Source organism: Ceratotherium simum, chromosome X (genome assembly GCF_057802395.1).
Source record: "Ceratotherium simum simum isolate JZ-2026a chromosome X, ASM5780239v1, whole genome shotgun sequence".
In the NCBI taxonomy this organism is placed as follows: Eukaryota; Metazoa; Chordata; class Mammalia; order Perissodactyla; family Rhinocerotidae; genus Ceratotherium; species Ceratotherium simum.
Genome location: NC_141940.1, coordinates 488,104 through 560,192, shown reverse-complemented (window position 1 = coordinate 560,192; position 72,089 = coordinate 488,104). Strand labels below are relative to the sequence as shown.

The following is a 72,089-nucleotide window of genomic DNA, read 5'->3' as shown; positions in this document are numbered from 1 at the left end:
TCTTTGGATATATACTCAGAAGTGGAATTGCTGGATTTTATAGTAGTTCTATTTTTAATTTTTTAAGGAAACTCCATACTTTTTTCCACAGTGACTGCACCAATTTACATTCCCACCAACAGGGCATGAGAGTTCCCTTTTCTCCACATCCTCACCAACATTTGTTATTTCTTGTCTTTTTGATAATTGTTATTTCTTGTCTTTCTGACAGGTGTGAGGTGATATCTCATTGTGGTTTTGATTTGTATTTTGCTAATTATTAATGATGTTGAGCATCTTTTCACGTGCCTGTTGGTCATCTCTATGTCTTCTTTGGAAAAATGTCTATTCAGTTCCTCTGTCCGTTTTTTAATCGAATTATTCATTTTTTTTTTTGATACTGAGTTGTATAAGTTCTTTATATATTTTGGATATTAACCCCCTATTGAGTATATCATTTGCAAATATCTTCTCCCATTCAGTAGGTTGACTTTTCATTTTGTTGATGGTTTCCTTCACTGTGCAGAAGCTTTTTAGTTTGATGTAGTCCCATTTGTTTATTTTTGCTTTTGTTGTCCTTGCCTGAGGAGACAGATCCATAAAAACATTGCTAAGACTGATGTCAAAGAGTTTACTGCCTGTGTTTTCTTCTAGGAGTTTTATGGTTTCAAGTCTTACATTTAAGTCTTTAATCCATTTTGAGTTTACTTTTGTACATGGTGTAAGAATGTTGTCCAGTTTCATTCTGTTGCATGTGGCTGTCCAGTTTTCCCTACACCATTTATTGAAGAGACTGTCCTTTCCCCATTGTATATTCTTGCCTCCTAAGGATATTAATTAACCATATAAGCGTAAGTTTATTTCTGGGCTCTCTATTCTGGTCCATATGTCTGTTTTTGTGCTAGTGCCATACTGTTTGGGTTACTATAGCTTTGTAGCATATTTTGAAATCAGGGAGCATGATACCTCCAGCTTTGTTCTTCATTCTCAAGATTGTTTTGGTTATTCAGGGTCTTTTGTGGTTCCACACAAATTTTCGGACTATTTGTTCTAGTTCAGTGAAAAACGCCATTGGTATTTTGATAGGGATTGCATTGAATCCATAGATTGCTCTGGGTAGTATGGACATTTTAGCAATATTAATTCTTCTAATCTGTGAGCATGGAATATCTTTCCGTTTATTTGTGTCATCTTCAATTTCTTTCAACAATGTCTTATAGTTTTCAGAGTACAGGTCTTTCACCTTTTTGGTTAAGTTTATTCCCAGATATTTTATTCTTTTTGATGCAATTGTTAATGGGATTGTTTTCTTAATTTCTCTTTCTGATAGTTTGTTATTAGTGTGTTGAAATGCAACAGGTTTCTGTATATTAATTTTGTATCCTGCAACTTTAGTGTATTCAGTTCTAATAGGTTTTTGGTGGACTCTTTAGTGTTTTCTAAACATAGTATCATGTCATCTGCAAATAGTGACAGTTTTACTTCTTTCTTTCCAATTTGGATGATTTTCATTTCTTTTTCTTGACTAATTGCTCTGGCTAGGACTTCCAATAGTACATTGAATAAAAGTGGTGAGAGTGGGCATCCTGATCTTGTTCCTGATCTCAGAGGAAAAGCTTTCAGCTTTTGACTGTTCAGGATGATGTTAACTGTGGGTTTGTCATATATGGCCTTTATTATGTTGAGATACATTCCCTCTATACTCACTTTGTTGAGAGTTTTTTAAATCATATACAGATATTTAATTCTTTCAAATGCTTTTTCTGCATCTATTGAGATGATCATGTGGTTTTTGTTCTTCATTTTGTTAATGTGGTGTATCACATTGATTGATTCGTGGATGTTGAATGATCCTTGCATCCCTAGAATAAATCCCACTTAATCATGGTGTATGATCCTTTTAATGCATTGTTGAGTTTGGTTTGCTGATGTTTTGTTGGGAATTTTTGCATCTATGTTTATCAGGTATATTGGCATGTAATTTTTATTTTTTATAGTGTCTTTTTCTTTTTTTGGTATCATGGTAATCTGGCCTTGTAAAATGAGTTTGGAAACATTCTTTCCTCTTTGATTTTTTGGAACAGTTTGAGAAAGATAGGTATTAACTCTTCTTTGAATGTATGGTAGAATTCACCTGTGAAGCTGTCTGGTCCTGGATTTTTGTTTGTTGGTAGTTTTTTGATTACTGATTCAATTTCCTTGCTAGTAATCGGTCTACTTTTCTATTTTCTAGTTTTTCTATTTTCTATTTTTTCATGATTCAGTCTTGGAAGATTGTATGTTTCTAAGAATTTATCCATTTCGCCTAGGTTATCCAATTTGTTGGTGTATATTGGTTTATAGTAGTCTCTTATGATCCTTTGTATTTCTGTAGTATTGGTTGTAACTTCTCCTCTTTCTTTTCTGATTTTATTTATTTGGGCCCTCTCTTTGTTTCTTGATGAGTCTGGCTAAAGGATTATCAATTTTGTTCATCTTTTCAAAGAACCAGCTCTTAGTTTCATTGATCTGTTCTATTTTTTTTTTTTTTGGTCTCCATTTCATTTATTTCCACTCTGATCTTTATTATTTCTTTCCTTCTACTAACTTTGGGCTTTGTTTGTTCTCCTTTTTCTAGCTCCTTTAAGTGTAACATTAGATTGCTTATTTGAGATTTTTCTTGTTCCTTGAGGTAGGCCAGTGTCACTATGAATTTCCCTTTTAGAACTGCTTTTGCTGCATTCCGTAAATTTTGGAATGTTGTGTTTCCACTTTCATTTGTCTCAAGGTATTTTTTGATTTCCTCTTTGAGTTATTTGTTGACCCACTGGTTGTTTTAGTCTCCACGTATTTATGTTTTTTCCATTTTTCCTCTTGTAGTTGATTTCTAGTTTCATACCATCATACCATGTGGTCAGAAAAGATGCTTGGTATTATTTCAATCTTCTTAAGTTAATTGAGACTTGTTTTGTGGCCTAACATGTGCTCTATCCTGGAGAACGTTCCATGTGCGCTTGAAAAGAATGTGTATTCTGCTGTTTTGGGGTGGAATATTCTATATATATATCTATTAAGTCCATCTGGTCTAATGTGTCATTTAAGGCTGATCTTTTCTCACTGATTTTCTGTCTAGATGATCTATCCATTGCTGTAAGTAGGGTGTTAAAGTCCCCTATTATTGTATTGCTTTCAATTTCTCCCTTTAGGTCTGTTAATAATTGTTTTATATATTTTGGTGCTCCTATGTTGGGTGCATATATATTTATAAATGTTATATCTTTCTGATGTATTGACCCCTTTATCATTATGTAGTGCCCGTCTTTGTCTTTTGTTATAGTCTTTGTTTTAAAGTCTATTTTGTCTGAGTATAGCTAACCCAACTTTCTTTTCATTTCCATTTTCGTGAAATATCTTTTTCCATCCCTTCACATTTAGTCTATGTGTGTCCTTACTTCTGAAGTGAGTCTCTTGTAGGCAACATATAGATGAGTCTTATTTTTTTATCCATTTGGCCACTCTCTCTTTTGATTGGCAAATTTAGTCCATTTACATTAAAGCAATTACTGGTAGATATGTACTTATTGCCATTTTGTTAATTGTTTTCTGGATGTTTTTGTAGTTCCCCTCTGTTCCTTCTTCTCTCTCTTCCCTTGTGGTTTGATGGTTTTCTTTGGTGTTATGTTTAGATTCCTTTCTCATCTTCTTTTGTGTATTTACTGTAAGTTTTTTTCCTTGTGGCTCACAGATAACATCCTATGTGTATAACAGTCTCTTTTAAGTTGATAGCAACTTAAATTTGAACACATCCCAAAGCCTAACATTTTTACTCCTCCCTCACGTTTTATATTGCTGATGACATATTTTACATCTTTCTATTTTATTTATCTTTTAACTAATTATTGTAATTTTGGTTAATTTTACTACTTTTGCCTTTTGACCTTCATACTTAATTTATAAGTGATTGATCCACTATTTTTACTATAAATTTATCTTTTTCCAGTGAGATTATTACTTTTGTATGTTTTCTTATTATTAATTAGTGTCTTTTATCTTCAGCTTAGAGAAGTCCCTTTAAATTTGTTGTAATGCTGGTTTAGTGGTGATGAACTCCTTTAGCTTTTGCTTATCTGGGAAACTCTTAATCTCTCCTTCAATTCTGAATGATAACCTTGCCAGGTAGAAAATTCTTGGAAGTTTTTCCCTTTTGGCACTTTGATTATGTCATGCCACTTGCTTCTGGACTGTAAAGTTTCTGCTGAAAAATCTGCTGATAGCCTTATGGGGTTTCCCTTGTATGTAACAAATTGTTTTTCTCTAGATGCTTTTAAGATTCTCTCTTTATCCTTAACTTTTGACATTTTAATTATAGTGTCTTTGTGTGGTTCTCTTTAGATTCATCTTATTTGGAACTCTCTGGGATTCCTGGACCTGGATGTCTATTTCCTTCCCCAGGTTAGGGAAGTTTTCAGCCATTTTTTCTTCAAATACTTTTCCTGGTCCCTTTTCTCTCTCTTCTCCTTCTGGGATCCCTATAATGTGAGTGTTATTCAACTCGATGTTGTCCCAGAGCTCCCTTAAGATAACCTTGCTTTTAAAAATTGTTTTTAATCTTGCTGCTGTCTGTGTGTGATCCATTGCTTTGTCTTCCAGCTTGCTGATTCATGCTTTTATTTTATCTACTTTGCTGTTGAACCCCTCTAGTCTATTTTTCAGCTCAGTTGTAACTTCTGTTTGGTACTTTCTTATATTTTCTATCTCTGTTGAAGTTCTCACTGTATTCATCCATTCTTTTCCTGAGGTCAGTGTGCATCTTTATGACCATTAGTTTGAACTCTTTATCAAGTAAGTTGCTTATCTCTGTTTCATTAAGGTCTTTTTTCTGGGGATTTGTCTTGTTCTTTGGTTTGGAACATATTCCTTTGTCTCCTCATTTTGCCTGACTCTCTGTGTTTGTCTATATGTATTAGGTGAAACAGCTACCTCTCCTAATCTTGAAGGAGTGATGTTGTGTAGGAGGAGATCCGGGGGGCTCAGAAGTGCGATTTTCCCTAACCTCCAGAGCCAGGCACTCAAGGAGCATCCCTCTTGTGGACTGTGTGCCCTTTCTGGCTATGACAGGGTGAGTGGGGTATGATGTGCTTGCCTAGTGCAGTGTGGCCTGGCTGTGGCATGGGATGGGTGGGGGTCAGGGCACTCACTTGGCCCAGTTGTGGCGCTGCTGCTGCTCAGGGAGTGTAGGGCGCAGTGCAATCATCTGCCCAGTTATGGCACAGCTGCTGCACAGGGTGGGCAGGGCTCAAGGCACTCACCCAGCTGTAGCATGGCTGCTGCATGGGGAGGGTGGGGTGCAGATCACACCCACTGATGATAGCAGGATAAAGAGAGGACACTAAAAATGGCTCCCACCAGCAAGCTAGAATGAGATTGCAAAAAATGGTACCTCCCAGCGTTTCTGTCCCTGGAGAAATTCACTGCAGGTTCCTGCTTCTCCAGCAGCCATTTTAAGCTTAGTAGGTGGATCTCTCTCATATATGGTCTAGGTGCTTTTCAAATTGTTGCTTTTGTGCTGGATCTCAGGGCAAGTGGGTCTGTGCATGAACGCTTTAAGAGTGCGTTCTCGGGTGACCAGCCCCGTGGCTTAGTGGTTAAGTGCGCACACTCCACTACTGGCGACCTGGGTTCAGATCCTGGGCACGCACTGACACACTGCTTGTCCGGCCACGCTGAGGCGGCGTCCCACATACAGCAACTAGAAGGATGTGCAACTATGACATTCAACTATCCACTGGAGCTTTGGGGAGAAAAAGGGGAAAAAAAGGAGGAGGATTGGCAATAGATGTTAGCTCAGGGCCAGTCTTCCTCAACAAAAGGAGGAGGATTGGCATGGATGTTAGCTCAGGGCTGGTCTTTGTCACACATACACAAAAAGGGTGGATTCTGCATTCCCTATGTTTTCCCTGGACTTTATCTTTGCTGATTTTCAAAACCAGATGTTTTTGGGACTTGCCTTTCTGGTGCTGGACCCAAGGGTTGGGGTGCATGGTGGGTGGCACAGTCCCTTCACTCCTCGAGGGAATGTTTTGTATTTTGGGGATCCCTTGCCAGTTTCAGGACACTGTGCCTGAGATGGGGTCCTGGGTGAGACTGAGTCTCTACCTCTCCTATCCTTCTCAATGCTCCTCCTTTATCTCTTGTTGTAGAGGTGCTGTTCATCCAGTTCTCAGGGTCTTTTCAGAGGAAAATTGTTCCATAAATTTCCGTAAATTTGTTGTGTCCATAGGAGGAGGTGAGTTCAGGATTTTCCTATGCTGCCACCTTGAACGTATTGTTCCTAATCTTTTTTAAGGTAGATGTTTACAACTATAAATTTCCCTCTGAGCACGGCTTTCACTGCATCCCATAAGTTTTGGTATATATTTTTTTCATTTTCATTCAACTCAATGTATTTTCTAATTTCCCTTGTGATTTCTTCTTTGACCCATTGATTATTTAAGAATGTGTTATTTAATTTCCACATATTTGTAAATTTTCCAATTTTCCTTCTGTTATTGATTTCTAGTTTCATTCCATTGTGGTTGAAGGTCTTACTATGTATGATTTCAATCTTTTAAAATTTATTGAGTCTTGTTTTGTGGCCCAACACATTGTCTATTCTGGAGAATGTTCCCTGTCTACTTGAGAAGAATGTGTATTCTGCTGTTGTGGGGTGGTGTATTCTGTATGTGTATGTTAGGTCTAGTTGGTTTATATGTTGTTCAAGTCATCTGTTTCTTTATTGATCTTCTGTTTGGTTGTTCTATTCATTATTGAAAGTAGAGTATTGAAGTCTCTGACTATTATTGTGGAACTGGCTATCTCTCCCTTCAATTCTGTCAATGTTTCCTTCATATATTTTCGAATTTGTTGTTAGGTGTTTATATGTTTACAATAATTGTAGCTTTTTGATGAATTGATCCTTTCATCATTATATAATGTTCTTTTTTGTCTCATAACAGTTTTTGACTTCAAGTCTATTTTATCTGATATTAGTAGACCACCTCAATTCTCTTTTAGTTATTATTTGAATGGAATATCTTTTTCATCCCTTAACTTTCAACCTATTTGTGTTTTTTGATCTAAAATGAGTTTCTTGTACACAGCATATAGTTGGGTTATGTTTTTTAAATCCAGTTTTCCAATCTCTGCTTTTAATTGGAGCATGTAATCCACTTATATTTAAAAGAGTTATTCATTAAAGAGATCTTCCTTTTACCATTTTGCTTTTTTCCCTATATGTCTTATATATTTTTTGTCCCTCAATTCCTCCATTACTGCCTACTTTTGTGTTAGGTAGGTATTTTTTGTTGCCACCTTGATTCCCTTATTATTTCTTTCACTATATATTTTCTTAGTGGTAACCCCAGTGATTACAATTAACATCTTTTACTTATAACAATCTAGTTTGAATTAGTGCCAACTTTGTTTCAATAGTATACAAAAAGTCTATTCCTATACAGCTCCACCTCTCCCTTTTTATATTGTTATTGTCACAATTTACATCTTTATATATTGTGTGCCCATTAGCATTGTTTATTAATCATATATGAAAAAAGAGGAGTTAAAAACCAAAAATACATTAATATTAGCTTTTATTATATTTACCTATGTATTTGCTTTTACTGATGTTCTTTATTTCTTTGTACGACTTCTAGTTACTGCCTAGTGTCCTTTCATTTCAGCCTGAAATACTCCCTTTAGCACTGCTTGTAGGGTAGATCTGCTAGCAATGAATTCTCTCAGATTTAATTTATCAGGGAATGTCTTAATTTCTTCTTCATTTTTTTTGGGGGGTGAGGAACATTAGCCCTATGCTAACATCTGTTGCCAATCCTCCTCTTTTTTGCTGAGGAAGATTGGCACTGGGCTAACAACCATGCCCATCTTCCTCTACTTTATATATGGGATGCCTGCCACAGCATGGCTTGATAAGTGGTGCATAGGTCCATGCCTAAGCTCTGAACCTGTGAACCCTGGGCCGCTGAAGCAGAGTGAATGAACTTAACCACTATGCCACCAGTCCGGTCCCCTCTTCTTCATTTTTGAAGGATAGTTTTGCCAGATATAGAATTCTTGGTTGACAGTTTTTTTTCTTTCAGCACTTTAAATATGTCATTCCACTGCCTTTTGGTCTCCATGGATTTTGATGAGAAATTGTCAATCTTACTGAGAATCCCTTGTACATGACAAGTTGCTCTTCTTTTGGTGTTTTCAAGATCGTCTCTTTGCCTTTGTCTTTTGCCAGTTTGATTATAATGTGTCTTGGTGTGAATCTCTTTATTTTTGTCCTATTGAGATTCAATAAGCTTTTTGGATGTGTAGATTCATTCTTTCATCAAATTTGGGCAATTTTTGGCCATTATTTCTTCAAATATTCTTTTTGGCCCATTTTTTCTCTCTTTTCTTCTTCTAGGACTCCAACAATGCATTTGTTGGTCTACTTAATAATGTCCCACAGGTCTCTTAGACTCTGCTCATTTTTCTTCATTCTTCTTTCCTTTCTGATCCTCAGACTGAATAATTTTAGTTTATCTTCAAGTTCACTGATTATTTCTTCTGCCTGCTCAAATCTGTTGTCATAAATTATTAATTTCAGTTTTTTTTTTACTTTTCAGTTTCACATTTTCTATTTGGCTCCTTTCTATGATTTATATCTCTTTATTGATATTCTCTTTGTTGAGACATTGTTCTCCTAGTTTCCTTTAACTGTTTGAACCTATTTAAGAAAGTTAATATAGTCTTTGTCTAGTAAATCCAATGTCTGTGCCTTTTCATGAACATTTTATGCTAATTTCTTTTCATCCTGTGAATGAGTCATATTTACTTGTTTCTTTGTATACCTCTTACTTTTTCATTGAAAACTGGACATCTTGAATATTGTGTTATGGTGACTCTGGAAATTAGATTCTTCCCCCTCTTCAGGGTTTGTTTTTGTGGGTTGTAGTTGCTTATTGGTTTGGTGACTTTTCTACACTATTTTCTCAAAACGTTTTTTTATCATATGTTGTCTCTGAAGTCTCTAGTTTTTAGCTTTTGGTCAGCTAGTGGTTTTGTTTTTTTTTTCTTTTCTTTTTTTTTTGGTTATTGAAGTAACATTGGTTTGTGACATTGTCTAAATTTCAGGTGTACATCATTATACTTCTATTTCTGCATAGATTACATCATGTTCACCACCCAAATACCAATTACAACCCATCACCACACACATGTGCCAAATTATCCCTTTCACCCTCCTCCCTCCCCCCTTCCCCTCTGGTAACCACCAATCCAATCTCTGTCTCTATGTGTTTGTTTATTGTTGTTATTATCTACTACTTAATGAAGGAAATCATACGGTATTTGACCTTCTCCCTCTGACTTATTTCACTTTTCATAATACCCTCAATGTCCATCCATGTTGTCACAAATGGCTGGATCTCATCATTTCTTATGGCTGAGTAGTATTCCATTGTGTATATATACCACATCTTCATCCATTCATCCCTTGATGGGCACTTAGGTTGCTTCCAAGTCTTAGCTATTGTGAATAACGCTGCAATGAACACAGGGGTGCACGTATCTTTACACATTGGTGTTTTCATGTTCTTTGGATAAATAACCAGCAGTGGAATAGCTGGATCGTATGGTAGTTCTATCCTTAATTTTTTCAGGAATCTCCATACTGCTTTCCACAGTGGCTGCACTGGTTTGCACTCCCACCAGCAGTGTATGAGAGTTCCCTTCTCTCTACATCCTCTCCAACACTTGTTGTTTCCTGTCTTCTTAATTATAGCCATTCTGACGGGTGTGAGGTGATATCTCATTGTAGTTTGGATTTGCATTTCCCCGATAGTTAATGATGTTGAACATCTTTTCATATGCCTGTTGGCCATCTGTATATCTTCTTTGGAGAATTGTCTGTTCATGTCCTTTGCCCATTTTTTAATTGAGTTGTTAGTTTTCTTGTTGTTGAGATGTATGAGTTCTTTATAGATATTGGAGATTAACCCCTTATCAGATATATAGTTTGCAACTGTCTTCTCCCAATTGTTAGGTTGTCTTTTCATTTTGTTGATGGTTTCCTTTGCTGTGCAGAAGATTTTTGGTTTGATGTAGTCCCATTTGTTTATTTTTTTCTATTGTTTCTCTTTCCCTCAGCTAGTGGTTTGACAGAGATTTCCTTAAACACTTGGAGCCCCCCCCCCAAAAAAAGGAAAGAGAATAAAGTATAAAATACTCTCCTAGTGTTTGTATATTGGCTGTGTTGGGGCACTCATCAATGCTTAGCCAGTCTGTTTACAACTCTGTCTTAGCCTCCATTTTCTATGTTTTTCTGAGCCTAAATATTAGTTGGAGGTGAAAGGTTATATATAGTATCCTCAGGCCTTTTCTGAGCATGAATCCAGCCTTGGACATGCATATGACTTTCTAGATTCTCCATTATTGACAGGAGCCTTTCAAAACCAGTATTCCCAAAAGTAACTTTCCCCATTTTTTCCTCCAAAACTTTTGATGTGTCTATTGATTGTCCCAGCTGTAATCTTTTGCCTTAAGAGGGAGTGGCTTGTTGATTGTTTTCAAAGAACACTCTCTTAGCTGCTTTTCTGCCCTGAGAAAGTTCTGAGTTAGATGAAACAAAAGCCAGTGCCTTGTGTCAGTCCTTCAAGGAATCCCCAGATAGGCCCAAACAGACAAACACAATTCCTTGGGAACAAAGTCTGCTCTCCTCCCTCCTGAGCCAAGTATCACATTGGGAATGTAGGCTGCCATCTTCAAGACTACTACTGCAATGGGAAGGGGTATGGGAGCAAGGCTAAAGTTAAAAACACCAGAAAGTTCTATTGTGTTTAAGTCACCTTTTTCTTGATTTGACATTTGCTTGGTTGCTGGAAATATTTGGCTATTTTTGTGAGTTCTGATGACATTGATTCTGACCATTTTTGCTATTTTTTTTCACTGTTTCTATGGAGGAACGTGCCCTTGGAGCTCCTACTTCTGCTATCTTTACTGATGTCACTGTTAGGCTTTCTTTTTAAAGAGGAGAGGAAATACTGGGCTGAAAAGTAGCACTGAGAGAGGTCACTGACCCTGCCTCCTGTCCCTGAAGTATATGGGGTGTGAGAAGAAAAGATAGCCCACCTTGGAGAGGGCTGCAAGAAAGTAGTGTCCTCCTTTAAGGTGGAAGGTGGAAGGAATGTTTTGAGAAGAGATTGATTACAAATTATGAGTTCCAAAGGACCCAGTGAAAGTTGGGGTCTGAGAAAAGAGGCTTGGGTAAGGCAACTGGGTTGAGGGAAAGGATGTCCAGACTCTGGTGCTTTGAGATGAGGCTTTGATTCCAGTCTCACTAAGGGTTTTAAAAATCAGGAAGGAATGTCAGATTTTACAAGTGCCATTTTAGCATCCATTAGATTTGTAATACAATTTTTCTCTTTCCATCAATTCTTGTATTTATTTGCATTAATAGATGTCATAATATCAAACATTCTTATATTCCTATTTGATGCCTTATCCCTTCAACATACTAATGGACTGGATCTGCATGTATTAAAGATTTTTGCCTCATTATTCTTTTTTGTGTATGCTGTTGTTGCCAGGTTTTGGTTTCAGTGTTATGGTGGCTTGAGGCCATAGTGATTCAGCAGTGAGCCAGACAGATGTCATTCCTTCCCTTGTAAGTTTTTAATATTTGAGGAGGCGCTTAGTGAGTTGAAAATCTGATGAATTAAAATAATTTTCTCTTAAAAGCGTCTGGATTAAAAGCATGTGGTCTATTTTTAGGTAGAGATGCATGAAATCTTCAATTTCTTCCATGAGTATTTGTCTATTCATCATCTGCATCTTCTTGAGTCAATATTTTAAAATCAGATTTTACTAAGTTTTCCATTTCATCTCAATTTCAGATTTATGAGAGTATATGTCTATCTAGTGGAATCATACCACATGAGCATTTAGCCTTTGTGGATTCCATGACATGAACCTGAGAAGGAGAGACAAAAACACAGCGAAATAACTTTTTAGACACATCCTCATGTATGACTAGGCTTCATGAGCCTTGAGCCTCTGTAGTGCTTGTGCCTCTGGCCGCATGCCCAGTTGGGTCAGCAGTGTGGGATAGGTTGCAGAAAGACCAAAGAAAAGACCAGAGACAGTGAACGAGACATATAGGTTTATTGGGAGTTACTTACAGGGAGGTCCAGTGGCAGCTGGCTGGACAGCGATGTGCACCCACAATCGCGGGCAGGGAGGGGGTTGCTTATATAGACAGGGGACACAAAGGCTATATGGTGGCCAAGAGGGGCTGTTCCTGGTACAACCAGCTTTCCCAGGAACAGTAGCTCACATGGAGGGGCTCTGTGTCCCTTTAAGACATGATGTTCCTTAAGTGAGAAAAGGCAGGATCCAGGCTGGCCAGGCCCAGGATTGTTACAAATCCCAGCAGCTGGGCTTCCTGCCCAGAAGGGAGCCAGAAGGACACATGTTTGCAATGGACTCGTGGGCTCTTGCTGAACAAGCAAGGCCCAGGCCCTACAGCCTCAAACTTAGTTTATCACAGAAACCTCTTGAAAGACATGTTAACATCCATGGAGCATAGTTTGGAAAATTGATACATGTTTATTGTTGAAAAAAGATGCAAGTTAAGATCTCACACCACAGAGATAGCCACTGTTAGTTAGCTTTTTGGTGACTATCCTTTCACGCATCTTTTCATGATACATACATATGAATATATATGTCTATGAAGTATATGTGTCTGTGTCTAAGTGTACACACACAAACACAGAATTTTGCCTTATGGTCATCAATCAGACCCCTACATGGATGAAATAAAAAGGTCCAGAGGGATCCAACCAATGCACCCATTGTGACAACTCAACTGCCCTGGCTACCTCCACCCACTGTCCCCAAACCAGGCATTACTTTTTGTTCTCTTTGTCTTCTTTTCTACCTGGTTCTTCTTTACTCTTGGGAAGCAAGAGGAGTTTCTCACTGAGATAAGTCACAAGGAAAGCCTCAGCTCACCCCTTCTGCATTCTGTGGTGACCAGACAGCCCCACACTCTCTTGTCCTTACCACCCCAGTGTCACAAAATATGATTCCAACCAATGATGAAGGTTGCCGTGCATGTTTTCCCAGATTGCCTCTGGTTTTGTTGACAGATGTATTCCTAACGCATATTTACAGAAACCAGAAGCCATGGCTAAAAGCAACTTTACTGTCATCTCGGAATTCCTCCTCCTGGGACTGTCAGAAGTGCCTGAGCATCAGCCTCTCCTCTTCAGCCTATTCCTGTCCATGTATCTGGTTGCCATGGTGGGGACCTGCTCATCATTCTGGCCATCTGCGCTACCCCCAACATTCACACCCCCATGTACTTCTTCATACCTAATCTGTCCTGTGTTGACATCTGCTTCACCTCTGTCACTACAGCAAAGATGCTGCTAAACATGCAAACCCAGAGCCAATCCATTCCCTATGTCAGATGCCTCATTCAGATGTATTTCCTAATTTTGTTTCTAGAAGTAGACCGTGTTCTCTTGGCAGTGATGGCATGACAGATATGTAGCTATATGTCACCCTCTTCACTATACCACAACCATGAGCCCCAAATTCTGTATCACGTCAGTGTCTGTGGCTCTGATTATCACAAACATCTATCCCTTGATCAACACCCTCTTGATGGATACACAGTCATCTGTGCAAGTGTCAGAATTCACCAAATTTTCTGTGAGCTCTATGCATTGTTAAAGCTTTCCTGCTCAGATATCCACATCAACGATTTGGTTGTTTATACCTTGGGGAGCTTTCTTTTTGTCACTCCCTTCTTCTTTACTTCTCTCTCCTACATGCACATTTTCTTAGCCATCATAAGGCTTCATTCTCCCCAGAGAAAGCTGAAAACCTTTTCCACTTGCAGTTCCCACCTTTCTGTGGTGTCATTGTTCTATGGGACCCTATTCTGGGTGTATCTGCGACCTTCCTCCTCCTACACAGCCAAGGACTCAGTGGCCATGGTACTGTATGCAGTGGTGGCTCCCATGTTCAACCCCTTCATTTATAGCCTAAGGAATAAGGACATGAAGGGGGCCCTAAGGATCCTTCTCAGCTGGGGAAAGGTTTCCTCTTGGTGACAGCATCTCCTGCTTCTGAGAAATAATGTCTCCTCTTCTCCTCCCTTTTATGTGGGAAGGGACTGTCCGTAAGATCAATCTGCCAGGTGTTCAGCTCGGCCCCACGTTTCTGCTGTCATCACATTCATCTGCTCATTCAACCAGCACTCCCTGAGTGACTCTTGTGTGCCATGCTCTCAGGGGACAGCTTGTTTGCATGAGGACTTAATTTTCAACTCATTCTATATGTCCTTCTAGATCTATCTCAAGCCCTGCCTGCCCCATGAATTTTTACCATTAGTGGAATGAAGCATAATAGGTAATGGAGCATTTTATTTTGTGCTGGGCACTGTTTTAAGTGAGCATACATATTTACTGATTTAATGCCTAAAACATTCTGTGATGGAGATACTGTTATTATCCCCCATTTTCTAGGTGAGGAATGTCATCAGAGAAATGATGGCATTCTCAATTTCTGCTTGTGTTCCTATGATTTGTTGGATGGAACTAAAGAGGTTCCCGTCACTTCTCAAGAGAACAAAATCTGTAATTGGAGGCCCTTATCACCAGGTGGCAGTAGATGCACTGGTTGTGACTTCACGGCACACTCAGTAGGCTTGTGAGCCAAGTAGAGAAAGAGATGGGCATCCCTTCAAACTCCTGCGTGGATCATGATATGTCAACACACTTCTCGGGCCATAGACTTGCCTGCTGACTTCGCAAAGAACATTTCTAGTTCAAGTGAAGAGAACGGATTTACTGACATTTCTCAACATGTGCATATGACAGTAATCACGATAGTGTGGCTGAGTGTCTTTTCCAGTGATGGACATAACGATAGTTCATCCCACATGCTCTGCGACATGATGGCCTTTGCAGCCTCCTCTCGAGAGGTGGGGTCTGTGTCCCCAACCCTTGAATCTGGGCTGGCTTGTGACTGCTTGCACCAATGGAATACAGTGGAAGTGATGCTATGTGACTTCCAAGGCTGAGTTATGGAAGGCGGTGAAACTTCTGGATTGTTACCTGGACTGTGTGCTCTGGGAGGCCCGAGCCGCCTGTAAGAAGATGGATCACCCTGAGGTCACCACGCTGTGAAGAAGCCAAGCTGCATGGGCGGGAGGGCATGTGGAGGTGCTCTGGTCCACAGATCCTAGCCTTCCAGTCATCCCAGACAGACAGGAGGCCTGTGAGTGAGAGAGCCCTTGGGGAATTCTGGCCCACATCTGCTTGAGTCTTCCTAGCTGAGGTCCCAGACATCATAGAGCAGAGACAACACATCTCCACTGTGCTCTGTCCTAATTCCTGACCCACAGGATCTGTGTGCACAATGAAATTGTAGTTTGGTTAAAGATATAAAGATCTAACAAAAATAGATAAGATTAGGAAGGAGAGAGGGAATGAAGACTAAAGGTTTAAAGTGCACAACAATTTTAAATGCAGATGAAATGGGAAATCTTCTAGGAATATATTAATTTCCAAAATCCACTCAGGAAGAGATAGGAAATTTGTTTACACTAAAACCAAAGAGGAAATAAAAGGTGGCCAGAGATTTAGTCCAAAGAGAAAGAGAAATCAGGTCCAGATTTTATTTCATCAAAACATCAAGAAACAGAATATTCCCATGTTATTTAAAAGGTTAAAGAGCATGGAAAAGATGGCAAGTGTACTAATTCATTCTTCAAAATCAATATGACTGACATAAACCTGGAAAATAACAGTACACGTGTGCATGCACACACATACACATACAGAAAAAAAAAGAAAACAAAGACACAAATCACCCGTTAAAAGAATATCACACCGTGACTTACCACTCACCCTCCCTTTTCTCTTAGCACTTATCACTACTTGCAATTACAATATATATAAAAATTTTTTAGCTCTTTTTACCCCCCGTCTCCATGAGGCCAGGGATTTTTCCTGTCTTATTCATGTGATGTTTGTAGGTGCTCAGTAAATATGGGATGAATGAAAGACTAAAAATATGTAATTTACCACACTGTAATTCACTACATTGGTAGATTGGCAAATAAGTATGTGAGGATGTGTATATATCTATCTTAACTCGTTTCTCATTGTTAGTGTAGTTGATGCTCCTTGTAAATTATCAACAATGATAACGCAATAGAAAAATGTACAAGGAAATAAACACAAATTCATAGAAAGAGCAATACAAGTGGTTTTTGAACATAAGAAGAGACAATCAATTTCACTCATAATTTGAGAAATACAAATTAAACTCACACTGAAATTCCTTTTTCAACTCTCAGATACCAAAATCCAAAAAGACATAAAAAAAATTTCCTGTAAAAAGACTCCTGACTTGCAGTGTTTTATAGACAATGTTTATTTTTTAATGTTCATGGAATATACAAGTACCATAATGTGATGTATTCCAAAGATGGAAAACTAACTAATTTTTAAGAAGCTACCATGACCCTGGTATTGAATCATCTTCAAAAAGAGAAGAAACCTATGAGACATGGCCAAAGTCATATTCATAGGGCAAATAACAACCTTAAATGGTTTAACTAATTAATAAAAAATATTCTGTATAAATTGACCAAGCGTTCAAGTCCAGAAGCTATAAAAATGGTGAGAGAAACACAAAAACAAAACACAAAAGAGGGAAAGTGATAAAGATAAAAGCAGGAGCATGAGAAAACTATGTAGAATAAGGCAAGCAAACCAAGATCCAGTTTTTTGAAAAGACCAACACAATATAGATAAAGAAGAAAAATCCAGATAAACAATGTTACAAATTACAAATTACAATCTCATTTGAGAGACAATCTTCTCATTTGTCTGAGAAGACAACAGATATAAAAGTATGGAGGACTTTTTTTAAATTCATAAAAGTACTCCATATGGTTTTATGACAATCAATTTTAAACTCTAGATGGGATGGGCCATTTTCTAGGAAATTACGGAAAATAATACACGCAACTCAAGGCGAGGTAGAAAAATGAATCTGATCAATGAACAAACAAAGAAGAAGTAGAATCAAAGATCTGCTTTACCAGAAGACACTAGATCCTACTCATTCTATTAAACTTTTTTTTAGCAAAATATAAATTATTTTTATTTAATTCTCAAAGCCCAAATGACACACAAAAGCACTGAGAGATAAACATAAACAACCCTCACAAGTCAGCTAATGGAAGCCAATAGGCACACATAAGCCATCTCTCATGAGAGGACTTTTTGATGGAGCCAGTGATGAAGAGAAAGTCTTCCAATCACAGCCATCTATTCGCCAAGGTTTTGCAGCACTGATCTTGCATGCCTCTTGTGTATCTTCCATGAACTTAATGTCAATGCTGTTCATGTGATACCAAAGGAAACCCAATGAGAGAAATAAATTAAATACTAAGGAATAAGATTTTGTCTGATAGAGTTGTGCCTTGGAGGGCCACAAACCATTGTCATGCCTAAGGTTTTTTATTTTATTTTTATTGAGGTCATAATAGTTTATAACATTGTGAAATTTCAGTTGTACATTATTATTGGTCACTCACTATATATATGTGCCCCTTGACCCCTTATGCCCACCCTCTAACCCCCTTCCCCTCTGGTAACCACTAATCTGTTCTATTTGTCCATTGTTTGTTTATCTTCCACATATGACTGAAAACATATGGTACTTGTCTTTCTCTGTCTGGCTTATTTCGCTTAACATCATACCCTCAATGTTCATCCATGATGCTGCAAATGAGATTATTTTGTATTTTTTTATGGCTGAGGAGTATTCCATTGTATATAAATGTACCACATCTTCTTCATCCAATGATCAGTCGATGGGCACTTGGGTTGCTTCCAAATCTTGGCTATTGTGAGTAATGCTGCAGTGAACATAGGGGTGCATAAGCCTCTTTGAATTGTTGATTTCAATTTCTTTGGATAAATACCCAGAAGTGGGATAGCTGGATCATAAGGTATTTCTATTTTTAATTTTTTGAGAAATCTCCATACTATTTTCCATAGTGGCTCCACTAGTTTGCATTCCCACCAGCAGTGTATGAGGGTTCCCTTTTCTCCACGTCCTCTCCAACACTTGCTATTTTTTATCTTGGTGTTTATAGCCATTCTAACAGGTGTAAGGTGATACCTCATCACAGTTTTGATTTGCATTTCCCTAATGATTAGTGATGTTGAACATCTTTTCATATGCCTGTTGGCCAATTGTATATCTTCTTTGGAAAAATGTCTGTTCATATCCTCTGCCCATTTTTTTTTGTGTGAGGAAGATTAGCCCTGAGCTAACATCTGTTGCCAATCCTCCTCGTTTTGCTGAGGAAGACTGGCCCTGGGCTAGCATCTGTGCCCATCTTCCTCCACTTTATATGGGATGCCGCCACAGCATGGCTTGACAAGCGGTGCATACCCGGGATCCAAACCCCGGGCTGCAGCAGTGGAACGTGCACACTTAACCGCTCTGCCACCAGGCGGGCCCCACCTCTGCCCATTTTTTGATTGGGTTGTTTGTTTTTTTGTTGTTGACTTGTATGAGTTCTTTATATATTTTGGAGATTAACCCCTTGTCAGATATATTATTTGCAAATATTTTCTCCCAGTTGCTTGCCTGTCTTTTCATTTGCTCCTGGTTTCCTTTGCCTTGCAGAAGCTCTTTCGTCTGATGTAGTCCCATTTGTTAATTTTTTGTTTCCCTTGACTGAGTAGACATGGTATTTGAAAAGATGCTGCCAAGACCAATGTCAAAGAGTGTACTGCTTATATTTTCTTCTAGGAGTTTTATGGTTTCAGGTCTTACCTTCAAGTCTTTTATCCATTTTGAGTTAATTTTTGTGTATTGTGAAAGATAATGGTCTACTTTCATACTTTTGCATTTGTCTGTCCAGTTTTCACAACACCATTTATTGAAGAGACTTTCCTTTCTCTCTTGTGTGTTCTTGGCTCCTTTGTCGAAGATTAGCTGTCCATAGATGTGTGGTTTTATTTCTGGGCTTTCAATTCTGTTCCATTGATCTGTGTGTCTGTTTTTGTACCAGTACCATACTGTTTTGATTACTGTAGCTTTCTAGTATATTTTGAAGTCAGGAATTGTGATGCCTCTAGGTTTGTTTTTGTTTCTCAGGATTGCTTTGGCTATTCGGGGTCTTTTGTTGCCCCATATGAATTTTAGTATTCTTTATTCTATTTCCATGAAGAATGTCATTGGGATTATGATTGGGATTGCATTGAATCTGTAGATTGCTTTAAGTAGTATGGACATTTTAACTATGTTTATTCTTCCAATCCATGTGCATGGGATATCTTTCCATTTCTTTATGTCGTCATAGATTTCTTTCAATAATGTCTTATAGTTTTCATTGTATAGGTCTTTCATCAGCTTGGCTAAATTTATTCCTAGATATTTTATTCTTTTTGTTGCGATTGTAAATGGGATTGTCTTCTTGAGTTCTCTTTCTGTTAGTTCATTTTTAGAGTATAGAAATGCAACTTATTTTTGCAAGTTGATTTAGTACCCTGCAACTTTGATGTAGTTGTTGATTATTTCTAATTGTTTTCCGATAGATTCTTTAGGGTTTTCTATATATAAAATCATGTCGTCTGCAAACAGTGAGAGTTTCACTTCTTCCTTGCCTATTTGGATACATTTTATTTCTTTTTCTTGCCTAATTGCCCTGGCCAAAACTGCCAATACAGTGTTTAATAACAGTGGTGAGAGTGGGCACCCTTGTCTTGTACATGTTCTCAGAGGGATGGCTTTCAGTTTTTCCCCATGGAGAATGATGTTGGCTGTGGGTTTGTCATATATGGCCTTTATTATGTTGAGGTACTTTCCTTCTATACCCATTTTATTGAGAGTTTTTATCACAAATGGATGTTGGAGCTTGTCAAATGCTTTCTCTGCATGTATTAAGATGATCATGTGGTTTTTATTCCTCATTTTGTTACTGTGGTGTATCACATTGATTGATTTGCAGATGTTGAACTATCCCTCCGCCCCAGGTATAAATCCCACTTGGTCATGGTGTATGATCTTTTTAATGTATTGCTGTATTCGGTTTGCCAATATTTTGTTGAGGATTTTTGCATCTGTGTTCATCAGCGATATTGGCCTGTAGTTTTCCTTCTTTGTATTGTCCTTAGTCTGGCTTTGGTATCAGAGTGATGTTGGCCTCATAGAATGATTTAGGAAGTGTTCCATCTTCCTCTATTTTTTGGAATAGTTTGAGAAGGATAGGTATTAAATGTTCTTTGAATGTTTGGTAAAATTCTCCAGAGAAGCCATCTGGTCCTGGACTTTTATTTTTTGGGGGATTTTTGATTACTGTTTCAATCTCTTTACTTGTGATTGGTCTATTCAAATTCTCTATTTCTTCTTCATTCAGTTTTGGGAGGTTGTATGAGTCTAAGAATCATCCATTTCTTATAGATTGTCGAATTTGTTGGCACATAGTTTTTCATAGTATTCTCTTATAATCCTTTGTATTTCTGTGCTATCCATTGTGATTTCTCCTCTTTCGCTTCTAATTTTATTTATTTGAGCCTTCTCTCTTTTTTTTCTTAGTGAGTTTGGCTAAGGGTTTGTCTATTTTGTTTATCTTCTCAAAGGACCAGCTATTAGTTTCATTGATCCTTTCTACTGTTTTTTTTTTTTTTTTTGGTTTCTAGTTCATATATTTCTGCTCTAATTTTTATTGTTTCCCTCCTTCTGCTGCCTTTGGGGTTTCTTTGTTCTTCTTTTTCTAATTCTGTTAGGTGTAGTTTAAGATCACTCATTTGAGATTTTTCTTGTTTGTTAAGGTGGGCCTGTATTGTTATCAATTTCCCTCTTTTGCTGCATCCCATATGAGTTGGTATGATGTATTTTCATTCTCATTTGTCTCCAGATATCTTTTGATTTCTCCTTTAATTCCTTCATTGATCCATTGGTTGTTCAGTAGCATGTTGTTTACTCTCCACATATTTGTCACTTTCCCAGCTTTTTTCTTGTAGTTGATTTCTAGTTTCATAGCATTATGGTCAGAAATGATGCTTGATATGATTTCAGTCTTCTTAAATTTATAGAGGCCTGCCTTGTTCCCAATGTATGGTCTATCCTTGAGAATGTTCCATGTGCACTTGACAAGAATGTGTATTCTGCTGTTTTTGGATGGGGTGCTGTATATATATCTAAGTCCATCTAGTCTAGTTTCTCGTTTAAATCTACTATTTCCTTATTGGCTTTCTGTCTGGATGATCTATCCCTTGATGTGCGTGGGGTGTTAAGGTCCCCTACTATTATTGTGTTGTTGTTAATATCTCCTTTTAAGTTTGTTAATGGTTCCTTTATGTACTTTGGTCCTCCTCTATTAGGTGCATATATATTTATAAGTGTTATGTCCTCTTGGTGGAGTGTCCCTTTTATCATTATATACCGCCCCTCTTTGTCTCTCATTGTCTTTTTTATCTTGAAATCTGCTTTGTCTGATATAAGTATGGCAGCATCTGCTTTCCTTTCTTTACCATTAGCTTGGAGCATCATCTTCCATCCCTTCACTCTGAACCTTTGTTTTTCTCTCAGCTGTGATGTGTTTCCTGGAGGCAGCATATTGTTGGATCTTGTTTCTTAACCCATCCCACCACTCTGTGTCTTTTGATTGGAGAATTCAAGCCATTTGCATTTAGAGTGATTATTGATATATGAGGGCTTAATAATGCCATTTTATCACTTGTTTTCTGGTTGTTCTATATTTCCCTTGTTTCTAGTCCTGTGCATTTCCGACTGCCAATTCAGCTTCATGATTCTCTATGATGGTTTTCTCAGTTTTCTCTTTGTTTATCATTTGCGTCTCTGGTCTGATTTTTTGTTTAGTGGTTACTGTGAGGTTTGTATAAAAGATCTCATAGATGAGATAGTCCATTTTCTGATAGCCTCTTATTTCCTTAGTCTAAGCAGGTCCCATCCCTTTCCTTTTCCCCATCTAAGTTATTATCGTTACAACTTATTCTGTTTTGCGTTGTGAGTTGTGATTAAAATGAAGTGATTATAGTTATTTTTGATGCTTTCCTTCCCTTTATCTTTAATGTTGTAATTAAGTATTGGCTAACATGTTCTGATAGAGAGCTGCAATTTTCTGATTTTGTCTGTCTATTTATCTCTTTGCTTAAGGCTTTGTAAACAACTTCTTTTTTTTTTAGGTATGAGGACCTTCTTGGTCATTTCTTGTATGGGGGTGTCTTGTGGCAATGAACTCCCTCAGCTTTTGTTTATCTGGGAAAGTTTTTATTTCTCCATCGTATATGAAGGATAGTGTCACTGGATAGAGTATTCTTGGCTGAAAGTTGTTGTCTTTCAGAATTTTGAATATATCATTTCACTCTCTCCTAGCCTATAAGGTTTCTGCTGAGAAATCTACTGAAAGCTTGATAGGAGTTCCTTTGTAGGTTATTTTCTTCTCCCTTGCTGACCTTAATATTTTTTCTTTGTCATTGACTTTTGCCAGTTTTATCAATATATGCCTTGGAGAAGGTCTTTTTACATTGATGTAATTAGGAGTTCTATTTGCTTCATTTACATGTATTTCCAGCTCCTTCCCCAGGTTTTGGAAATTCTCAGCTATTATTTCTTTGAACACGCTCTGCGCTCCTTCACCCCTCCCTTCTCCCTCTGGAATACCTATAATCCTTATGTTGCATTTCCTAATTGAGTTGGATATTTCTCAGAGAATTTCTTCATTTCTTTTTAGTTCTCTCTCCTCCTCCATCTGAAGCATTTCTATATTTCTGTCCTCTAAATTACTAATTCTATCCTCCATAATATCAGCTCTGTTTTTTAAGAATTCCATAGTTTTCTTTATCTCATTTACTGTGTTTTTCATCTTCATTATTTCTGATTTTTTTTTATAGTTTCAATCTCTTTTGTGAAGAATTCCCTCTGTTAATTAATTTTATTCCTGATTTCATTGAACTGTCTTTCTGAGTTTTCTTGTAACTTGTTGAGTTTTGTTATGATAACTATTTTGAATTCTCTGTCATTTAGATTGTAAACTTCTATGACTTCAGGATTAATTTCTGGGTACTTGTCATTTTCCTTCTGATCTGGAGTGTTAATATACTTCTTCATTCTATTTGATGGGGTGGACTTTTGCCGTAGCATAGTGGTAGTATCTGGTCGCAGATTCCACCTGCCACCAATGGGGGGGGGCAGGAGCTGTGTTTTCTGAGCCCGCTGCAACCCCTGGCAACTGTGCCTGTCCATTGGAAGCTGTGCTGACAGGGCCCATCTGCGTTTACCTGCTGGCCACCACTGCTTTACACACGTGGGAGCCGGCACTCTGGTGGGGATCCCCTGCTCTGGCCAACTGGCAGAGCTGGTGGGAGGGGGGAGGGGCACTTTCTTTTGCATGTCCATGATCCCGCATGCACTCACTATCTGCTTTCCTGGGCTGCTCGGCTTAGTGGGAGACAGCCTGGCAATTGCTTAGCCATGGAGCATTCTCAAGGGCTGGGAAGCAGTCCAAGAGTTAAAGTGTTCCCGTGGAGGGCTGTCTTTTCCCCCTTCTCCTCTCTGAGTTTCACGCCAGCTGCCAGGCAAGGTCTCACATCCTAGATTGCTGCCACTTGGGAGGGAGAGGAGATCCACTTACCACCTTACACTGCCTCCCAGGGGGATCCAGCACCCCCACCTTCAGATGTATGGCTGTGTGGATCTCTCAGATGTCTATTGTGTTGTGTGAATGCCCTCTGTAGGTTAATGAATGTCCTTTTCATTGTATCTTATGGGGGAGAGACTAAGGGAAGAGCGCACTTTGCCATGATGCTGACATCACTCTCCCTATTAAACTTCTAAACAGAGATGACACAATGTTATTTAATCCATTGCAGAGCATAAAAAAAGAAAACTTCCCAACTTATTCCATTGCTCCTGACGTACCTGAACCTGAATGAAGTGAAAACTTTCTTAAAGTGATAAAGAACACCTATCTTAAAACAATTTGGCCAACTTAATCCTTAATCTCAAAACATTATGGGCATTCCCATTAAGATCAGGACAACAACAGGGATCCTCTCCACCACGACTGTCATTTGAAATTTTTGTCAGAATATTAGCCTAGCAACAAAGCAGAAAATCGATGTATTAAGTATTAATATCAGAAAGGAAGGAAGAAAAGTTATGATCATATGTAAATATTATTATCTTTCTGGAAAGGCCAAGACAATCAACTGAAAAACTAATAGAGCTAAGAGGAACAATCAAATTTATCAAGTGCAAAATAAGTAATGCAAAAATCAATAATCCTTCTCCAACCCAGGGGGAAAAAACTACTTAAAAGTAGCATTGGAAAAATATCCCAAACACAATAGCAACGAGGATAAAACATTGCCTTAGAAAGAAATGAAAGGAGCCTATGTCAGGAGACTGCAGAGCTTCTTTTGGGAGAACCTGGGCAAACGAAGAGAAATAATGCTTTTTGAATGGGAAGACTCAAATTAATCTAAGGTTTCAGGCATTTAGAACCTGAATACAAGTTTTTTTTTTTTTAATTGAAAAGGCTTTTACCGCTCATTTGGAAGAATAAATGGCAAAGAAGAGCAAAAGAAAAATTGTGATCAGTGAGGGCTTCTTCTACCAGACACGTAAGAATGAAAAGACAAATCAAGTGGGGAAAATAGTTGCCTTTTATATAACAAACACTAATATCTTTTGTGCTATAATACAAAAATATATTGGCCTTTGTCCCCAGTTCCTAACACAGATCTCCTAAAACACCTGGAATTTTCTGGGTGATAGGAGCATATTTGTTCTAATATGGTGACTCTTTGTGGGTCCCTAGATAGCATCAGGATGGGGGCTGCTCACCAGAAGACCAAGCCTTTATTAGGGTCCCAGAACTTTCACTCCCTAACATATCATGCCTACATGATGAAACCTCCATAAGAACCCCTAAAAAACAAGGTTCAGAGAGCTTCCAGGTTGGTGAGCACATCCACGTGCTAGGAGGGTAGAACAATCCAACTCCACGGGACAGGAGCTCCTGTGCTCAGGACCCTTCCAGACAAGGCACATAGGGCAAGGTCTGATACTTACCTCAAGACCTTGCCCTATGTTCCTCTTCATCTGTTATTTTCATGTGTATCCTTTATAACATCCTTTATAATAAACCAGTAAACATAAGTAAAGTGTGTTCTGAGTTCTGTAGGCCATTCTCTCAAATTATCAAGGCTGAGGAGGGGGCCGTGGGAACCTCCAATTTATAGCCAGTTGGTCAGAAGTATGTGGGGCCCCTGGGACTTGCAACTGGCATTTAAAGTGGGGGACAGTCTTGTGGTCTTAATTTGTGTCTGAGCCCTTAACTTGTGGAGTCTGTGCTAATTCCAGGTAGTTAGTGTCAGAACTGAATCGAATTGTTGAACACTCAGTTGGTGTCTGGAGAATCAGAGAGTTGGTTGCTGGTGTTGGAAAACACCCCATCCTTCTAATTTAAAAAGCTTACATAAATAATTTAAAAATCCAATCCATTAAGACATAAAAATAAAATAAAATGAGAACATGAAAGGACAATTCACAGCAGGAAAAACAAAATGAATGACAAAAATATGGAAAAAAATCAGCCTCAATAATAATGAAATAAATGTGGATGGAAAGATTCAAGTTACCATTTTCATTGATCAAAAGAACAATGTGGTGAGGTGGTACTCCTATACTGTGGAGTGAAGTACAATTGACAACTTTTCTGCATGCAAGTTGCCAAATGAACGAAGAAACTTAAAAATACTGAATGCCCCATAATAAATTCTCCAGGATAAATTGGTATGTGGGGTCAAGTGACATATATACTTAAATATTGATAGATCATGTCAAATTCCTCTTCATATAGGTATACAAAAAGATGTATCTCCCCATTTACCTGCCTGCCCATCAGTATTTTGTGAACACGACTATTCCTCCCCTCACCCCCTCCATCTGCAATGTCCAATATGGTAGCCACAGACCACATGTAGAGTTTGAGTAGATGCAACTACTGAGTCTATGAAACATCCTAACTGAGCTACAAGTGTAAGTGTAAAATACACAATGAAACAAATACTTAGTATAAATAAAGAATGCAAAAGATCTCATTAATATTTTCTATATTGATTACATGTTGAAATGATAATATTTTGGATATGATTGTGTTAAATAAAGTCTATTATCAACATTAATTTGTTCAAGTCTTCTGTTCATCTCCCTTAATAAGTTCCTGAAGTTTATCTCTCGCTCATCTTCATGTTAAATTTATTCCCGAGTATTTCATAGTTTTTATTGTCATTGTAAATGGTGTTTTGTTTACCCTCATTAGTCATTGCTTTAGTTTATGAAGGCTCTTGAGTTTCGTATATCGTCAGTTACGTAGTGGGCCACGTCACTAAATTCTCTCATCATTTGTAATCATTTTTCACTTGGATTCCATTGTGTTTTCCCAGTAAATAGTTGTATCATCCTCAAATAATGATAAATTTAACTTCTCCTTTAAATTTTTATACTTGTATCTTTTTCTTGTCTGATTTTATTGTCCATCTTCAGAATAATGTTAAGTTATAGTGACTCAAGTGGACGTCTTTGTTTTGTCCTATGCCTTAATGGGGATGCTTCTCATATTTTTCTCACTAAACATGGTGCTGGATTTTTGGTTGATATAGAAATGTCATGTTAAGGAGGTATCCCCCTCATCTGATTTTATTGAGAGATTTTTGCAAAGCAAGAATGGATACTGAATCTTGTTCAATACCTCTTCAACATCTGTGGGGATGCTCATATGATTTTTCTTTTCTTTTTTTTATTGAAGTTACATTGGTTTATAACATTATATAAATTTCAGGTGTACATCATTATATTTTGATTTCTGTGCAGATTACATAATGGTCACCACCCAAAGACTAATTACCATCCATCATGATCATATGACTTTTTACTTTTGGTCTATGAAAATGGTGAAATGTATTCATAGATTTTCTAATATTGAACCATCCTTACATTCCCCAAAACAAACCCCACTTGGTTATGTTGTTTTAATTTTTAAATGAGCTGCTATGTTATGTTTGGCTATATTTTATTTATTATTTTTGTAATGATTTTCTTAAGTGAGATTCATCTGTAATTGCACATTTTTGTGCTTTGTTGGTATGAATTTTTCATAATCAAAACTTGCAAATTTTACTTTTTTAATGCCTTAGAATAGTTTAAATAGCATTGGAGTTACTTGCATCTCAAAGGTGTGGTTGAATTCCAATCTGAATTCAGTAGACCTAGTACTTTTTATGGGGGTTGCTTTTGAACAACGTTCTCCATTTCTTCTGTAAGAATAGGGTTTTTTTTTTTTTAATAGAGTTTCTCTTTTCTAGGGTGAGTTTTGGTTATTCATATATTCCTAGAGAATCAAACATTTTCTCCAGGTACCCAAATTTATTTGCATAGAGTTGACAAATATTGCTTTGTAATTCCTACAATTTGCTCTGAATCTGTGGTTATCTACCCATTTTCTTTTCTTGTTTTGTGTATTTGTGCTTTCTCTTTCTTTTTATTGATTGTGGTAGCTAACATATCTATTTTATTCTTTTAAAGAGCCTCTTCTGGGTTTTATTAGTTCTATTATTTTCTAATCAATTGATTTCTGTTTTTATCTTTACTTTTTCCTTTGTTCTGCTTTTCCTAGGTTTATTTTTGGTTTGTTTCCTAACCTTTTGAGTTGGATACTTTATTCCTTTATTTTCATGTTTATTAACACAGATAAAATATAAAATATCAATGTCAATATAAAACTCTCTCTCAGCACTGCTCAAACCCTATTTTCAGGGGTCTGAATACCTAGTGCTTTAATTGTCATTATTTTGTAGATAATCTTCCATTTTGGTTTGGGTATCTTCTTTGAATCAAGAGTTGTTTAAGGCAGCATTTTAAATTTTCCAGGTGATGGAGTGGTTATAACTTTTAAAATTAACTTTTATTTTATTTATTTACTTTTACTTTTCTGAATGTATTAAGGTTGTCTCTGTGGTCTTAAATAGGTTCTGGTACCAATTCCAATGTGTGGGGTTCCCCCACACCAACAAGCAATTCTTGACACAAGCTGGGTGTCCTACAATTCGACTCAATTCTGACCCTACCTGGAGATAGCATCTGATCTCACAAGTTAAGGTTTCAGTCCTACAAGACTCCCCCCCCCCCACTTTAGACTCCAGCTGCAAGCCCAGGCTGTTATCATGCTTCTGACAGACTGGCTATGGATCGGAGCTTCCCAAGACCTCCTCCACAGGTTCGCTAGAGTGGCTCACAAAACTCAGAGAAACATTTTACTTACTAGATCACCAGTTTATTATAAAAGGATATAACTGAGGAACAGCCAGATGGAAGAGATGCAGAGGGCAAGGCATGGGGAAAGGGTAGGGAACTTCCATGCCCTCTCCAGGCATGACACTCTCCCAGCACCTCCATGCATTCACCAATCTGGGCACTTTCTGAACCCCTTCCTTTAGGGTTTTTATGGAGGCTTCATGACATAGGCATGATTGATTAAATCATTGGCCATCACACCATTGATTCCACTTCTAGTTCTTCTCCCCTCCCCAGAGGTTGGGGGGGGGAGAGGTACTGAAAGTTCCAACTTTCCAATCACTTGGTTGGTTCCCCTGGCAACCAGCCCCCATTCTTATGTTACCTAAGGGCTTTCCAAAAGTCACCTCATTAACGTAACAAAAGACACCTTGATGTTCTTATCACAGGAAATTCCAAGGGATTTAAGAGCTCTGTGCCAGGAACTGGCGGAAGACAAAAATATTTCTTATTATAAATCACAATATCACAGGTCTAATATATAGTCAGTTTTTATGAATGTTCCACGGACAGTTGAAAAGAGAAGATGCGTTTATTGTTTTAGGCTATAGATTTAGATACATCAATTTGATATACCTTATCAATTATGTTCTTTAGTTCTTCTATATCCTCACTTTGCCCTCTCTGTGCTTCAGTTTCTTCATTGGCAAAGTGGGGTAATAATAGACCATATGTCAAAGGATTGTTGAAAGGGACACATGAGTTAATACACGAAACGTGTTTAGGAGAGTGCTTCTGGGCCTCTGTGTTCAATAAATGCTTCCAGTTTGGGGATTAATTCATCCATTGGACCTGTCACAGGCTGAGACAAGAGAATAAGAATTTACTTCCATGTGTATTTTCTTTCTATTTCTTCTTGAGTGTCCTGTCTTATTTTTCCCCCCTCCATTACCTTCCCTCACAAAAGTCTTCCCTTCCTCCCCTCCTTCACAAAGGATTTCACTGTTTTGCCTCCCCTGACAGTTGACTTCCCTCTATTGTTACCGCCCAAAGGGCACAATCTGCTCACCTCAAGACAAAAGCCAATCGTCAAGAGGCAAGATGGTGGAAAAGAAAGGGCAGTTTATTGCAGCTTGCTAGCAAAGGGGAAGGTGGCTGACTAACGTCTCAAAGAACCATCTTACAGAACAAAGACTATAGGCCAGTTATATAAAGGGCTGGTCTCTGGGTGGGGGAGGCAGCTGGTCTGTGGGTGGGGGCATCCATCTGACCTCCAGGTGTGGACAGACATCTGGTCTTAGTTCCTGATAGTCTTTGGTTTTCCTGGATATGCATCAGAGACCAGAGCAATGCCCTATACCCTGATCTTTTAGTTGTCCTTGATGACGGCTATCAGCATAGACTCTCTGCCCCAGGTCATCACATTCCTAAGGAACTCAAGAGAACAAAGTCGTCAACTTATAGCAGGTGGGAGGGGCCATAAAATCCACAGAGCATGTCTGGGCAAGTTAATCACAGGTCATTCAAAGTTACAATAAGGTTTCTTTTCTACAACATGGCTTCCCTTATGTCAACCTTGTCTTGAGCCTTGAGGGAGTATCACTGTCATCTACCCTCACATAGACCTTTGAAACAGGGAGCCAACTTGCTTTGACCATACTCAGTTGTCTGTTTGCAAAAGTCCTGGTTCGGTAACATGTTCTCTCCTTCACTTTTCCTCACAAAGGACTTCCCTCCCTCACTTCCCTCACAAAGGTCTTCACTCCTTCACCTCACCTCAAGAAGTACTAACTTCCCTCACTTTCTCTCACAAAGTCCTTCTCTCTCTCACTTTCACTCACAACCCTGACTAAAGCATTCTCTCTCGCTCACTTCCTCAAACAAAGACCTATCTTCCCTCACTCCTCCCTCTAAAAGTACTAAAATTTTCAAATATTGTGTCAAATACCTTCTCTCCCTCACTTGCCCTCACAAAGTACCAACTTCCTTCACCTCCCTTCACAGGGCTTGTTCCTTTCCTCACTAATGCTTTCACTGCTGGACATAACTCTCACACTCAATTTCCCTCTGTCAACTGCCATGAAAAAGGCCTTCCCTCCCTTCTCTACCCTCTCAATTCCTCCATCACCCAAGGCCCCTCAGAGTTCTAACCTTCCTCATCTCCCCCTCAAAAAGATCTTCCCTCACTGATCTCCTCCCACAAAGTTCTGATCTTTACTTCCAGTCACAGATGCCTTCCCTCCCTCATCTTCCCTAAAAAAGTTCTTTTCTGACTCACTTCCCCACACAAAGTCCTTCCCTCTCACACGTTTCTTCGAAAGGCTTACCCTCCCTCACCTTCTCTCTCAAAGGCCTCCCTCTTGAATACACCCTCAAAAAGTCCTTCACTCCCTCTTTTCCCTTCATAAAGGCCATCCCTTCCTTCACTAAAGCCTTCCATGTCTCACCTCCCACCATTCCTTCTCTCACCTCCCCTAACAAAGTATAAACCTCTCACAAGTTCCCTCACAAAGACCTTCCCTCCCTCACCTCACCTCAAAAAGTCTTTCACTCCCTTCCCTTCCCTCACAAAATACTAATCTCTCATCTCCCTCAGAAAAGGCCTTTCTTTCCTTACATCCATCACTAATGCATTCTCTGCCTCACCTTCCTTACAAGGTCTTTCCTCCCTCACCTGCCCTCACAAAGTATTAACTTCCCTCATCTCCCCTCAAAAAAGCCTTTCCTCCCTCACCTCCTTTCACAAGGTACTAAACTCCTCCATGTTCCCTCACAGATGCTTTTCTTTCTCTCATGAAGGCCTTCTCTCACTCACCTCCCCTCACAAAGGCCTTCCCTCCCTCAACTGCCCTTAGAAAGGACTAGCATTCCTCACATCTGCAGACAAAGTACTAGCCTCCCTCACCTCGTCTCACAAAGACCTTTCTACTCTTATCTCCATTCGCAAGGGTCTTGCCTCCCTGATCTCTCCTCAAAATGGCATTCCTTTCCCTCATAAATGCCCTCCACCTCTCAACTCCCCTCACAAAATGCTAACCTCTCCCACCTCCTCTCACAAAGGCCTTCTCTTCCTTCAACAATGCACCCCTGCCTCACTTACCCTCACAGTGGACTTCACTCCATCACTTTCCCTCACAAAGGTTTTCCCTCACTCATCTCTCTCAATGGTTCCCTTCCTCAAGGCCTTTCACAAGGGACAAACCTCCCTCTTCTCCCCTCATAAAGCACTCACCTCCCTCATCTCCACTCAAAAAGGCCTTCCTTCGTTCACCTCCCCTCAGAGAGTACTAACTTCCCTCACTTCCCCCTACAATGTGCTTCCCTCCCTCATCTCACCTAAAAAATACCTTCCATCTCTCACTTTCTCTCAAAACAACCTTCACTCCTTCACTTCCCCTCACAAAGCCATTTTCCCTTTCCCATTTAAAAATATTATGTGTATTTGCCTGTTTCAGGAACAATTTTATCTAAATGAAAGTGAGTAAATGATTAGGTATTCAGAGATTTGATGCATTAATATTATATAGAGAACTTATTTTTATTTAGGCTACAATCAACCCTCGGTATCAGTGGGGGATTGGTTCCAGGAACCCGAGGATACCAAAATGGTTGGTTGAATCTGTGGATGTGAAATCCTTGGCTATGGAGGACCAACTGTATCTATCTTCCTCTTAATAATCCTGTTTGATTTTCATTATCTTGAATGCTTTGTCACAGCTTAAAGGTGGATTCTTTCTGCTTTTTCCCATACTGGGAAAAAATATTCACATATTTAAAAAAAACTTTTAAAAATCTAATTTAAACCAATTTCTAAGGGGGGAAGCATGCAGCTTCAGGTTTATTAGGGGCGAATGGATAGTCTCCCATAGAAAATAAAAGTCTGATTAACTGAGATGAGAGGATGCCACATCTATGAAACAAAAATAGGTTGGTATAGGAAAGAACAATTTCAAAATTTAAACCTAAAACTATGATAGTTGAAAGGAAAAACAAATATTTAAATGGGACAAATAGCAAAGTGGATGCATCTGACACATCATTTAATGAACCAAAGGATCAAACCATGGGATTTTGCCAACATGCAATACAAAAGGATGAACAAACGGAAAGGATGTGAGAAAAATTGAAACATTTAAGATAGATCCAGAAGTGTTAGCATCCATCCTTTAGTGGTCATCAGAGAGAAAAGACAAGGGAGGAATTAAACAAAAAAGTCACGGAATAGAATAAAGACATGAGTCTTGAGGGAAACAGGTGACCCAGTTCCAGCAGGACTAATGAGGATTTTCAAAGAGTGAGTTAGAGAAGTTTCCATCATTTCTCCAGACTCTAAAACAGTGTATAAACCATAGGGACTCAGATTCCTCATCTATAAAGGTGTTTATAATAGTACCTTTGTCTCAAGCTATAGCGTAGAATAAATGTATTGACATGTGGAAATCCCTTAAGACATTTACTGGCACAGAGTAAGAGCAATGATAAGTGTTAGTCAAGTAAAATAACCACTTGGGCATGTTATCACTCCTTCCTATTAAATGAGAAATGATCTATAAGGGCACTTAGCATTGACCGGAAGTTGTAAGCTGGAGGCTCCCAATTCTGCCATTTAAAGGATTTGGGGCATGAGGGGGACCCAAGTTGCAGCCCTTTGTGTTATTCTCCCTAGGCCATAGACAGCAAAGTGTTTGGGCCAAGTATTCCCCGGAGATTCAGAGCCTCAATCGCATTTGCCCCTAAATCATCACATTTATTAACTAACATCTTTGTCATGTTTTCTAGAAGCAGGAGCTACTAGCAGATGTCCTTGTTTGCCCTGCAAAAGGAAGGATTTCTGTGTGAGCTGCATCTAAGCCACCTTAGCCTGTCCTTTGATGCTCACCTCGGAATCACTCTCTCTGGTTGATAGCATCTTTGAGGCCAACTTCCTGGAATGGTAGTTTTTAACTTCAGGAGCATTGTGCTATAAAATTACTTTCAAAGATACAAGACAAGCAAAGCAAGCCATTATGCACAAGACAAATTGGCTATGCACATTCCCAAGTGTGTTCAAGGCAAAAGCATTTCAGAGAGTGGTAAATAATAACCATCATAGCTATTATTTGTTGACTTTCGACTATACGCCAGTCATTGTGTCTAATTTAATTCTCCTAAAAGTTCTGTGATGGTGACACACTATCTGCTTTCCACAAATTCAGAAACACAAGCTCACATAAATTGAGTGACTTTCTTAAGGTAACAGGTAGGTAGGAAGTTTCAGAGCTGGGTTTGAATTCAGACCAATGTTTCTTTGTTTGTTTTGTAACTCTATTTTTAACTTTCTCCCTAATAATAAAGTGGACATTTATTAGCAAAGCCCTATGAGACCTCATCTTTGCTGGCCTCTCCAGTCATTTCTCTCCACTCTGCCCCTCTCTCACTGTGCTCCAGTCACACTGGTCATTTTGCTGTTCATCATCACACTGCCCTGTTCTTACCTCATGGCATTACTACTTGCTGTTCCTTCTACCTAAAATACTCTTCCTCGAAATCTCCACATTGCTCACTCCGTCTCATTGTTCAGGTCTCAACTCAAATGTCAACTTCTCAGAGGTTTATCCACAACCTCCAGCTATAGCAGCTGTTCCCCACCCCAACACACACACACTCTCAACCACCTGCTCACCCATGAAAATGTTAACTCCTGATGGCAGGAAATTTTGACTTCTTGTTCTTCACTGTAAGCCCAGGGCCTACAACTATGTCTGATACATACTAGGCACTGAAGGTATATTTATTTCCTGAAACACTGGTATCTTTTGTAAAGTGCCATATTCATATAATATGTATATTGGTCCAAGCAGGACCAAGACTGGCTTGAGGGAGCTGGGAAAAGAGATTGGTTTGGGGTTTTATGGTGGTTAGGGGCTGGGGCTCGGGTGAGGGTTCCTGTCCATGGGCTGGGGCTTGTCTAGGTCAACTTTCTGTTAGAGTGTCTTATCAGTTTGTCCAGATGTGGGGCAGAAGGAGAAACGGGAGGAGGAGTGGGGCTTGAAAGCTGTCAGCAGTCAAACATCAAAAAATGGAGTCAGGTTTTATTACATACTACCACCCTCTCCCTCACATCACATGTCTCCTTATCTGGGCTCTGGTAATATAAACCCTGATATCACCCACCCTCTCCTTCCCATCTCCCACCCCCAGAAACACCAAAGCCCTTTCTTCTTTACCTGTGGGTTAAAGTGACAAGGAGGGAAATCTGTCTTCAGTGCTCAGCCACGACCCAGTCCTTGTATCCAATGTCTGCGTTAATTGTCGACCTGCCAGTCTGATCCCACACTCTGCTGGACTTTGTGTGTACCCTCTCTTCTAACACACCTGCCTCTTCCCTTTCTTTCTCTCTCCCCACCAACAGAGAACTCACAAAGACACATACATGCATATTCTTTTCAAAATGTGTTGATTTTATTAATCATCACAGTTGGAGTAGTTTTGGTGTAAGATTTAGTCTCTATGAGGTGGCTGTTTCTCCAGAGCCTCCCCTGGAGACACAGAGGATAGTTGTATTTTTCTGGGCTCTACTATGCAAAAGGCATTACTTGCGAAGGCAGTGTTGTCCATGCTTTCCTGTTCCTGGACTGCCTTATTTGGATCCTTCTTTTTATGCCTTCTGTGGTAACAGACTATTATTTTCTGCCTTTTTGTTCTCTTTGGATTTCTTGAACTCTGTTGAAGGGCTAATTTTACCTTCTTGAAGATCTTCTTCAACTGGTAGGGAAAGAGAATGAGCCGAGAAGGGCATTAATTTGGAGGCAGTGGATGGGGGATGCATGGGAAGGGTGGATTTATAAAACGGGTGTGGGATGAGGAGTGGGTTTGTGCCCAACAAGGACAGGTAGGAATCTTGGGAGTGGGGTAGATGGGGAAGTAGAGGAGGACCAGGGGCAGTGTGATCTGACCTTTTCAATGTCTTTGGTGTTGGGTTGACAAGGGGTCTTCTGATTCATCCTCTCTTTGCTGCTTGCAGCTGGCTGGTTAATGCTTGTGGTTGGTGGTTCTGAATCTGTGCTGGGCTCTTGTGGTTTTCTGTTCACCTCTGCCATGTCTAAGCCAACAATGACCTGACCAACAGGGCTCCTGACCTCCCTATATACTCTCTCCCCAGGACAATGAAGAGCCATACCCTTCAGCTTTGTTTGGTTAGCAAGAAACTCCTCCTAGCCAATGGTAATATGGGGGTGGCTTAGACATAAAAATGCACCACCCCGCCACATCTGGTGGTGGTGGGGAGTAGAATGCAAGGGAGGTCCAAATTCTCTGGTTAGAGAAAGGGAGCATTTCCTCAACTACCCCTAAAGAGACTTCTCAAAGTGACCTTTCACCTCTCCTCATCTCCCTTGGTTCATCGTGGTGGATCATGTGGCAGAGAGAGGGTGTTTCCTCCAAGCCCCTCCTCATGCCCACTCTATTCAGTGGTTCATTCTGTTCTCTCCCTCTCTCCACTGCTACCTAGTTTTTGTATGTCTTACCTAAAATTCCTCCAAGCGAATGAGGTCGTATATAAGTCTCAGTAGAGATGTTTATCATCCCATTTCCCTCCAACAATGGTCTTAAGGCCATTCACTACTTGGCAATCATCAAGCAACCTTCCCTGTGTGTGTGTGTGTGTGTGTGTGTGTGTGTGTTTATCTGTGTGTATGTGGTCACTGGAGATACTTTGGGGAGCCTATATACCCTGCTCATATTTATAACTTTCTTCTTCCAGGAAGACTCAAGTTAGTCATCATCAGTGTTACAGACCTCCTCCAAGGCCATGGTTGAATTAACCCTTTGGTTGTGCCACACGGGTGCCATACAAATGAGGATTAGGATCTTTTTCAGTGACAGAGGCATAAGCAGCAGCAGCATTTTGTAAGTGTTCTAGTGTGTTAGTCAGGGTTCTCCAGAGAAATAGAAACAATATATACAATGAGGAATTGGCTCACATGATTATGGAGCATGAGAAGTCCCACGATCTGCACTCTGCAACCTAGAGGCCTGAGAAAGCCAGTGGTGTAATTCAGTCTGAGCCTGAAGGCCTGAGACCCGAGGGAGCAGATGGTATAAATCCCAGTCCAAGGTCAGGAGAAGATGTGATGAGATGTCCCAGCTCATCACAGAAGAAGTAGTGAGGCAGAATAAACGGAGGAATTTCTCCTCCCTCTGGCTTTTGTTCTATTCAGGTTCTCAACAGACTGGATAATGCCCACCCACACTGTGGAAGGCAATCTGCTTTACCCAGTCCACTGATTCAAATGCTAATCTCATCTGGAAACACTCTCACAGACACTCCCAGAAACAATGTTTAATCTGGGCACCCCATTGCCAGTCAAGTTGACACAAAATTCACCATCACTAGTTGGATCACACGTCACACATCACAAGGGGTCACCACACGTTGACCCCTTGTCAACTTGGCACCCATACACATATTCTTAAACCATACTTAATCTCAAATAAAAACAATAACAAGGTCATGATTCCACCTCACATGATACAACCATCCTGGATAAAGCTGAAAATGCACTAACAAACCCCTTCCCCAGAAGAGGAGTTAAAGTCATTGAGTGATGTTTCCTTTTCTCCTTAATATCCTATAACTTAAATACTATGATGTAAGTTAACAGTACTTAAATACTATGATACAGAGTCAATACACCTTATGTTATATGATAGGAGGATAAGAGAGGGAAGAAAACAGATATTTTACACACACACACACTCACAAACATACTGATAACAAAATAAGGAGAAAATACTCCTGACAATTACAGTCCTTGTTTCTGTAACTCGTCACACGGTCCGACCTGGTATTTATAACTGCCTTCTTTCATTGTCCGTTCCGTATTCCATTTGCCCTCAGCAAGCACCTCAACTGATTGTGGATCTTTACCTGGTGGAGTGAACCCAACCTTGATCCCTGAAGGGTCTGGGCCATTAGTAGGCCTGCATGGATTGGGTTGTAATTTTCCATTGACCTTAATCACAGGGCATAATACTAAGGGGCTTAATAATAAGAGACACCTTTATATCTCCCATACTCCAGACATTGTCTTCCTTACATCCATTCCCTAGTGTGGAGTAGCAGTCCAACGTCCCTTTGGTAGTTAGGATCAATCACTGCAGCCAGCACAGTAACTCCCTTCTTTGCCTGTTGATTCACAGAAGGGGCTCAAAGGCACCGGGTGGCAGCCTTAACTTCCAGTTCAAGGGAAGCATTCCTTCCTCTGAAACTAAGATCTTTAGGCCAGCAGAGCATAGGGTCACAGGAACAGGAAGCAAAAGTTTTGTTAGTGGGTCACTAGGGGTAATAGTGAGTGGTCCCACCACCATTTCCACCCCTTGGTTCCTGGACCCATGAATCCTTGTTATTGGAAAAACAGCCTTCCGGAGGACCTTGTCCCAGCCCTGTAAAGTATTGTCACCTAGCTGGCACTGTAACTGAGTTTTCAAAAGGCCATTCCATCGTTCTGTCAAGCCAGCTGCTTCGGGATGGTGGGGAACATGGTAGGAACAGTGAATTCCATGAGCGTGGGCCCACTGCCACACTTCTTTTGCTGTGAAGTGAGTTCCTTCATCAGAAGCAATGTTGTGTGGAATACCGTGAAGAAGATAAGATATTTTGTAAGCCCATGGACGGTAGTTTGGGCAGAAATATCGTGTGCAGGGAAGGAAAATCCATATCCAGAGTAAACGTCTATTCCAGTAAGGACAAAACGCTGCCCCTTCCCTGATAGAAGTGGTCCGATGTAATCAACCTGCCACCAGGTAGTTGGCTGATCACCCTGGTGAATGGTGCCATGTTGAGTGTTCAGTGTTGGTCTGTTGCTGGAAGATTGGGCACTCAGTGGCTGTAGCCAGGTCAGTCTTGGTGAGTGGAAGTCCATGTTGCGGAGTCCGTGCATCACCTCCATCCCTGCCACCATGGCCACTTTGTTCACAAGCCCATTGGGCAAACACAGGACTGGCTGGGGAAAGAGGCAGACTGGTACCCACAGAACGGTTCATCCTATCCACTTGAATATGAAAATCCCCCTCTGCTGAGGTCGCCCTTTGGTGAACATTCACAGGGGACACAGATATCATCACACTTTTTGCCTAGAGAGGCCTGTCCACATACCTCTTCTTCAGACTTCCCTGTCACCCATTTTCCAATCGCGTTCCTTCGAAGTCCCTGACCTACAGCCAGACCACTGGTCAGAGCCCATGGACTGGTATATAATCACACGTCTGGCCATTTCTCCTTCCAAGCAAAGTGAACAACCAGGTGCACTGTTCGAAGTTCTGCCCCCTGGGAGGGTTTCCCTTCACCACTGTCCTTCAGGGAGGTCCCAGAGTGGGGCTGTGGTGTTGCAGCTGTCCACCTGTGGGTGGTGCCTGCACATGGTGCAGAACCATCTGCAAACCAGGCCCAAGTCTTCTCTTCCTCTGCCAATTGATCAGGGGGAACTCCCCCACGAGGCCATAGGTGCAAGCTGGGAGAGAGAAAGTCGTGTGGCAGGAGCAGGGACCATGGCCATTTGGACCACTTCTTCGTGGAACTCATTGGTGCCTTCAGGGCCTGCTCAGGCCTGGTTACGTCTATATCACTTCCATTTGACGATGCAGCACTGCCGTGTACCCCCAACTTCATGGCTTGGTCAGATAACACTCAGTTCATGAGGGGCAGCTCAAGTCGCATGGTAACTTGGTGGCCCATGGTTGGATGTTCAGTCTCTACTGAGGCCCAGTAGCTGGGGCCAAAAGCTATTTCTCAAAAGGAGAGTAGTTAAGTGCAGATGATGGCAGTGCCTTGCTCCACAATCCTATAGGGGCCTGCCAGAAGCTCCAAACAGCATCCCTATTCGCCACTGATACTTCAAACAGCGTTGGATCTGCTGGATCACATGGCCCAAGTGGCAGAGTAGGTTGCACGGCAGCCTGGACCTGTTGCAGAGCCTGCTCTTGTCCTGGGCCCCACTCAAAGCCAGCAGCTTTTCGGGTCACTCGGTAAACAGACGAGGGTAACACATCTAAATGGGGAATATTTTGCCTCCCCAAATCCAAAGGGGCCCAGTAGGCCTTGTGACTCCTTTTTGGTATAAGAGGGGCCAGATGCAGCAACTTATCCTTCACCTCAGAAGGGATATCCCAACATGCCCCACACTGCTGGACCCCTAGAAATTTCACTGAGGTAGAAGACCCCTGAATTTTTGTTGGACTTATTTCCCACCCTCTGACACGCAGCTGCCTTACCAGTAAGTCTGGAGCAGTTGCTACTTCTTGCTCACTAGGCCAAATCAGCATAATATCATCAATGTGGTGGACCAGCACAATATCTTGTGGAAGGGAAAGGCACTCAAGATCCCTGCAAACTAAATGATGACATAGGGGTGGAAAGTTGATATACCCATGAGGTAGGATGGTGAAGGTGTATTGCTGCCCTTGCCAGCTGAAAGCAAACTGCTTCTCGTGGCCTCCTGGACAGGGATGGAGAAAAAGGCATTTGCCAGCTCAGTAGCTGCATACCAGGTTGCAACAGAGATGTTAATTTGCTTAAGCAATGTCACCACATCTGGTATAGCAGCCGCCATTGAAGTCACCACCTGGTTAAGCTTACGGGAATCCACTGTCATTCTCCAAGATCCATCTGTCTTCTGCACCAAATAGGCCAAATAGGTGAGTTCAATGGCGATATGGAGGGAATCGCCACTCCTGCCTCTTTCTAGTCCTTGATGGTGGCACTAATCTCTGAAATCCCCTCAGGTATGCAGTATTCCTTTTGGTGTACTCTTTTCTTAGGTAGAGGTAGTTCTAGTGGCTTCCACTTGGCCCTCACTCCACAGGTCATGGAACCAATGTGGGTATTCTGCCAGCTGCTGAGAATGTCTATTTCAATTATGTGTTCTGGGACTGGGGAAATAACCACAAAATGGTTTCAGGGACCCACTGGGCCCACTGTGAATCGGACCTAAGCTAAAACTCCATTGATCACCTGGCCTCCATAACCTCCTACTCTGACTAGTGGACCAGAGTGAGTGATGCTTTGGGTCTCCTGGAATTAGCATCAGTTCAGAGCCAGTGTCCAGTGGTCCCTGAAAGGACTGATTATTTCCTTTTCCCCAATTCAGAATCACACTGATAGAAAGCTGTTGGTCCCTTTGTGGAAGGCTGGGAGAAAGACTGACAGTATACATTTTTGGGAATGTACTGAGGTCCTTCCTCAAGCAAACCCACCTCCTCTTCATTCAAGGAGTTCTGGTCTAGAAACTAGTTCAAATCTGGTGCTTGACTGGGGGACTGTGACTCTCTGTTTCTATCATTCAAGTTAGACTTTAGTTCACTAGATCTAAAACACCTCTCCTTATAGAGATCAAGTAAGAACTTAATAGGCTTCTGTTATGGATTGAATTGTGTTCCCCCCAAAATTCATATGTTGAAGCCCTAACCCCCAATGGGACTATATTTGGAGATAGGGCCTTTAGAGAGGTAAATAAGGTCAAATGAGTCATAGGGTGAGGCCCTAATCAAAAATTATTGGTGTCCTTATAAGATGAGGAAGAGACACTAAAGATACAGGCACACAGAGAAAAGGCCGTGTGTGGACATAGCGAGATTTCAGCCATCTTCAAGCCAAGGAGAGAGGCCTCAGGCAAAAGCAACCCTTTTGTCACTTTGATCTTGGACTTCTAGCCTCCAGAATTGTGAGACAATAAATTTCTGTTGTTTAAGCCATGCAGTTTGTAGCATTTTGTCATGGTAGCCCTAAGTAAAGAACACAACTTCCTACCTATTTCACTTCTAGAAGCATCATGATCAGCTAGCCAACATCATAGGTCTCCATGGGTCAGAGTATTCTGATTGCCGCTTTGACTCTGCTGTCCATTATGGTAACCACATCTACCTTGCCTTTGGCTATTGAGTGCTGCCACTTGGCCCCCGCCACCCCAGGATCTAATAACTCCTGTTGCATTTAGATTTCCCAATTCAGTGGCAGCAATTTTCACTGTAAGTTCTGGCCTACAGACAAGAGTGGTCATGTAGCTCTTCAAAGATACTGGGTCTCCCCTCACAAATTTATTTCTCACAGTTGTGGTGAAGGTGTGTCCTCTACACCCTCCCAGCGTGGATGAGTAGGTATTAAATGACACATCCTCTCTCATGTACCACTGTCATTAAGCTTTTGAATTCCTCCCCCTACAGTATACCAATGTAAGTCTGGCATTTCAAGTTAATTTACTGTGGGCCACCTTTCAGTCCATGTTTCAGCCAAAACAACCAAAGAAACTGTTAGAGCCCTTTTTAACTCCCCAAACTGCAACACTGAATACACAATCGCTGCTTACCGGGACCATATTGATAAATTTGGCCTGATTCAACTTTATGTTCCTTCCACCATTATCTCACATCATTAATATCCATTCCCACACATATTCCCAAGATTTGTCTGTATAAATTAGAAAAATTATGCAGTTCTTTTGGAGTATAGCACACTTCCCCATAGGTCACATTTTGCGCCTTACCTTTAGGGGCCTGCTAGGACTTGAGTCTAGCTATAGGTCTAGAAACAAAAAGGGAGGAGTGGAGGTGGGTCCTGAGGAGAAACATCGGTGTCTCTTGAGGCAAATACTGCAGGGGAGGCTATTACAGTTTCCTCAGGCAATGCAAGTTTAATGTCCTCAGATAGGGGTGGAGAGCTTGCTTCTACTGGCAAAGAATTTGGGAGTTCAAAGTCCCCACCTTCATCACTGTCTTCCCATATATTCCCATTCCGATTTTCACCCACACTTTGACACTTAACACTCTACAGGGTTGGGAATTCAATTGTCATTGCAAGTCAGCCACTCTCAAGATGAGATTCTGGGTTTGGTTTTCAGAAAACTCAGCTCTGTGGCTACAGGAGATAGGGATCTCTTTCAGGGCAGATACAGAAGCTTTCAGGTCATTTATGTGACACTTGAGCTGAGAATTCGAATCCCTGAGCTCATCTTTTTTCTCCCTCCACTTTGTCCAGTGACATTAAACAGCCAACTCATTATGTTCACTAGTTTGACAAAAATGTTCTCAAGTTTCATATACACGGCCACCCAGAACCTTGTCTCTTTTTAGTGTTTGATCAGTAGTATCCAATGGTCATATTTTGCATATCTCTATTACCATATCATGTCATGGACTATCAGTGTCCTTTTTATTACTGGGAGTAAGAGTCATTAGTGTCTTTAAATCTAATCACACTGGAGAACTGATTCCAGAAACCTCAGAACCAATTCAGAAAACTCATTCTTAAGATTCTGTTCTTCAATAACCTCTCTTGGTACCAAAATCTGTATTAGTCAAGGTTCTTCAAAAAAACAGAACCATTGGATCCTGTGGGTGAGGACCTACACACCACTTGTGAAGCCATGCTGTGGTGGCATCCCATACAAAGCAGAGGAAGATGGGCACAGATGTTAGCCCAGGGCCAATCTTCCTCGGCAAAAAGAGGAGGATTGGCAATGGATGTGAGCTCAGGGCTAATCTTCCTAAAATAATAATAATAATAATGAAGGCAAAGAGGCATATTTGGGGTGGCGAATTCTGATCCCCCACAGTAGGAATGTAAAATGGTACAGCCACTAGAGAAAGCACGGAAACACTATGAAATATAGAGATTCCTCAAAAAATTAAAAATAGAACTACTATGTGATCCAGCAATCCTACTTCTGGGTATATATCCAAAAGAACTGAAAACAGGATCTTGAAGAGATATTTGCAGACCTATGTTCATTGCACCATTATTCATAATAGTCAAAAAGTGGAAGCAACCTAAATGTCCATCGATGGATCAATGGACAAAGAAACACGGTATATACATACAATGGAGTATTATTCAGCCTTGAGAAAGAAGGGAATTTTGTCATAGGCTACAACAGGGATAAACCTTGAGGACGTTAAGCTAAGTGAAATAAACCAGTCAGAAAAAGAAGCAGAAAAAAAAACAGAACCAATGGAGTGTGTGCGTATGTGAGTGCTTGTGTGTGCATGCATGTGTGTGCATGTGTGTGTGTGTATATAGAAAGAGAGAGATAGAGAGATTATAAGGAACTGGCTCACAGGAGTGCGGAGGAGGGCAAACCCAGATTTTGCAGGGTAGGCCACCAGGCTGGAGACTTAGGGAAGAGTTGATGTTGCAGTTCAAGTCCAAAGAAAGTCTGCTGGAAGAATCCCCTCTTGCTCAGGGGAGGTCAGTTTTTTTCAGGGTAAAGCCTTCAACTGGTTGGATGAGACCCACCCACATTATGGGGTATAATGTGTTTTACTGAAAATCTACCGATTTAAATGTTAACCTCATCTAAAAAATACCTTCTCAGAAATACCTAGAAAAATGTTTGACAAAATAACTGGGTACTGTGGCCTAGCCAAGTTGACACACAAAGTAAAGCATCAGAGTTTCTTACATATGACAGCAAAAGCACAGCCACAAAAGAAAACAGAGAGAGAGAGAGAGAAATTGTAGGCCGTCCAAATCAAAAACTTTTGTGCATCAAAGGACTCTGTCTAGAAAGCGAAAGGACAGCCCACAGGGTGGGAGAAACACTTGCAAATCATATAACTGATAAGGGCCTATTTTCCAGAACGCATAAAGAACTGTTGCAGCTCAACAAGAAAAAGAAAGGCAACCCAGTTAAAAAATGGGCAAAGGACTGGAATCGACATTTCTCCAAAGGGCAGAAGTACAAATGGCCAAGAGGCACACGAAAAGATGCTCAACATCATTAGCCATTAGGGAAATGTGAATCAAACCCACCGTGAGCTACCACTTCACACCCACTAGGATGGCTATTGTTAGCAAACAACAGACGCGGAAAATAGCAAGTTTTGGCGAGGATGTGGAGAAATCGGGACCTTCATACGCTGCTGCTGGGAATGCGATATGGTAGAGCCGCTGTGGAAATCACTTGGGCGGTTCCTCCATAAGTTAAACGTAGAATTACCTCACGACCCGCAATCCTACTCGCAGATATCTACCCCAAAGCACTGCAAACAGGTGTTCCCACAGAACCCTGTGCGGAACGCTCACTGCCGTGCTATTCACAACAGCCACGAGGTGGAGATCACCCAAACGCGTCTATCAACTGATGGACGGATGGATACACAACGTGTGGTCTCTCCAGACAACGGAATCTTATTGGCCCGAAAAGGAATGAAGCGCTGATTCGTGCTGCCCCGTGGATGACCCATAGTGAAAACATGATGGCTAAGGGAAAGCAGCCAGACACAAGAGGCCACCTCTTGATCGTATAACTCCATCTGTAGGAAGTCTCCAGAATAGGCAAACCTCTATGGACAGGGAGCCCAGGAGTGGTTGCCTGGCTGCTGGGGGCAGGTGCCGGCTGGGGGCCGGCCAGGGGGTGGGAGGAGGGGGGGGGCAGTGGGAAGGGACTGCCTGACGGGTACAGGGCTTTCTTTTCCGGGTGGTGCCCACGTTTTGGATCTGGGTGGTTGTGACGATCGCCTGACCGCGCGAGTGTCCACTTGGTGGCACCGGATCGTCCAAGTCTGTCGTCTTTTTCCGTCCACGTTCCCATCCGGTGGAAAGGGAGGGTTCCCTCAAAGAGAGGGTCCAGGGCGCAGGGCGAGCGGGCTCGTGCCGGCGCCCTTTCGCTGCAGGCCCAGGCCCGCCATTTCCGGGAGCCAATGGGAAAGCAGTGACGTCACCGGATCGACGTGTCAGCGAGCGTGCGCCCCGACCAATGGGGGGGCCGGTGCGTGGTCGCTAGGATACGGAGTAGGGGCCGAGTACCCGCCGTCTTGAGAGCTTGGGACCCGCCGACCCACCTCACCTCACCTCACCTCACCTCACCTCACCTCACCTGAGCGACCCGGACTGAGCTGAACCTCATCCCACCGCAGAAGAGCTAGTCCCGTCGAGCAGAAGGCGCGGCTCAAGCCCAGCATGCCCGGGAACCGGAGCCGTCGTCGCCGTCGTCGCCGTCGTCGTCGTCGTCGTCGTCGTCGTCGAGGGTCGTCCGGTGGCCAGAGTCGGCCCCGCTCCCGCACCGCCCGAGCGGAGCTATCGTTCTCTGTGAGCCACGTGGAGCGCCTCCTGCGGCAGGGCCACTACACCCGGCGCCTGAGCCCCTCCACCCCGGTCTTCCTGGCCGCCGTCGTCCAGTACCTGACGGCCAAGGTCCTGGAGCTGGCGAGCAACGAGGCCCACAACGGCGGCAGGAGGCGCATCACCCCAGAGCTCGTGGACATGGCGGTCCACAACAACGCGCTGCTCAGCGGCTTCTTTGGGGCTACGACCATCTCCCAGGTGGCCCCGACCCGGGAGTAGCTGCCCGGCGTGACCCGGGTCCGCGGGCCTCGGTTGGCCGGCCGGCCGTCCACCCAGCCGGCCGTGCGTCCGCCCGTCGGGCGCCAGGCCCGCGCACAGCCCCGGGGCGGCCCCAGCCTGTCTGGTGCCTTGGGCACAGTCATGGAAAAATCAATAAAGTGTTTCAGGAAACCCGTGTGCGTGCCTCGGTCACTCTGCGCGGGAGATGCTGGTGCTGGGACATCCCTCCTTGGAGGGGTGGGGGCCGGCGGCGGTCTGGCTGGGGGTGGTGGGGAGGAGTCGCGGATGACAGAGAGGAGCGGTGGACAGTGCGGGGTGGGGTGGGGCCCCGCGAGCGAGAGGCTGGCTGCGGTGGGGTCGGGGGTGAGGCTGGGGTACGGAAGACTCCGCCATCGGCCCTGAGCAAGTCAGAGCCCAGCCAAGTCCCCAGAAGGACGGTCTTCGCTGGGGTGGAGCTCCAGACCAGGACTGCGGCGTCGTGACCCGGTGAACTCGCAATGGCGACCGGGGGTGGCGCGTGGGGGGTGCGGGGTGCGGGACGCGGGGGAGGAGGCGGACAGAGCGGATGGCAAGGACTCCAACCGGGCAGGGGCTTTGACGCGGAGAAGACGGAGGAGGGACGGGCGCTCGAGAAATGATTGGCAAAGTCGGGATTAGGGCCACGCGGACGCCGAGTTTAGCTTTGGTCGCGTTCCCTTGGAGACGCTAGGAGACGCCCCTAGCAACCTGGGCAAACGAGCTGTCACCTAGCAACAGCGGGCGCCCGGCCGGGCCCCGCCCAGGGGTCCCCGATTTGCATACGCCGCTCGCAGCCGGGCCAGGCCCCACCCCAGGATTTCGGATTTGGATACGCAGCTTGCCCAAGGCAAGGCTCCTCCATTCAACATTCTTGCATGTGAACCTGGCCCCTGCAGAGGCATTTCCCCAGAACCCTTAATTTGCATACGTAACTTGCGCTGGACCAGGCTCCACCTCTGATCACTGGATTTGCATATCGCAAAGGAAAAGGCGCCTTAGGGTCTGAAAGGCAGAGTAATAACTGAGTCTGAGACCCGTGTTTGTAAATTCATGCTATTTCTTTATGCCTCATGTAGTCTGAATTTGATCAGCAAGAACTTTTATGCCTACTCTTTCCCTGCTAGAGTACTAGTCCTTTACTGAACTTTAATTTCTTCATTTTTTTACAGTGAGAGCATAACGCCTGCCCTCCGTTTCAGAATAGTGATTAGAAGACTTAAAGAGAAATTATATTATATGCCCGTATAAGTTTATAGACAGATATATGTATATATATAATATATAACATAAATTATATTTTTAAAATATATAAAAATATAGTTGTGCCAAAATAAGGATTTGCTAAGTATTATGGGAAGTACTATATGCAGTCCATGATACTGTATTATTTCTTCTTTGTTTTTCATTTTATTTTTTGTGTTATACAATAAAATCCACCTCTCTTGGAGCCCAGTTCTATGAGTTTAACACATGTATAGAGGGATGTATCCACCACCACATTCAGGACACGGAACAGCTCCTTCAACCCAGAAAAGTCCCTAATCTGGTACGACTGTCCCTGTTTAGTCGTTGTGATTTTTTGTTAAATTAACACTTGTTAAACAGAACCCCAGGTGAGGCGTCGGATGGCGAGCCAAGGTTCAACAAAGACCACCAGGCAAAGTGAAATAGAGAAATGTATTACTCACAGGTCCTGAGGAGGTACACAGCAAGCCTGGTGAGCCACACCGGGAGGTTAAGGTCGGGTATAGGAAGAGAGTAAGCGGCAGGACCTGGGGCATATGCCTTTCTTAGGGTCCACGCGTGAAGTGTCTCTGGGGTTCCAGGGTGGAGGCTGGATTGGTCAATTCAAAACAACAACACAAAAAGAGTAGGGTTTTGGTAAGCTCTGTGGGACTCTTATCTAAGGGACCCACAAAGGGAAGGAGCTGGGAGACAAGAGAGACTGTGTCTCACCAGGGGCTTTCCATACACCACGACCATTATACATCATGGGCATTGAGGAAGTCATTTCAGGTACTTACACTTACTTGTGCCTTGCTGGCTGCCATCTAGGTCATGCCCTTGGGGGTAGACTAGTGTCAGCTCAAGGCCCCTGCAGCTACTTTGCCACAAAAATAGATGCAGAGGCAGCAATATTATGGAGTAGTCTAAACTCTCAACATTGGTCAAATCCTTTCCTGAGACCTAACCCCTGACAACTACTGTTCTGTTCTCCGTCTCTGTGGAACTGCCTTTCCCAGAATGTCTTGTAAGTGGATTCATACAGTATGTCACCTTTTGAGACTGGCTCCTATCACTCAACACGGTGCTTTGAGGTTCATCTAGGTCGTTGTGTGTATCAATAGTTATGTTTTATTGTCAAGTATTATTCCATTATATGGATGTACCACATTTTGTTTAACCATTTGCCTATTGTAGGACATTTTTGTTGTTTCTAGGTTTTGGCAATTTTGAATAAAGCTGCTACAAACATTAATGGATACGTTTTTGTATGAATATAAATTTTTCACTTCTCTAGGATAAATACCCAGGAGTTGGACTGCTGGCTCATATGAAAAGTTCCCTCAGGCCCCTTCCCAATTGGTTTCGCCCTCATCCCCTAGAGGCAACCGTTGTTCTTATTTTTTTCCACCACATATTAGTTTCGCCTGCTCTAGAACTTCAAATAAATGGAATCATACATGTAGTTACTTGCTTTTTTTTTTGAGGAAGATTGGCCCTGAGCTAACATCTGTTGCCCATCTTCCTCTCTTTTTTCCTTTTTTCTCCCCAATGCCCCAGTACATAGTTGTACATCCTAGTTGTAGGTCCTTCCAGTTCTTCTATGTGGGTCGCCGCCTCAGCATGGCTTGATGAGCGGTGAGTAGGGCCGTGCCAAGGATCCAAACTGGCGAACCCCGGGCCGCAAATCGGCACACGAGAATTTAACTGCTGCACCACGGGGCCGGCCCCCATGTAGTTACTTTCAGTGAGGCCTCTTTTTAGATCCACCCGCATTGTTGTGTGTATCAATGATTCATTCCTTTTTATCACTTAGTGTTATTTAGCTGTATTGATAAACCACTTTGTGTATACATTCAACTGTTGATGGACATCTGGTCTTTTTTCAGTTTTTTATTATTATGGAAAAAGCTGCCCTGAACGCTTGTGTTCTAGTTTTTGTGTGCACACATGCTTTCATTTCCCTTGGGTAATTCCTAAAAGTGGAAGTGTTAGGTAGTAGGTTAGGCGCATATCCAGCTTTATAATAAACTGCTAAATTGTTTTCAAAAGTGTTTGTACCATTTTACACTCCCACACTGTGTGAGGGTTCCTGTTGTTCCATATTCCTGCCAACATTTGGTGTTGTCAGCTGGTTACTTTTAGTTATTCTGGTGGATGTATGGTGATATCTCATTGTGGTTTTAATGTGAAATTACCTAATGACTAAAGATGTTGAGCATATTTTCAAGTTGCCAAAAGAGTGGTGCTAAGATCTTCAACATGATTGTAATTTTTCCAATGTCTAAATAACCATTCCAGCTTTCTCATACCTTCTGTTTGTGTGGTATATGTTTATACGTCCTTTTACTTTCAATCTTTCTGTGTCTTTTTATTTAAAGAGCATCTCTTTTTAAAATTTTATTTTGTTGTAATAACACTTAAAACGAGATCTGGCCTCTTAAATTTTTTAGTGTACGATACATTATTGTTGACTATAGGTACAATGTTATACAGCAGATCTCTAGAATTTATTCACCTGGTTTATGTAAAACTTCATGCCTGTTGATTAGTAACTCCCCATTTTCCCCTCGCCTCAGGCCCTGGCAACTATCATTGCACTCTTTGATTCTATGAATTTAACTATTTTAGATACCTCACTTAAGTGGGATTGTGCGGTGTTTTTCTTTCTGTGACTGGCCTATTTCACTTAGCATAATGTCCTCAAGGTTCATCCGTATTGTTAAAGAGCATCTCATATAGACAGCATATAGTTGAGTCTTGCTTTTGTATACAGTGTGATTATCAGATTAGTCTGCTATGTTGCCAGAACTGAAAGTAAGTCCTGTGCATATTTTGAAGACGTTGGAACCAAGTTTTAGTTGGAATCCAAGCTCAAAATACTCTTTGCTCGCCTTTCCCCAATAGTCTTTGCATAATAGAAGGTTTTCACAAGCTCAATGTACTAGGAGTGGGAACTCAGCATCTAGTTCCCCATTCCACTTCTTGCTCCAGACATTTTTCTTTTACATGTACAATGATTTCTGGAATTTAAAAGTTTTAATTAAGATCGTTAGAGTTTTTTAAAAAATTAACAGTGTCTTTCCAGGCCTACTTAGGATTCAAGATCTAAAGGTAGATGTGAGGGTTCTTTAAAAAGGCCAAGAATTTGCTTCCTCTTGTAGAAACTTTCTCAAGGTTTTTAGACCCTCATATTGATAGACTTACAGATATAGATCTACAGGCTTGGACTATCAGTCCCTCTGCTGAGTACTCACTGAGTAGGGTAGATGGGCATATCCGGTATTTTCCCATCTCTCACTGTCTTCTCTGACTCTTTGCCCCCAGCCTTCACAGAATATATTTACTTAATGTTACAGACTATTTTTACTTAGGGTTTTTACTCAACTCCTAACTTATGCTTAACATTTTTAGTTAATGCTCTTCTCTGTCATCATCTTAGTCATTTTATAATGAGGAACTAATAATCTATACACATACGAACTACTTCCTAGTTTATATTTTATAAAAAAGATTTTCACACACAGCAATCCAAACTCAAGTAATATTTGTATGGGACCCTTGAACTGGAGTGAGTTCCTGGAGATTCTCTGCATTTTTATTCCCTCTACAGGTAATTGTTTGACTTCATCAGCTGCAATGCTACAACATTAGGCTATAGACAAGAATTTTGGATTACATTTTAAGCCTACCTCATGGTACATGAAGTGGATGGGGTTAGGGCAGACAGAGAAGCACATCATTTCGGTTTTTTTCTTGTCAGTACAATGTTAATTCTTAACTGACCTCATTTCTCTGGTAAAAGCAAAAACCATGAACTAGTTCAGTGTATAATACCTACATAGGCTCTCTTGCTCCTTCATATGATCAGTTAAAATGATTCATTTTGCATAACTGTGAGAAATAGTCTTTTTGCTTTTTCTTCTTATCTTTCCATTTTTCCCTCTGGGTGTGGGTCTCTCTCTCTCTCTCTCTCTCACACACACACACCAACACACACGCACACACATCCCAAGAGACAAAGAGTGGACTCTTCGTTTATAGACAATGAGAGACTTTAAGGAGATTGAGGCCAGTGATTCTGAATTCCAGTGCCATTGTGAGCTGGATGCAGACAAGTGAGGAAACACAGCACCAAATGGCTATTCTGGGACAACTTCTGAGCTGCACAGGCTTGTATTTTGGACCAGTGCGGTGTTGCCTCTGTCTGCAGTTGTGCTGGAAGCAGCCTCAGAATTTTCAGGTGAGTTGATAATTTCCGATGCTTTCTCTTCTTCTGACACTGGCACAGGCTCCATCCCTACCCACCACACATTTAGTCATTACTATTATTGGTTATTACATTTTGTTATTTAGGTATTACTTATTACTGTTGTGGAACGAGTACAGAAAACATCTGTAAGTTGATACTTCCTGACATCATCTGATCAGCACCACTGGAGAGGAAGAGGGCTGCACTGAGCCAAAGTTTTCTTAGAGAAGAGAAAATGAAGCTAAGTTTGGAGTGAAATGTAAGGGCGAATAAAAAAATTGATGCGAGAAGAGGATGGAAGATGAGAGGAGAGTTTCCTCTTATTATAGACCCAACAGATTCATTTGGGGAAAAAAAAAAACGCTTTTCCCAAGCATTACTGGCTGTTCTGGGGACATAGGGGTCTTGCGTTTATTTGCAAGGAGAGGGTGTACAGTGTCAGAGAAGCGCGAAAGCAAGAAAAGGAAGTCAAGAATAAATCCTTGGCGATATGCAAATCCAGTGATCAGAGGTGGAGCCTGGTCCAGCGCAAGTTACGTATGCAAATTAAGGGTTCTGGGGAAATGCCTCTGCAGGGGCCAGGTTCACATGCAAGAATGTTGAATGGAGGAGCCTTGCCTTGGGCAAGCTGCGTATCCAAATCCGAAATCCTGGGGTGGGGCCTGGCCCGGCTGCGAGCGGCGTATGCAAATCGGGGACCCCTGGGCGGGGCCCGGCCGGGCGCCCGCTGTTGCTAGGTGACAGCTCGTTTGCCCAGGTTGCTAGGGGCGTCTCCTAGCGTCTCCAAGGGAACGCGACCAAAGCTAAACTCGGCGTCCGCGTGGCCCTAATCCCGACTTTGCCAATCATTTCTCGAGCGCCCGTCCCTCCTCCGTCTTCTCCGCGTCAAAGCCCCTGCCCGGTTGGAGTCCTTGCCATCCGCTCTGTCCGCCTCCTCCCCCGCGTCCCGCACCCCGCACCCCCCACGCGCCACCCCCGGTCGCCATTGCGAGTTCACCGGGTCACGACGCCGCAGTCCTGGTCTGGAGCTCCACCCCAGCGAAGACCGTCCTTCTGGGGACTTGGCTGGGCTCTGACTTGCTCAGGGCCGATGGCGGAGTCTTCCGTACCCCAGCCTCACCCCCGACCCCACCGCAGCCAGCCTCTCGCTCGCGGGGCCCCACCCCACCCCGCACTGTCCACCGCTCCTCTCTGTCATCCGCGACTCCTCCCCACCACCCCCAGCCAGACCGCCGCCGGCCCCCACCCCTCCAAGGAGGGATGTCCCAGCACCAGCATCTCCCGCGCAGAGTGACCGAGGCACGCACACGGGTTTCCTGAAACACTTTATTGATTTTTCCATGACTGTGCCCAAGGCACCAGACAGGCTGGGGCCGCCCCGGGGCTGTGCGCGGGCCTGGCGCCCGACGGGCGGACGCACGGCCGGCTGGGTGGACGGCCGGCCGGCCAACCGAGGCCCGCGGACCCGGGTCACGCCGGGCAGCTACTCCCGGGTCGGGGCCACCTGGGAGATGGGCGGAGCCCCAAAGAAGCCGCTGAGCAGCGCGGTGTTGTGGACCGCCATGTCCCACGAGCTCTGGGGTGATGCGCCTCCTGCCGCCGTTAGGGCCTCGTTGCTCGCCAGCTCCAGGACCTTGGCCGTCAGGTACTGGACGACGGCGGCCAGGAAGACCGGGGTGGAGGGGCTCAGGCGCCGGGTGTAGTGGCCCTGCCGCAGGAGGCGCTCCACGTGGCTCACAGAGAACGATAGGTCCGCCCGGGCGGTGCGGGAGCGGGGCCGACTCTGGCCACCGGACGACCCTCGACGACGACGACGACGACGACGACGACGGCGACGACGGCGACGACGGCTCCGGTTCCCGGGCATGCTGGGCTTGAGCCGCGCCTTCTGCTCGACGGGACTAGCTCTTCTGCGGTGGGATGAGGTTCAGCTCAGTCCGGGTCGCTCAGGTGAGGTGAGGTGAGGTGAGGTGAGGTGAGGTGAGGTGGGTCGGCGGGTCCCAAGCTCTCAAGACGGCGGGTACTCGGCCCCTACTCCGTATCCTAGCGACCACGCACCGGCCCCCCCATTGGTCGGGGCGCACGCTCGCTGACACGTCGATCCGGTGACGTCACTGCTTTCCCATTGGCTCCCGGAAATGGCGGGCCTGGGCCTGCAGCGAAAGGGCGCCGGCACGAGCCCGCTCGCCCTGCGCCCTGGACCCTCTCTTTGAGGGAACGCTCCCTTTCCACCGGATGGGAACGTGGACGGAAAAAGACGACAGACTTGGACGATCCGGTGCCACCAAGTGGACACTCGCGCGGTCAGGCGATCGTCACAACCACCCAGATCCAAAACGTGGGCACCACCCGGAAAAGAAAGCCCTGTACCCGTCAGGCAGTCGCTTCCCACTGCCCCCCCCCTCCTCCCACCCCCTGGCCGGCCCCCAGCCGGCACCTGCCCCCAGCAGCCAGGCAACCACTCCTGGGCTCCCTGTCCATAGAGGTTTGCCTATTCTGGAGACTTCCTACAGATGGAGTTATACGATCAAGAGGTGGCCTCTTGTGTCTGGCTGCTTTCCCTTAGCCATCATGTTTTCACTATGGGTCATCCACGGGGCAGCACGAATCAGCGCTTCATTCCTTTTCGGGCCAATAAGATTCCGTTGTCTGGAGAGACCACACGTTGTGTATCCATCCGTCCATCAGTTGATAGACGTTTGGGTGATCTCCACCTCGTGGCTGTTGTGAATAGCACGGCAGTGAGCGTTCCCGTACAGGGTTCTGTGGGAACACCTGTTTGCAGTGCTTTGGGGTAGATATCTGCGAGTAGGATTGCGGGGTCGTGAGGTAATTCTACGTTTAACTTATGGAGGAACCGCCCAAGTGATTTCCACAGCGGCTCTACCATATCGCATTCCCAGCAGCAGCGTATGAAGGTCCCGATTTCTCCACATCCTCGCCAAAACTTGCTATTTTCCGCGTCTGTTGTTTGCTAACAATAGCCATCCTAGTGGGTGTGAAGTGGTAGCTCACGGTGGGTTTGATTCACATTTCCCTAATGGCTAATGATGTTGAGCATCTTTTCGTGTGCCTCTTGGCCATTTGTACTTCTGCCCTTTGGAGAAATGTCGATTCCAGTCCTTTGCCCATTTTTTAACTGGGTTGCCTTTCTTTTTCTTGTTGAGCTGCAACAGTTCTTTATGCGTTCTGGAAAATAGGCCCTTATCAGTTATATGATTTGCAAGTGTTTCTCCCACCCTGTGGGCTGTCCTTTCGCTTTCTAGACAGAGTCCTTTGATGCACAAAAGTTTTTGATTTGGACGGCCTACAATTTCTCTCTCTCTCTCTTTTTGTTTTCTTTTGTGGCTGTGCTTTTGCTGTCATATTTAAGTAACCATTGCCTCATCCAAGGTCATGGGAATTTACATCTATGTTTTATTCCTATAGTTTTATAGGTTCATCCCTTACCTTTAGGTCTGTGATTCATTTTAGAGTTAAGTTTTGTAAATAGTGTGAGATTGGGGTCCAAACTCAAATTCTTTTGTCTGTGGATATCCAGTTGCCCTGCACCATTTGTTGAAGAGATTGTTCATTCCTCCATTGAATAGTCTTTGCACTGTTATTGAAAATCAACTATTTATAGATGTACGGGTTTATTTATGACTCCAAATTCTAAAACATTGACCTATATGTCTATCATTATGCCAGTACCACGCTTTTTAGGATTGCTGGAGCTTTGTAGTAAGTTTTGAAATTGGGAAGTATGAGTCCTCCAATTTTGTTCTTCATTCTCCAGATTGTTTTGCATATTTGCATCCCTTGCATTTCCATATGAATTTTAGGATCAACTTGTCAATTTTTACAAATAAGCCAGGTAGACTCTAACAGGCGTGGCATTGAATATGTATATTGCCTTGGGGATTATAGCCGTCCTAACAATATTAAATGTTCAATCCATTAACACAGGATGCCTTTTTATTCACGTCCTCTTTGATTTCTTTCAGCAATGTTTTCCAGTTTTCGGCGTACAAGTCTTGTATGCCTTTTGTTAAATTTATTCCTCAGTATTTTATTCTTTTTAATGATACTGTAAACGGAATTATTTTTCTTAACCTCATTTTCAGATTGTTCATTGCCAGTGCGTAGAAATACAACTGACTGTTGCAGGTTGATCTGGGATCTTGCAACTTTGCTGAGCTCATCTATTGCATATTCAAATACGTTGTTGTGTTTTTCTAGTGGATTCTTTAATGTTTTATATATATATATATATACATATGTATATATATATATATGTCATCTATGAATAGAGGTAGTTTTACTTGTTCCTTCCCAATTTGGATGCCTTTAGTTTATTTTTCCTGCCTAATTGCACTGACTAGAACTTTGAGTACAATGTTGAATAGAAGTATCAAGAGCAGACATCCTGGGCCGGCCCAGTGGCTTAGCTCCGCTACTGGTGTCCCGGGTTTGGATCCCGGGCGCATACTGAGGCACTGCTTCTCCGGCCATGCTGAGGCTGTGTCCCACATACAGCAACTAGAAGGATGTGCAACTATGACATACAACTATCTACCGGGGCTTTGGGGGGAGAAAAAAAAAGGAGGAGGATTGGCAATAAATGTTAGCTCAGAGCCGGTCTTCCTCAGCAAAAAGAGGAGGATTGGCATGGATGTTAGCTCAGGGCTGATCTTCCTCACAAAAAGCAAACAAACAAAAAACAAAAAAATCAGCCTCTTCTTTTTTCCACAGAACCTTGTTCTTTCCTTATTTTTTCTAAGTATGTTAAACTTATTTTATGCTCTCTGTTAGTTCTATTATCTGAAGTTCTTGGTGGTCTAATCCTGCTCGTCATTGCTAACAATCAAAGAATTTTTTTTCCTTATGTGTTTTATAATTTTGATTGTGAGTTTAGGGATTTCTCAAGCAGAGCTTTATCTGTGGGACTTCTGTGAGGTCTAAAATGAGAATGTGTCTCTCCAGAGAGGTTGTGTGTGTTTACTCCTGCCAGGTGACCTAGGGGTATCGCTGTGGTGGTATATTGTTTTACATTAATTTGTGAGCTTGGGGTTTCCTGGACTAAACAAGAGGCACTAATTCCAACCCTAGACCAGCATGACAATAGCCCTAGAGTTACAAATTATCAGGGGAAGCATTTTATTTTCTTCCACCAGAACCGACGGAGACCAAAGTCCCTTGTCATCTCCCCATGGTGATGGGCAGATTTTTTTTCCGGTCCACCCTTTTTTTTTTTTTTAATTTTTATTTTTTGTTTATTGCAGTAACATTGGTTTATGACATTGTAAAAACTTCAGGTGTACATCATTGTACTTCTATTTAAGCATAGATCACATCATGTTCACCACCAAAATACTAATTACAACCCATCACCACACACATGTACCGAATTATCCCTTTCACCCTCCTCCCTCCCCCCTTCCCCTCTGGTAACCACCAATCCAATCTCTGTCCCTATGTGTTTGTTTATTGTTGTTATTATCTACTACTTAATGAAGGAAATCATACGGTATTTGACCTTCTCCCTCTGACTTATTTCACTTTGCATTATACCCTCAATGTCCATCCATGTTGTCACAAATGGCTGGATTTCATCGTTTCTTATGGCTGAGTAGTATTCCATTGTGTATATATACCACAGCTTCTTTATCCATTCGTCCCTTGATGGGCACTTAGGTTGCTTCCAAGTCTTGGCTATTGTGAATAACACTGCAATGAACACCGGAGTGCATGTACCTTTACAAATTGGTGTTTTCAAGTTCTTTGGATAAATACCCAACAGTGGAATAGCTGGATAATATGGTAGTTCTATCGTTGATTTTTTGAGGAATCTCCATACTGTTTTCCATAGTGGCTGCACCAGTTTGCACTCCCACCAGCAGTGTATGAGAGTTCCCTTCTCTCCACATCCTCTCCAACACATGTTGTTTCCTGTCTTGTTAATTATAGCCATTCTGACGGGCGTGAGGTGATATCTCATTGTAGTTTTGATTTGCATTTCCCTGATAGTTAGTGATTTTGAACATCTTTTCATGTGTCTCTTGGCCATCTGTATATCTTCTTTGGAGAAATGTCTGTTCAGGTCTTTTGCCCATTTTTTAATTGGGTTGGTAGTTTTTTTGTTGTTGAGATGCATGTGTTCTTTATATATTTTGGAGATGAAGCCCTTATCAGATGTATGGTTTGCAAATATCTTCTCCCAATTGTTAGGTTGTCTTTTCATTTTGTTGATAGTTTCCTTTGCTGTGCAGAAGCTTTTTAGTTTGATGTAGTCCCATTTGTTTATTTTTTCTATTGTTTCTCTTGCCCAGTCAAACGTGGTGTTTGAAAAGATGTTGCTAAGACCGATGTCGAAGAGCGTACTGCCTATGTTTTCTTCTAGAAATTTCACAGTTTCAGGTCTTACATTCAAGTCTTTAATCCATTTGGAGTTAATTTTTGTGTATGGTGTAAGGTAAGGGTCTACTTTCATTTTTTTGCATATGGCTATCCAGTTTTCCCAACACCATTTGTTGAAGAGACTTTCTTTTCCCCAATCTATGTTCTTGGCTCCTTTGTCAAAGATTAGCTGTCCATAGATGTGTGGGTTTATTTCTGGGCTTTCGATTCTATTCCATTGATCTGTGTGTCTGTTTTTGTGCCAGTACCATGCTGTTTTGGTGACTATAGCTTTGTAGTATATTTTGAAATCAGGGAGTGTGATACCTCCAGCTTTGTTCTTTTTTCTCAGGATTCCTTTAGCTATTCGGGGTCTTTTGTTGTTCCATAGATTTTAGGATTCTTTGTTCTATTTCTGTGAAAAATGTTGTTGGAACTTTGATAGGGATTGCATTGAATCTATAGATGGCTTTAGGAAGTATGGACATCTTAACTATGTTAATTCTACCAATCCAAGAGCACGGAATATCTTTCCATTTCTTTGTGTCTTCTTCAATTTCTTTCAGAAATGTCTTATAGTTTTTGGTGTACAGATCTTTTCACCTCTTTGGTTAAGTTTATTCCTAGGTATTTTATTCTTTTTGTTGCAATTGTAAATGGGATGGTATTCTTAATTTCTCTTTCTGCTACTTCGTTGTTAGTGTACAGAAATGCAACTGATTTTTGTATGTTGATTTTGTATCCTGCAACTTTACCATATTCTTTTATTACTTCTAAAAGTTTTCTGGTGGATTCTTTAGGGTTTTCTATATATAAAATCATGTCATCTGCAAATAGTGACAGTTTCACTTCTTCCTTTCCAATTTGGATCCCTTTTATTTCTTTCTCTTGCCTGATTGCTCCGGCTGGGACTTCCAGTACTATGTTAAATAGGAGTGGTGACAGTGGGCATCCTTGTCTGGTTCTTGTTCTTAGAGGGATGGCTTTCAGTTTTTCACCATTGAGGATGATATTAGCTGTGGGTTTCTCATATATGGTCTTTATTATGTTGAGGTACTTTCCTTCTATACCCATTTTATTCAGAGTTTTTATCATAAATGGATGCTGTATCTTGTCAAATGCTTTCTCTGCATCTATTGAGATGATCATGTGATTTTTATTCTTCATTTTATTAATGTGGTGTATTACGTTGATTGATTTGCGAATGTTAAACCATCCCTGCATCCCTGGAATAAATCCCACTTGATCATGGTGTATAATCTTTTTATCGTATTGTTGTATGCGATTTGCTAGTATTTTCTTGAGGATTTTTGCATCGATGTTCATCAGTGATATTGGCCTGTAATTTTCTCTTTTTGTGTTGTCCTTATCTGGTTTTGGTATCAGGGTAATGTCAGCTTCGTAGAATGAGTTAGGGAGCTTCCCCCCCTCCTCAATTTTTTGGAAGAGTTTGAGAAGGATAGGTATTAAGTCTTTGAATGTTTGGTAGAATTCCCCAGGGAAGCCGTCTGGTCCTGGACTTTTATTTTTGGGGAGGTTTGTGATTACTGTTTCGATCTCCTTACTGGTGATTGGTCTATTCAAATTCTCTACTTCTTCTTGATCCAGTTTTGGAAGGTTGTATGATTCTAGGAATTTATCCATTTCTTCCAGATTGTCGAATTGGTTGGCATATAGCTTTTCATAGTATTCTCTTATAATCTTCTGTATTTCCAAGGTGTCTGTTGTAACCTCTTCTCTTTCATTTCTGATTTTACTTATTTGTGCCTTCTCTCTTTTTTCTTGGTGAGTCTAGCTAAAGGTTTGTCTATTTTGTTGATCTTTTCAAAGAACCAGCTCTTGGTTTTATTAATTTTTTCTATGGTTTTTTTGGTCTCTATTTCATTTATTTCTGCTCTGATTTTTATTATTTCCCTTCTTCTACTGATTTTGGGCTTGGTTTGTTCTTCTTTTTCCATTTCCTTTAGGTGCATTGTTAGATTGTTTATTTGAGATTTTTCTTGTTTGGTGAGCTAGGCCTGTATCGCTATAAACTTCCCTCTTAAAACCGCTTTTGCTGTATCCCATAAATTCTGGCATGTCATATTTTCATTTTCCTTTGTCTCCAGGTATTTTTTGATTTCTTCTTTGATTTCTTCGTTAACCCAGTCGTTGTTCAGTAGCATTTTGTTTAATCTCCATGTATTTGTGGCTTTTCTGATTTTCTTCCTATAGTTGATTTCTAGTTTCATACCATTGTGGTCAGAAAAGATGCTTGGTATTATTTCAATCTTCTTAAATTTATGGAGACTTGTTTTGTGGCCTAATATGTGATCAATCCTGGAGAATGTTCCATGTGCATTTGAAAAGAACGTGTATTCTCTGGTTTTTGGATGGAATGCTCTGTATATATCTACTAGGTCCATCTGTTCTAGTGTGTTGTTTAAGGCCATTGTTTCCTTATTGATCTTCTGTTTGGATGATCTATCCGTTGGTGTAAGTGGAGTGTTAAAGTCCCCAACTATTATTGTGTAACTGTCTATATCTCTTTTTATGTCTGTTAATAATTGCTTTATATATTTAGGTGCCCCTCCATTGGGTGCATAGATATTTACAAGTGTTATATCCTCTTGTTGGATTGTTCCCTTGATCATTATGTAATGCCCTTCTTTGTCTCTCTTTACAGTTTTTGTTTTAAAGTCTATTTTGTCTGATATGAGTACTGCTACCCCAGCTTTCTTTTCATTGCCATTTGCATGGAGTATCTTTTTCCATCCCTTCACTTTCAGTTTGTGAGTGTCTTTAGGTCTGAAGTGTGTCTCTTGTATGCAGCATATATATGGATCTTGTTTTTTTAATCCAGTCAGCCACCCTATGCCTTTTAATTGGAGCATTTACTCCATTGACGTTTAAAGTAGCTATTGATAAGTATGTACTTACTGCCATTTTTTAACTTTTTTTTTTCTCAGTGTTTTAGTAGTCCTTCTCTGTTCCTTTCTTCTTCTATACAGAATTGATGGTCACTTTAGTATGACCTCTGTCTGAAAGCTGTACTCTTAACTCCCCTCCTCCCTCCTTTTATGTTTTTGATATCATATCTAACCTCTTTTTTGTGCATTTGTATCCATTACGTTCTTAGCATGGAAATAGATAATTTTTCCTATTTGTGGTCTTCTCTTTTCCCCTTAAATCAGTCCCTTTAACATTTCTTGTAGCACTGGTTTCTTGGTGATAAACTCCTTTAATTTTTGCTTATCTGGGAAAATTTTGATCTCTCCTTCCATTTTGAATGAAAACCTTGCTGGGTAGAGTATTCTTGGCTGTAAGTTTTTTCCTTTCAGCACTTTAAATATATCATGCCACTCTCTTCTAGCCTGTAAGGTTTCTGCTGAGAAGTCAGCTGATAGCCTTATGGGGTTTCCTTTGTATGTAACTTGACATTCTCTTGCGGCTTTTAGGATTCTCTCTTTATCTTTAATTCTGGACATTTTGATTATGATGTGTCTTGGTGTGGGCCTCTTTGGGTTTATCTTGTTTGGGGCTCTCTGTGCTTCCTGTACCGGGATGTCTGTTTCCTTCCTTAGGTTAGGGAAGTTTTCATCTATTATTTCTTCAAATAGATTCTCTGCCCCCTTGTCTCGCTCTTCTCCTTCCGAGACACCAATAACACGGATGTTAGTGCACTTGATGTTGTCCCAGAGGTCCCTTAGACTGTCCTCACTCTTTTTAATTCTTTTCTCTTTTACCTGTTCAGCTTGGGTAATTTCTTCTAGTCTTTCGTCCAGCTCACAGACCCGTTCTTCTGTATCCTCTACTCTGCTTTTGAGTCCCTCTAATGAATTTTTCATTTCCAGTATTGTATTCTTCATTTCTGATTGGTTCTTTTTTATATCTTCCATTTCTTTGTTGACATTCTCACTGAGTTCATCTATTCTTCTCCCCAGAGCAGTGAGCATCCTTAACACTCTTAGTTTGAACTCTCTGTCGGGTAGGTTGCTCATTTCTGTTTCACTTAGTTCCTTTTCTGGGGTTTTGTCCTGTTCCCTTACTTGGAATGTATTCTTTTGCCTCCTCATTTTGCCTCTTTCCCTGTGCTTGTGTCTACATATTAGGTAGGTCATCTACGTCTCCTGCTCTTGGATAGGTGACCTTATGTAAGTGATGCCTTAGGAGGCTTCCAGTGTGCTTCCCTTAGTTCTCAGTGTTCCAGGGGTGACTCCTATGTGGGCTACGTGTGTCCTTCTGTTGTTGCCTGTTTGCTCTCCCTGTAGACGCCCAGGGAGGCTGAGTTATGCTCCTGGCCAGCTGTTGTAATGCTCAGCTGCTTGTAGTTGTTGTGGGCCCTTCAGTCTCTTTATCAGGTGTGGGGAGCCCCAGCACAGTTGGCTGCAAGTTCTAATACCGCATTTGTGTTGCAGTATTTCTTTTAAGTGAGTAGGCCCCCAGCATGGCAGGTTGTTAGGCTCAGGGCCTTACAATTGCTGTAAGCCTCTAGCCTACTAGGTCTCTTGTCAGCTCTCTGAGTATTGCAGCTGGGTGGGGCTGGCCTCAGGCACAAGAGCACCCAATCGTTTCAGGCTTTGGAAGGTGGGGCAAACTTCCTATGTGGGTCTTTGAGAAGCACAAGTCTTCTGCAGCTGACAAACCCTGCTGCCCACAGGTCCACACACACAGTCAACACAGTCCTGCCCCGTGTGAGCGCCCCGACCTCCCCAAGCAGACCCAGTCTTTCCACGGCAGGAGCCCCACACACTCCGCCACCGCCCCACACTCTCCACCCGCTCCTTGTGCACACCCTGCCCCGCTCAAGTCGGCTCAGTTGCCAGGCTGCAGAGAATCCAGTCACCAATCTATGCAGTTCCACACGTTGCCTGAGGGCTTGTTGTTGGATGGGGCCAGTCTCTAGGGTGGGCTGCCTGCCCTGGCTGAGCTGGATTAAATTGGTGCTCTAGCGGGTGGAGCAGACCCTGGGCTAGCAGGCCTCAGGGAGAACTCCAATGGCGTCTGTGTCAGCACGCCCACAGCAGGCCACAACAATGGCCGCCGCCAATGTCCCAGTCCCTGGAGAGGTCTCACCCCTCACCGAGATGCACTCAGGGCCTATTAGGTGAGTCTCTTTTCACCACAGCACTGTGCACCTTTCTTTCTGGTGATTTTAGGATGCTTTCTGACACGGGTGAGTTTGCGCGTGGGCCCTTTAAGAGCCAGTTTTAGTCTCTTTGTGAACCGGGTTTTCTGGGGGTACTCCCCAGTGTTTTAGCAGCAGGCACAGTCAGATATTATGCCACTGGTCTCGATTGTGTTTGGTCCACAAAATGCCCACAGTGGGGGCGCTCCCCGGCTCAGGGCCCCGTGCCTCCAGGGAGGCTGCGTACCTGTGAGCTGCTCCCGGCAGCCGTGAAGCTGGCGGCTTGTGAAGGCGGCATTTTTCCTCTCCAGAAGGGAGTCTCTGCCTCTTCTACCCCAGTTAGGATTGTCCGTTGTTGCAGGAGTTCCTCTTATGCAGTTTTCAGTTCTGTCTCAGGGGTAATTTTTCCACGAGTAGTTGTAAATTGGCTGTGTCCACGGGAGGAGGTGAGTTCCGAGTCTGCTTACGCCGCCATCTTGACTCCGCCTCCCCCGGTCCATCCTTTAATTGACTGTACAGCCCTTGTGATGTGAGGTGCCAAGGCTTTTCTCCTCTCCCTGATGGTCATTAAATCCTACCTGCCTAACATACACTCAAATGCCCATTGATCTGCTCTTCAGGTTCCTCTTTGGTTTTTGACACCCGAGAGTCAACTTCCATGGCCAGCTCATCATATATGCATTGACAGGGATATTTATTAAGTTTTATCCAGCTTCGTAAGGAGCTTGGTGGCAGGAGGGTTTTCAGGTTATGTAGTGTGCACTACTTCCAGAAATAAAAATTACTTTACCCTTTATAACTCACGCAGCACTGAGAAGCTCCCACAAAATTTCTGGAAGAGGACCGTGATGATGGAGAACATTTTTCGTGAACACGTAGCCTCAGAGAAGGGTTAGAGCTCTGGGGTGCTGGACACCCAATGACAGCCTAAGATAAGGGTCAGCCTAAGATAAGGGTGGGGGAAGGGTCCGGGGAGTGAAAGAGCCTTAATTGCTCAAAGCCACATGTCATAAGAAATTTCTGGAAGAAGAGTTGCTTTATGAACTGGTTACCTTTGTGAGATTTTTCTGCCCTAGGATCAGAAGTGGAAAAATATGAAGATCCTGTCATGATGGGAGTCCTACCCTAGGCGAATGGTGATAAGACATGGTTGCTTTTTGTGCATTTATTACCTGGGGCCATATAAAAGCAGGTGCTGAAAAGTCACTCAAAATACGTGTGGTACTCAAGATACAGTTAAATCTACAACTCCCTGAGGCACAGGTAACTGATTTTGTGTGCTCTTTGAAAGAAAATGTGCAAAGTTGATTAGTATACCTTATTCAGAAAATAAAAACGGGGTTAAGAATGAAGCAAAACTTTAATATGATATAATAGAAATGGTACAAGAGTGGACATTCTGCTAAACTCCAGATATGAGTATCCAATTGCCTCTTGGACGTCTTCACCTGGATGTTCCACGGGCACCTCAAACTCAAATATATCCAAGACTGAAAACATCATCTTCTCTCCAAGGTCTCTCCTCTTCTAATATCCCCTGTGTGAGCAAGGCATGCTCAGCTGACCACATCAATAACTGTCACTATTTGCAGATGACATGATTCTATATATAGAAAACCCTAAAGAATCCACCAAAAAAACCTGTTAGAAATAACAAATACAGTAAAATTGCAGGGTACAAAATCAACATACAAAAATCAGTTGTGTTTCTATACACTAACAACGAACTAGCAGAAAGAGAAATCAAGAATACAATCCCATTTACAATTGCAACAAAAAGAATAGTATACCTGGGAATACATTTAACCAATGAAGTGAAAGACCTATACGCTGAAAACTATAAGACATCATTGAAAGAAATCAAGGAAGAGATAAGAAAATGGAAAGATATTCCATGCTCATGGATTGGAAGAATAAACATAGTTAAAATGTCCATATTACCTAAAGCAAGCTACAGATTCAATACAATCCCAATAAGAATCCCAATGACATTCTTCACAGAAATAGAAGAAAGAATCCTAAAATTTATATGGAACAACAAAAGACCCCGAATAGCTAAAGCAATCCTGAGGAAAAAGAACAAAGCTGGAGGCATCACAATCCCTGACTTCAAAATATACTAGAAAGCTATGGTAATCAAAACAGCATGGTACTGGCAGAAAAACAGACACACAGACCAATGGAACAGAATTGAGAGCCCAGAAATAAAACCACACATCTACGGACAGCTAATCTTCGATAAAGGAGCCAAGAACATGCAATGGAGAAAGGAAAGTCTCTTCAAAAAATGGTGTTGGGAAGGGGCCGGCCTGGTGGGGTAGTGGTTAAGTGCGCGCTCTGCTGCAGCCGCCTGGGGTTCGGATCCTGGGTGCGCACCGACGCACAACTTGTCAAGCCATGCTGTGGCGGCACCCCATATAAAGTAGACGAAGATGGGCACAGATGTTAGCCCAGGGCCAGTCTTCCTCAGCAAAAAGAGGAGGATTGGCGACACATGTTAGCTCAGGGCTAATCTTCCTCACACACACAAAAAAATGGTGTTGGGAAAACTGGACAGCCACATGCAAAAGAATGAAGGTAGACCATCATCTTACACCATACACCAAAATTAACTCAAAATGGATTAAAGACTTGAATGTAAGACCCCAAACCATAAAACTCCTAGAAGAAAACATAGGCAGCACGCTCTTTGACATCGGTCTTACCAGTAACTTTTTGAATACCATGTCTACTCAGGCAAGGGAAACAAAAGAAAAAATAAACAAATGGGACTACATCAAACTAAAAAGCTCCTGCAAGGCAAAGGAAACCAGGAACAAAACGAAAAGACAACCCACCAACTGGGAGAAGACATTTGCAAATTATATATCCGACAGGGGGTTAATTTCCAAAATATATAAAGAACTCATACAACTCAACAACAAATAAACGAACAACCTGATCAAAAAATGGGCAGAGGATGCAAACAGACATTTCTCCAAAGAAGATATACAGATGGCCAACAGACACGTGAAAAGATGTTCAACATCACTAATTATTAGGGAAATGCAAATCAAAACTACAATGAGATATCACCTCAAGGCCGTCAGAATGGCTATAATTAACAAGACAGGAAACAACAAGTGTTGGAGAGGATGTGGAGAAAAGGGAACCCTCATACACTGCTGGTGGGAATGCAAACTGGTGCAGCCACTGTGGAAAACAGTATGGAGAGTTCTCAAAAAGTTAAAAATAGAAATACCATATGATCCAGCTATCCCACCACTGGGTATTTATCCAAAGAACTTGAAATCAACAATTCAAAGAGGTTTATGCACCCCTATGTATGTTCATTGCAGCATTATTCATAATAGCGAAGACGTGGAAGCAACCCAAGTGCCCATCAGTGGATGAATGGATAAAGAAGATGTGGTACACAATGGAATACTACTCAGCTATAAAAAAGAAAAAATGGTGCCATTTGCAACAACGTGGATGGACCTTGAGGATATTATGCTAGGCGAAATAAGCCAGACAGAGAAAGACAAATACCGTGTCATTTCACTTACATGTGGAAGATAAACAGATGATCAAACACATAGATAAGGAGAACAGATTGGTGGTTACGAGAGGGGAAAGGGGTTGGGGGAGGGCGAAAGGGGTAAAGTGGCACATATGTACGCTGGCAGATAAAAACTAGACTACTGGTGGTGAACAGGATGCAGTCTACACAGAAACTGAAATATAATAATGTACACCTGAAATTTGCAGTGTTATAAGCCAGTATGACCTCAGTAAAATAACTTTAAATAAAACAACCACCTGGGAGTCATCCTTGACACCTTTGTCGCCCTCAACCCCTCTCTCACAGTTAGCGGACACCAAGTCCAGTAGACTCTACCTTCAAAGTGCCTCCCAAATCTATCAACTTCTCTCCTTGGCATTGCTGCTGGGCTGCAGGGCTGCAGGGCTGCAGGGCCCAGGTTCCTGCTCCTCTTGGGAACGACAGAGGTCTTGCCTCGTCTGCACCTTCCCCCAAGCTTGTGGAATCATCCTGTCTGGAGGCGATTTTTCCCCCTCATGTTTCTATAGAACACTGCTTAATGCTTTGAATTCCTTTCAGGCTCTGGGTTTTAGAATTCAACACAGAAAGAAGTTCAGGCTATTTGTTTCCCTCCAGGCTGAAATTAGAATCTTGAGGGCAGCGGGAGGGCAGGCGTGTGCATTGTTGCAAACCCTCTCAAGTGATTCTGATGTGCAGCTCCGGTTAAGAGCCACTGCACAAGATGGTGAGCTATTTGAGTGTAGGGACTATGTATTTGTATTCAACTTTGTGTTCATCAGAGTACAACACAGCCAATACCTGATATAGAATGAGTGCTCAGTAAATGTTTAAGTGAATACAAGAACTAGAGAATGAGAGGGTTGAGAGAAGTGGACGAAAGGGATCTTAGGAGTTACTTAGTACCTTCCCTTCATTTTTTCAGTTGTTTCAGTGTTGGGATGGATTGAGGCTCCCAGATATTTGTAGGATGTCATTTTTGGCAACCATGGCCTAGTTATCCAGCTTTCCTAGGTGTTTTGTAGCAAGGATGGATTTCAGGTTATCTAGTCTGTGATGTTTCTAGAAACAGAAATTATTTCTTTTTCCTTTTACAACTCCCATAGCACCAGGAAATTCCCAGAAGAAGAACATGATGAAGAAAACCACTTTCCCTACACACACTTTTTATGGAACTGCCAATGAAGTAGTAGATGTGGCCAGAAGACACCACTTTCGTGGTATCTCCTGAGAACTCTTCTCTCACTGGTTATTTTCACCTGTTTTCTTCTGCAAGTTCCTTTTTGTTGAAGCTCACTTTCCATTTTCTCTCTACCCAGACTTGTTGGAAATGCAGGAGCCAATGTTTCCCGACCTTCCCCACTCCAAATGTGTATGCATGTGTCCGTGCCCGCATGCGCACACACACGCACTTCTGGAAGCTTGAGGAACTTCCAAGAGGAACTTAAAAGGTGAAGAGTTTTATCATTATTATTATTATTATTTTATATCTGAAATATAACATTTTGGACACATGGAGGTGCTCTAACCACAAAATTCCTGCCTATCACTGGAAAGGAGGAAGCAGTCTAGGATGGGCAGGGACCCACAAAATAAGTTATCTTCTCCCATATGCATTAGGTCAAATGTATTTATAAAATAAAAGAGGCAGCTGTGGTGAGGCAGAAATAGTTTTGGACCCAGAGTTAAAAGAGCTGGGTTAGAGTCCTGGCTCTGTCACTTGCTAAGTCTCAGTTTCCTCATCTGTAAAATGGGGGCAGAGGTACCACTTCATATTAATATAACCTCTGCTGCAAAAGACTGGTTTAGGTACCCTTGTTCTGAGCACTCACAGACCCCTTGTGCTTACCTGGTATTACAATTGTCTGTTGATATGTCTGTCTCCCATGGTAGAAGGCGATCTCCTTGAGAGCAGAAATTGTATTTGTCTCACCCGCACTGTGCCTGCCCTCTGTGTACAGCAGAGTAGTCAGTGAATGTTGGTTGAGTGAATGAAGAACACTGGAAACTTACATACTTTTGTCTGTCCTCTTAAGCTCTTACGTTTCTAAAAAGAATAATTCCTGTTTTACAATTATCGGTAGGCTACCAGGATAGTACAAATCTATTTTTATTGTATATAAATTTGATGTATAGAAGTTGCAATTAATGAGAGTTGATTCACTCACCGTGTTACCTAACAACTAGTTTTGGAAACTTGTTAGATTCTCATAGCAGAATATTTCGGTCAATTTTCTCCCCTGGCTATTCAGTTGATGATGTGTTCCCAGGACACGTGTTTCCTCAATAATAAGCCTTTACCTGTGTGCACCACCACTTTAAAGATTTGTGAAAAGACATTTTCATGTGCGCTGACTCATATGCTCCTCACAACAACCCCGTGAGATAGGCAGGGAAGGTATTCTTGCTACCAATTGACAGATGAAGAAACCAATGTTCAGAGACATTAATTGAGTCACCACATACCATACCAAAAGTGAGTTTGTGGCAGAGCTGGGCCTAGAATGGAACCGAAGTTTCTCATTTCCCAGTCTGGTGTTTTTTACCCAATCCATTAGTTCACCCTGGTTGCATTTTGTGGTGTTGCTTCAATGACCTTTTTGCATGTTATTCTATTCCTGCTTTCCAACCGCCCCTCCCACTACTTGCCTTGGCACACTCTGTGCTCGACCAGGGCCTCTCTCTCTCTCTTCCCTGAACATGTCCTCCTTCGATTTCCTGCCTCTGGATCTTTGCATCGGTTTCCACCTCTTGGTGGGCACTCCCCGATTCCCACATCGCCGCCAGCTGAAGCCTTTGCACATCAGCCCTGCTGGATGAGATCTCTCTGCCCTTGAACCCACAGAGCAGTCTATGCATTGTTCTATAGGCATTTCCACACCTGCTTAATTCCCTTTACTCTACGGTGTCCCTTACTCTGTGCTCCCACCACCCCTGTGCTGTTTTCACAGTGCTTATTGCTCTGTGTTGTAGGTCTGCTTTCCCACGATGACTGTGAGCTCTTTGAGGACTGGGATCTTGCCTGACTCATCTCGGTGTCTCCAGCACCCAGCACAGAGCCTGGAACACAGTAGTTGTCTCAAAAAACGTTGGATGAATGAGTGGATGGGTGAATCCTAGCACAACGCCTTGGATATACTAGTTGCAAAATAATAATGGATTGAATTGAGCCTTCACCCGAACCTCATTTCTTCTCATCCTATCCCAGTGGGGGCTGAAGGTGTTCTTCACTCTGCCTCAGGCTATCACTTCCTCTCGTGCTCTGGATTCCATCCCATCCTGCCTCCCCAGGTGTCTCACTCCATCAATGACCTCCTCTCTCCAGAATCTCTAATCTCACCCTCTTGTCTGACTGGCTCCTTTCTCTGCAGTAACAAACATGCTCAGGTCTCCCTTCCCTTTCTAAAAATAAATATCCTCAACTGGATGGGTCCCCTTCTCCTCCTCCTCTTCCTCTACCTCACAGTATCAAACTATGAGCCTCATTGTAGAGTAATCCATCTGGGACCTTTTTGGGGACACTTCAGTGTCAATATCCTTAGATATTTTTCTCTTGGGTTGTTCAAACGGCCCATAGAAGACTCTCCCAGCTGCCAGAATTTTAGGGTCAGAGTCAGAGAAGACTGGGGGTTTACAGCTTTCAGGATGCATACCTCCTCACTTAACCCCTCTGTTTTCAATATGAGACTCCAGCCCTCGGCTGGGTTTGGGAACTCCTAGTCCAGAGTCCCTCTGCTTTACCCTCTCCAGGGAACAACACTCCAGACTTCTGTCAGGGCAGGGAAGGGCCAGCCCCTCAGCGCAGTCAGGCATCGACTGCTGGAGGGGATTTGGAAATGAATCTACTTCTTAAACAATTTTCAAACAACCCTCATCATTTTGGTGCCCACCTCCCTTCACCTCCACTTCCAGGGTTACCTGTGTGCAGCCTTTGAAGATTCTTGTGAGGGGCGGAAGGGGAGTAGTAAATCAGGTTGCTTTTTGGCTTTTCCCACTAAGGGCTTATGATTCTTAGTTTGTGGCCTTCTTGGGTCAGCTAAGTCAATTACTACTCATCCATCTGCCTTTCAGCATTCAAAATTTAGTTGTTGTCTCCTTTCAAATATCATTTTATAGTAGTTTCAGTGGGGTTTTGGGAAGTGGTGGAGTTAGATGTGGAAGTATGTGTTCCACCTTAACTATGTATCATCACAGGCATGGGTGTCTGCCTGCCTGCCTCATTCACCCTACACACCTTTGTTACCAAGCCACTCTCCCTAAAACACTCCAGACTCAGCTTGTCTCATAAGGCTCTCTGATCCATTCCCTGGCCATTCTGCTCTTTCAGCTCTCAGCCCCCGGACCGCCTACCCCCAACCAACTTCCTATCCACAAACCCTCGGGCTGTGCTTAAAGTTCAGATGCCTTGCCAACATGTCTGTGCTTTGCTTTACGACCTGTCTACTCTCTCTGACCCCAGCATTTCCACATACTTTTCCAATTCTGACTCCCATAACTTTGCTCCTTCTCTCTGCCAAACACATAGGCTAGCCCTCGTCCCTCCTATTTGCTCAAATAACAATACTGATGACACGATAGACAACTATTAAGTACTGAGTGTTTATTATGTGCTGCTCACTGTGGTAGACACTTTCTATACACATGATCTCATTTTATTCTTCATCACAGCTTTATCAGGTAGATGGCATTTATTAGCCCCACTTTGCAGATGAAGAAACAGAGGCTCAAGGAGGGAAAGTGGCTTCCCCAAATTCACCAGGCTAGTAAGAGGCACAAATGGAATTCAAGCCCAGGTCGGTCCAAGTCCATGCTCTTCCTATGACACTACGCTGTCTCAGTCAAGGCATCAGCGAGGGAGACAGAAAGCAGAAGGTGAGAGGATACTGAGCACCTGAATTGCAGGAAGTGGCTACCATCAGTGGGACAAAGGGTAGAGCATGGAGAAAGATGGGGCTAACAGAGAAAAACCTTCACCAACTTCACAGGTTTGCATAGCGTTGGCCCTTGTGATCTTCACTTGTGCACAGGATAAATTACCATACCTATCTACCCACACAGAAAATAAGTTAGAACACCACTATTAATCTATATGATACACACCAACATGGCTTAAGATGATTTATCGCAATTGTAAAGGATGCTTGATTATTTTTTTCCAGAAAGCAAGCTTGCATTCCATTAATCAAGCTAAGACTTTATACTGCTTCATAGCCTGGCACAAAAACAGACAGTCATAACAATAAGCCTAAATCATCAAGAAAGCATGCAGTCATATTTTACAAACCCAATTTAGGGAATCAGGAAAGAGTAAAATCCACATGGGAAAGATTTCTATTGACTTCCATTCAAGACAGTACAGTGAGTTCATGCTATGGATAGCCTGCTGCTCCAAACACATGGCAATGATGGACAAAATAAGGTAAAATCAAAAAGGAATGTCCAAGACAAAAAAAGAAAAGACTACTGTCTCTCTGTTGAAGTGGCAGGCTTCAACTGGACTGGAAGCAAACAAAGGTAGCCAGAAGTTAAGCTCCTGTAGGGTATAAACGTCCAAAAGTACTCTGAGCAAGATGGAGACAAAAGCCAGGCTCACAGCTTGGAGCCAAGGACTAGGATGGAACTATGCCCAAGCCCACCAAAGCTTGAATGTAAATCTGACCAAAAAAACCCCCTACTACCAGAACTGCCAGGGTCTTTGGCTCTGGCGAGCTGCAGGAGGTGAGGACATAGACATGGCCTGACCTCACATCTAGGAGCTGAGCAGAAGCCACCAGCTGGCTCTGTGAGTGGATCTCCAATACACCCAAGAGCTCCTGAGGCAGTGATATGAATCGTCCTGTAAAATAGTTTTTGATCCTAACAACTGATTCGTATTTTTGCAAGAGTGCAGTAAGAAGGAAAAATGCTG

At 42.2% G+C, this 72,089-nt stretch overlaps 1 protein-coding gene and 4 pseudogenes across 1 annotated transcript; 2 read left to right on the top strand and 3 right to left on the bottom strand.

Moving 5' to 3' along the window:
- The first annotated feature begins 13,170 nt into the window (after positions 1–13,170).
- On the top strand, positions 13,171–14,105 carry LOC147911686 (olfactory receptor 1D2-like; annotated as a pseudogene).
- A 23,025-nt stretch (positions 14,106–37,130) lies between these two features.
- LOC101408454 (uncharacterized) lies at positions 37,131–40,538 on the bottom strand (annotated as a pseudogene).
- Positions 40,539–44,156: 3,618 nt separating this feature from the next.
- On the top strand, positions 44,157–45,674 carry LOC147911685 (uncharacterized; annotated as a pseudogene).
- A 6,964-nt stretch (positions 45,675–52,638) lies between these two features.
- LOC147911684 (histone H2A-Bbd type 2/3-like) lies at positions 52,639–53,121 on the bottom strand. Its single transcript, XM_087427455.1, has 2 exons — positions 52,998–53,121; positions 52,639–52,955 (listed from the first exon to the last, which is right to left on the bottom strand). Exons 1-2 carry the CDS (start codon positions 53,020–53,022, stop codon positions 52,639–52,641), a joined length of 342 nt encoding a protein of 113 aa, XP_087283581.1. The 5' UTR covers positions 53,023–53,121.
- Positions 53,122–53,177: 56 nt separating this feature from the next.
- On the bottom strand, positions 53,178–54,143 carry LOC147911683 (uncharacterized; annotated as a pseudogene).
- Positions 54,144–72,089: the final 17,946 nt, after the last annotated feature.

Coding starts and splice junctions, on each gene's coding strand:
- LOC147911684 (XM_087427455.1), bottom strand. CDS start 53,022: ATGCCCGGGAACCGGAGCCGTCGTC. Junction 52,956..52,997: donor CGGGAACCGGAGCCGTCGTC/GCCGTCGTCGCC, acceptor GTCGTCGTCGAG/GGTCGTCCGGTGGCCAGAGT.